Source organism: Pseudonaja textilis, chromosome 17 (genome assembly GCF_049901715.1).
Source record: "Pseudonaja textilis isolate UNSWEBS1 chromosome 17, rPseTex1.2, whole genome shotgun sequence".
Taxonomy (NCBI): Eukaryota; Metazoa; Chordata; class Lepidosauria; order Squamata; family Elapidae; genus Pseudonaja; species Pseudonaja textilis.
In genome coordinates, this window is record NC_142006.1 from 4,165,580 (window position 1) to 4,237,668 (window position 72,089).

Sequence of the window (72,089 nt, forward strand, 5' to 3'; positions counted from 1 at the left end):
CTTTTCCTTCCTCCCTCCCTTTCCTCCCTCCTTTCCTCTTTCCTTCCTTCATGCCCTCTCTTCTTTCCTCCCTCTCTCTCCTCCCCTCCCTTCCTTCTTTCCTCCCTCCCTCCCTCCTTCCTTCCTTCCACGTTTCACCAAATCTTCTCTTAATATTCTCCGCTGCACTCCATGTGTTTATTTGCATCTGTGCTTGACGAAGCTCTTTTCTCTTTCCACAGAACGAATGAATGAAATAATAAAATATTTAAAAGCTGGTTATGGGCAGGAGCTATTCTGCATCCAATGGAGCCTCTGTTCTAATCAGCGCTTCTAATTTTTACCTTGTTTCTCCCTCTAGACTGTATTTTGAGAATTTTTGCCAGATAGCTCCACTTCACAAGATACTGCTCATGCATGCACGGTTAAAAAAAAACCCGCTGCATTTGTTTCTGGAGATAATCTTTCTGCAAAGGAAGAGTTTGCTGTTTCTTCCTTCCCTCTTATGTGAATATAGCTTCATGTCTCCCACCGTGAAGTCTGCCTTTGCTTAGCATTAAACAATAGGAGGATTTATATATATATATATATATATAAAAGAAGCGAGGGGGAAGGAAAAGGCTATGTCTACCAACACACATTTTGGTTTAATCAAATCTGATCTCTCGTGAATCATTTAGAACTTGTCTCCCCACCAGAAGTATGGAAGCCTCTCCCCAAATAGTCATAAAAATATATATTGCAGACTCTTTGAATGCCATGTGGAAATTTTCCATCCATTCATAATTTAGAAAGTGGCAGCTGGTAGGTGCAAGAGAGGTGCATGGTTGGCACCAACCATTAAACCTCTTGGCATCTGCTTCTATCTAGGTCTGGACCGCCAAGGAAATGATCGGAAGGTTTTTAAGACTTGTTTTCAGTACAGGAAAAAAAAAAAATTGCCAGCAGGATCGTTGGGACTCTAAAGCGGCATTAAAGAGCAAATAGGAGGGTGGTTGCTTCTTCCAGATCTTCTAAAAGGGAGAAGATAAGCTGGAGGGAAGAAGACATCACAGCCATCAACTTGAAGTTTCCTACTGAACACTGCCCCGTATATCTCGGATATTTGTACACGCAGAGGGATCCATCAAGGCAATTGTTATTAAGGCAGGATGAAAATGCAAAGAAGGGCAACTAAGACGATTGAGGGTCTGGAACCAAAAAATATGTGAAGAACCAATGCAGGAATCGGGTATGGCCAGTCGAGAGAAAAAGAGAACTAGGGAGGACATAATAGATATATTTCAGGGCTAGCTCAGTACCTGTGCTTTGCTATGAAACTATGTGGTCGGGCTTAGGTTTTGGGGAGGAAAATAAGGGGGGGGGGAATTATTATTTTTTTAGGGTGGGACACTTAAAGATGATCAGTGCGGAAAGATGAATTGGACCTTATTCTGCCTCTATTCTGCCTCTGCCTACCAGCGTCCATCGGTATTCATCTGGCTAGCGTCCTGTCAGTGTTGTGAGAGAGTGGAGGGCTGTTTGGAAACTGAAGCAGTATTTGGTGTGTGAGCAAGGAGACAGCCAGGAGCCTGGGTGTGGCTTAGCTCAACTGTTCTGTACTAAAGCTGCTCGCTGCTGTGAAAGTAAAAGTGAAACTCCTCTCCTCTGCTTATGTTTTGCATTTAAAACAGATTTCTTTTCAGGTGAGGAGTATGAGTAGAACTCCTTAGCATCAGAGCGTGTTAATAATAATAATATAGGAAATAATAATGTTCTGATGGTCAATCCTTTCTTAGTGAGGGCCTAGAAGCCAAGTGGAACATATGTGCCAAATATCAAGTTGGCTTTATGGTTCTGGAGATTTTGTGGTGATGCGCAAGGGGTATTTAGTTTTTATATATATAGATTTGAGGGGTTGCTACAAAGAAGAGAGGGTCAACCTATTTTCCAAAGCACCAGAAGAGAGAACAAGAAGCCACGGATGGAAACAACTCAAGGACAGAAGCAACCTGGAATGAAGGAGAAACTTCCTAACTGGGAGGACAATCAACCAGTGGAACCGCTTGCCACCAGAAGTTGGGGGTGATCCATCGTTGGAGGTTTTTAAGAAGAGACTGGACAGTCACTTGTCTGAAATGGGATAGGGTCTCCTGCTAGAGCAGGGGGTTGGACTAGAAGACCTCCAAGGTCCCTTCCAGCTCCATTTTGATGGATTGAATGAACTTAGCCAACTGTGATTTTCCACTGTAGAAATCTGGAGAACCTGGACAGGAGAGCAAAGAGATAACAATTTGAATAGAGGATTGTACCCAGGATTTGGTGGACCTAAAATGAGGCTTGGTCAATGCCCCCCCCTTTTTTTTAATATCATGTAGTCATGGACCTGAAGGTAGATCTGGAAGAACTGGGATCTAAGCATTTGGAGCACCACTAGATGTCAGCAAAGCACTAGAGTTTTCTGGATCTCTTTGCTGCCATTTAGAGGTCATGGGGATTTTTTCAATCCAGCTTTGGTAGCTTGCGCTGGGTGAGAAATTGAATAATTCCTTGCTCAATGGCTTCAAAGTCTAGGCAGGCAATACAATGGACTTTTCTTAAATATCTCCAGTGTCAGCCTTGGAAGCTATCTTTTACTCAGAAGCTCCCAGACTTAGTGCCTGGGAATTTGGGAGGGGGGGATTTCACAGTGAGGTAGAAGATTAGACTCAACAACATCCTTTCTCGGAGAGTCAAGGACGTGTTGCCCTGCACCTGAAGGGGAGTGTTTACAGGAATGGCTCCAGCTGGGATGATGGTTGATTGGGGCATATGATGGACTGATGGGTGCAGGGGATGGATCTTGGATTTGTGTGTCTAATCACACTTGGCCAGTAAAGAATTCTATTCTATTCTATTCTATTCTATTCTATTCTATTCTATTCTATTCTATTCTATTCTATTCTGTTCCTTCCAACTGGAGTTGCTTCATTAAATCAGCAAGAAACTTTTGGGAGACCCAGTTTACATCTCCTTTATTTTTTTTCTTCCCAAGCCAAACATCCCCACTTCTTTCACCATTTCTCAGGAAACCCCTTCTCGGCCTGGATTGTCTTTTTCATAAAAATGTCCACTTTCTCAGGTGCCTCAACCACCATTATTTCCATGGATATTTCATGAGCTGTTTTGGAGCCAAAACTAATTCGCTAATGATCCCTTAACATTTAATAAACACAGCCCAGGAGTTTTATAACATGTTAACTGGGTGAATAGGGGTAATTAAGTACAAAAATGATAAATAATTAAGGACTAATTACAGGATATTGGTAATTTCATTTTTACAGCAGAGCACCCTTGGTGTGTTTGCTCTGCTGATCAGGTCGTGAAGAGACACACTTCCATGGTAACATTTTCATCACTGTTAGCTGAGTAGAAAATTTAGCTTCTTGATCCTTTATGGGGGAGAACTCAAACGGAAAATGTTTTTATTCTAATGTCTATTGTCCAGGTCCTCTTCAAGGAAGGACACCACTGAGGCTATTGTTGAATGGAGTGTGTATGTGTGTGTGTGGGGGGGGTTGTTCATTTCTTGATATGGGGGTTGGAGATTAAAACATACAAAGAACAATTGCCAAACCCAATTCCTTATTCTTTAAGATTTACAGATTAACAGAGTTGGAAGGGACCTTGTGGGTCATCTAGTCCAACCCCCCGGCCAAGCAGGAGACCCAACACCATTTCTGACAAATGGCAGTCCAGTCTCTTCTTGAAAGCTTCCAGTGATGAAGCTCCCACAACTTCTGAAGGCAACTTCTGTTCCATGGGTTGATTGCTCTCAGTGTCAGAAAATTCCTCCTTATTTCTAGATTGGATCTCTCCTGGATCAGTTTCCATCCATTATTCCATGTCTGGCCTTCAGGTGCTTTGGAAAATAGGTTGACCTCTTCCTCCTCCCTGTGGCAGCCCCTCAAATATTGGAAGATGTATCCTGTCTCCCCTGGTCCTTCTCTTCACTAGACTAGCCAGGCTGAGTTCCTGCAACTGTTCATTGTCTCTTTTAGCCTCCAGTCCCCTCATCATCCTGGTTGCTCTCCTCTGCACTTTTTCTAGAGTCTTAACATCTTTTTTTGTAGTGTGGTGACCAAAACTGGATGCAGTACTCTAGGTGTGGTCTTACTAAGGCTTTATAGACTGGTATTACTAAGGATTTATAGAGTGGTATTAGTACCTCAGTTGATCTTGATTGTATCCCTCTGTAAATGCAACTTAGAATAAGAATAAGTAATGTTCTTCAAGAAATGGGAGAAATCTAATGGAAAGGTTGTTTTTTTTTTTTTAGGGTGGGTAGAAAGATAATGAATTCGCAACCTTCTTGTAATAGCCTACTGTCTCCAAACTGTCTGGCTGGTTCATCTTAAGAGGAAATGCATGCCTCTTGGCCCTTGTGGTTAGCATTGTTTTCCCACCATCAGTTCTCCTCCACTCTTCACTTCCCTGCTGGGCAGCCTTCCCTACTTTACTCTGTGCAGTTCATACGGTGCTCAAGACTCCATCTCTGGTTTTCTGCCAAGATCTCTTGGCTGCCAGAGAAATCTCTTGGATTGTTGGAGAGAATTTCTGGGCCTACATATCAGTTGAGCCAGAGGCTTGTTGGATGGAGATGACGACAGTGGAGCTCACTAGAAGAATGATCGTTGGAGAACATTTCTGGGCTAACAGATCAGTTGAGCCAGCGGCTTCTCAGATGGAGATGATGATGCTGGAGCTCTCTCGAAGAATTGCTCTGGAAAACACTTCTGGAAGGAGGACAACCACCGTGAAATGCTTCTGTGCATTTAATTGTGCATGGAACGTTCAATTCCAGCATGGTTGAACCTATGAGCAGCTCCCTGTAATACATGTGTTTCTTCTTGTTCTATCCACTCCGTGTGTCCATCAATCTGTTCCACGAACATATTTCTCATCAACTTTCTGGTCCTTAGGTTGAATACATGCAATTTCCCCTATGTTTTCTCTGGTGGCTTCTTTGCCAAAACACTTGATTGGCTTCCAATCGTTCTCTGAAATGCTTCCTATGGTTGCCACATCCCTCCTGAACAAGTTTACCAGCTGGTCAAAATTTCACTGAAATGCTCGGAGTTCTGTTTGTGGCTGCCTGCCAGAATGTCAGCATATTTTTTTTAATCATGTGTGTGTGTGTGTGTGTGTGTGTGTGTGTGTGTGTGTGTGCTTTGATGCACTGTCATTCTTATTCTCTTATTTCACCCGAGGTCTGTTTTCAAAACAGAAATGAATGGCTTCAGAAAGCATGGTGTCCTTCTGCAAGAGCCTAGGACAGTGATGGCTAACCTTTTCAGCTTGGTGTGTCGAAAATCGGGAAAAAGTGTAGCCTTCCTCGGGTCGTGTGTCACTTCAAGAAATATCAATAATTTGGTTTATGATGGACTGGGCTGGGGGGATCACACAGGGCTGTGAAACTCGTCTCCCTGGTCTCAGGGCTGCAGGTGCAAGGATGTGGGGATCGGTGGGTGTGGCTTGGTGGGTGTGGCAGGGGAAGGATACAGTAGAATTCCCTCCCCACTCCTGGGGGAAGGTTACTGCCAAATTCCCATTCCCTCCCCACCCCACTAACCTGCTTTCCAGCTCTGTTCTCCTGTGCAGGGCAACCAAAAAAGACCAGCCAATCAGCTGGGACTTGGAAGGCGGAGAATAGTTGGAGGTGGACCCAGTCAGAGGTGGCATTCTCCAAACTACTCCAAACTTCCTCTACTGGTTCTCCAGAACTGGTCAGAACCTGCTGAATACAACCTCTGCTCCAGAAGTTGTAAGTACTCCATCCCTGGAGGTTTTGAAGAACTGATTGGACAATCACTTGTCTCTTGCCTGCTTCAGCAGGGGGCTGGACTAGAAGACCTCCAAGGTCCCTTCCAAGTCTATTATTCTGTTATTCTGTTAACCTTCACTGCTGTTTGAATGCCCATAAATATGACTAGGTCTCTTCTTAATTAATCAAACGAGTCCTTTGGCTCTCTTCGATGACAAGGCAATATGTTCACCCCCCCTTTTTCTTTCTGATCCTGTTGTCAAGTTACTACAAGAATAATTTTTTCTTTTTGCAACAACATACTAGACGTACAAAGTCATTACAAACAGTTGCCCAGCTATGAAATTAGATATTGATTAATATTGTACCTACCCAGCCATGTTGTTGATGACACTTTTTATATTTCACCAGGATGCACGGACCAAAAATTGTGCGCGTACACAGACCAGAATGTAGAACAGCTAGGATTTGAATTCTAAGGCTTGTGGGATGAATTTATTCCCTTGCGCTGTAGATTATGGCTACTGCAAAAACCATGATAGACATGGTTTTACAGAACAGGTCCATGATGAAGGGGCAGGCGGTGGCTATATTTAACCTGCTCTAACTATGATGCCCACTGTGATTCTTGCAGAATTATTGGAATTTGTTGACCAGTGACTCACAACTTGGTGGTGTCTCTCTATCACACGTGACATGGGACTTCTCTTGGAAAGTGTCCAGATGCTTCAGTTATTGCAAAGTCCAATCTGGGTTGCTTACTGGGACCAACCAGAGGTTTTGTCTTCTGAGCTTTTGGACTTGTGCTGGAGCCTGTTCTGACCAAGGCTTCCTGAGAACGTAATTAAGCACATGCTTAGTCAAAATAACTCTTGTTTCATTTCAACGCTGGGAATTATGTTCATTCCCAGCCTGTAAGGGGTCCCAAACAGTCCCTCAAGATAAGCACCCACCTTTCTCTCCTTTGAATGGCTGCCAACAACTAAAGTGCCAAATTAACTGTAAAAAGCCAAACGGAGCACAAAGTCCACACAGAACTGCAAGGTTTAATCCGAACAGAGTGAACGACTTTGCTTCCTGCAAAGGTTTCTCTATCTTTGTACTTCCTTTATCCCTTATGGGAGGGGCAATCACCTCCCAGCCTTACTCTCGAGTCACTCCTTTTGTCTCAGCTGCTCTCGCCTTCTAGCAGCTCTGTGCATACGTGCACTGGGAACAGGCTCCCCTTGTTCCTCTGCCTCGCTGCTGCCAGACTCCGGAGGCTCCAGGGTCAGCACACAACTCCCAGATGGTCCTGGCCCCGTCTCTGCATCAGATGCAGGACCCTCATCTGAGTCCTCCCCAGACTCCCAGACTGATCCCTGTTCTTCCCCACTGTCTGTGCTGTCTGCACAGGCTTCTGGCAAACCACAACAGAGCACATCTTCAGGGAACTTCTCTCTAGCAGAGCTTGATCTGTTCTCTCTGTGATATTTATACAGTGCCGGTTGTATGTGGCTTTTTAGATGTTGATTGGGGTGTGTTGATGGCTGGTTTTCAAGTCGTTGGCTGTCAATTGCTCCTGCTGGCCAGCCTTGCCTTCTAAGTACTTGCTAGGCTGGTGTTAAATCGGCCCTCCTGTTGACTGACGAGGGGACTGTTTTCCCAGGCTTCAATCTCTTCCCTGGATGTTTTTGTCCCTGCTCACCCAACAATCTTAGTAGCTGAGAAATTGAATGTGTGCCCTTGTTCACTGTGGTGCGAGGTTACATTTTCAGTCATTGCACACTGAAAGATTTGTACAGATTGCCTGTTGCTTTTCTACGAGAAAGAAATTTCTGAAGACACCTTTGGTTTTCAGAAGCTTGTCCTTCTGCTATGGAGGAGAAGATCTTTTTTCGGCATTGCTCTAGACCTGATGGAACACTCTGCCTTGGGCGTTGTGTGGATCCTCTCTTTCTCACCATTGGAACCGGGCATCTCCTTTGCCAGTCTTTTAATTACTAATTAAACTCACTTTAATTAGATGCTAATAATTAATAAACGCTAAAACGAATTGTAATAATTGTTTTCCAACTTGCTGGTTCTGTTTGGTTCTATACTTGTCAGCTGTGCTGAGATTTTGCTTGAGTCAACAAATAACCCACAAAGCAAAGATCTAAACGTTAGCTAAGCATGAGGAGAAAATTCCTAGCTATGAGAGACCTATCTGTATTAGATCACACACACAAATACTCATCACAATGTTCCTTTTTGGAGCCAGCAACAATATGCAGTATGGGAACATTATTATTCTGATATTACTTGCATTTCAATCCTATATTTTCCTCTTGAGAGGTAGCTCCAATGCAATTCTGCTAATTACAATCCTATTCTGTAGAGTTGATTGTACCAGTTGAAAGTGTCCACTTCATGGTCAAGTAGAGATCTGAATCTGATGTCTCCTGATATCTTCGTCAACCCTGGCCAGATATTCTTGGATGTAAAATATACGTGGCTTCAATATCACATGCAGCAAATAATGTCTTCTGCTTGATTTGAGAAGAAAATTATTTGCTGGCTAAAAGTTCATCTGACGATCTGGAAGGATTGTCTCATTAAGAGAAGCTTGATTTTTTTTTTTTAATGGTGAAAAACTTGGTTGAGAAGGAGGTGGGGGGTCATAGTTGGATAGCTATCAGAATACAATCGTGGCAAAAGCATTTGAAGGCAGAATAAAAATGCTCCTCCCCACCCCAAAAGAAAAGAATGGAAAGGGAAAAAGCAGATTAAAAAGAGAGAAAAAAAACCCTCACAAATCCAAGATTAGATGGTGGATGTTTTCTTTTATGTATTGCTTTAGAGATAGGTGAACACTCTGTCTCACTCTTGTATCTAGCATCAATTATTTCCCTCTTTCTCTAGAATTTTGGAGAGGGGGCGAGAATAAAATCTTTGTATTTATTACTTATTTTACTCTGAGAAATTGGGAAACAAACGTCAGTATTGGTGTCAGCTTCCAACTAACCAACTCTAAACTGATCTCTGAAAGATGGGAGCCCTGGGTCTGAACAGGCAGGGGAAACCCAACTCAACAACCGCTACTGGAATATTGTTTCCCTACTTGCCCAAATTGCTGCCAGAACCTGTGCATTTCCCGAGCACTTAATGGAGGGATTTCTGTAGTCTTGTCAGTCTACTAATTTATCCCAATTAATTCTAAGTAAAATTTAAATCCAGCTAAATGGGTTTAAAAAAAAAAAAGAATAAAAACGCTGAAAGCTTTTTGCCTCTGGGCCTTTGTTGTGTTTGTCATTTCTCGTTTTCTTTCTAAAAAAATAATAAAAATGAAACTAGCCAGCCCCATCAATTCTGGTTCAGCTCCGAATTGAAGCTGGTGGGCAGCGATGCATTTTGGAAACCATCTTTTCAGCAGATCATACCAGATCTGCATTACGTGGGATATTAACAGATTAACAGAGTCGGAAGGGACCTTGTAGGTCATCTAGTCCAACCCCCCCCCACCCAATCAGGAGACCATACACCATGGCTGACAGATGGCAGTCCAGTCTCCTCTTGAAAGCTTCCAGCGATGAAGCTCCCACATCATCTGAAAGCAAGCTCTTCCATGGGTTGTTTGTTCTCATGGTCAGAAAATTACTCCTTATTTCTAGGGTGAATCCATCAACCGGAATAGAGTTGGATAGAATCAAGACCACGTGAAGTGGTTATAAGGCCTTGGTAAGATCCCATTTGGAATATGGCATCCAGGTTTTGTTGCCGTGATATAAAAAGGTGTTGAGATTCTGGAAAGAGTGCAGAGAAGAGCAACAAAAGTGATTAGGGAACTGGAGGCTAAAACATATGAAGTTGCAGGAACTGGATATGTCAACTTTAATGAGGGACGTGGTGGCTCAGTGGCTAAGATGCTGAGCTTGTCAATCAGAAAGGTCGGCAGTTGGGCGGTTCGAATCCCTAGTGCTGCAGAACAGAGAGAGTTCCCATTCCTTGTCCCAGCTTCTACCAACCTAGCAGTTCAAAAGCAAGTAAAAAAATGCAAGTAGAAAAATAGGGAACACTTTGGTGGGAAGGGAACAGCGTTCCGTGCGCCTTCGGCATTTAGTCATGCCGGCCACATGATCATGGAGACGTCTTTGGACAGCGCTGGCTCTTCGGCTTTGTAACGGAGGTGAGCACTGACCTCTAGAGCCAGAAACGACTAGCGTGCATATGCAAAGGGAATCTTTACCTTTACCTTTGCTTACTTTAATGAAAAGAAGGACTAGGGTTGATATGATAGCAACCTTCCAATAACTAAGGGGCTGCCACAAAGAAGAAGGGGTCAACTTATTCTCCAAAGCACCTGAAGACAGAAGAAGAAGCCATGGGTGGAAACTAATCAAGGAGAAAACCAACCTGGAATTAAGGAGAAATCTCTTGAACCGTTAACCAGATGCCTTCAGAAGTTGTAGATGTTTCACCACAAGGGTATTTTAATACAGATTGGACATCCACTTGTCCAGAATGGTATATGGTCTCCTGCTTGAGTAGGGGGTTGGACTAGACCTCCGAGGTCCCTTCCAACACTATTATTCTGATGTACCATACATGGGTATGTCTAGGGTCTTCCAATATTTGAAGGGCTGCTACAAAGAAGAAGGAGTCAAGCTATTCTCCAGAGCCCCTGAAGGCAGGACAAGAAGCAACGGATGGAAACTGATCAAGGAGAGAAGCAACCTAGAACTAAGGAAGAATTTCCTGATGGTGAGAACAATTAACCAGTGGAACGACGTTGCGGGTGCTCCGACACTGGAGGTTTTTAAAAAGAGACTGGACAGCCATTTGTCCGAAACGGTGGAAGGTCTTCTGTCTGAGTAGGGGTTGGCCTATTTATTTATTTATTTTTGATTTGTCAGTCGCTTACAAGATAATAGGTATAAGTCTATACATGGTTATGAATACATGAAATGGGTACATATAAGAAAAATAAAAAGAAGCAATAGGACAGGGACGGTAGGCACGTTGGTGCGCTTATGCACGCCCCCTACGGACCTCTTAGGAAAGGGGTGAGGTCAATAGTAGACAGTCTAAGGTTAAAGTTTTTGGGGTTTGGGGAAGAAACCACAGAGTCGGGTAGAGTATTCCAGACATTGACCGCTCTGTTGCTGAAGTCGTATTTCCTGCAATCAAGTTTGGTGCGGTTAACCTTGAGTTTGTATCTATTGTTTGCTCTTGTGTTGTTATGGTTGAAGCTGAAGTATTCATTGACAGGTAGGACATTGCAATGTATGATTTTATATACCACACTTAGATCAGACCGAAGACAGCATTTATTCAAGGTTTTCTAGGTCTAGAATTTCAAGAAGACCTCAAAGGACCCTTCCAATTCTGCTTGCTCTTCTGTCTGTCCTTTCAGCTTATTTCTTCAAAACTAGAGGCTTCCAAACATCTAGTCAACCTGAAAGTTGGCAAATGGAAGGAACAGAGAACGGTCACAAGGCACAATAACCAATATCAACCATTACCAAGGAAAGAAATTGGAAGGAATTCTCAAGCCACCTGAAAACAGGCTAGCATAACAGAAGCCCTTTTTCACGGGGTCAAAAATACGTCTGCTCGATCTAAAAATACGTCTGCCACTGTGAACTGATGGGAATTATACTTAATTAACTTCTGAAAATCTCAGCAATTTGATGCTTCTGTTATCTACGGCTTGGGTTAAAGAAAACTGCAAATCGTGGTTTATCAATGCCACAATTAGAGTCTCAGTTTCAGTGGGGAGTTTTCTCTTGAACTTTAATTGCCAGTGAAGAAGGATGGGGGAGTGTTCAGTTCTTTTTAGCGCATTATATGTTTATATTTGTCATTTGACTTTTGTGCACGTTAAGAAAAAAAGTCAGGCCTCTGTTGCAAAACTCCAAAAAAAAAAAAAAGATGCTGTTATTTTTTTCTTCTTTAAGCTGCCTTTGTTTCTTTTCTTTTCTTTTTAACAGTTTTTTTTACCTCCCCTATTGAAAGTAAATTTAATATGTCACAATTCCACCTACACACCAACTCTGCCAGAAGCAAAGATCTATTTGGGTTTTTTTTAAAGCATAGAGTATATTTTGGTATGTATACACATTCCTTCAAAAATACCAGTAGAGAGATTGACCTCTGGTACAATATATATTCTAAAAGCTAACATTTCTACCAAATTGCATGCAAGCTGCAATCTCATTAACTGCATTAATTTTAACTTTCTCTCTCTCTCTCTCTCTCTCTTTCTCTCTCTCTCCATTTGGCTCAGCATGTTTGCAGAGCCTCAATCCGTTTGGAGAACGTACAATTTTGGGATACGGTAGAAACCTCAAATGTCGGTTGGTTTAGGAACTAGGTTTAGAAACATGGGTGTGGGAACGCAGCCGAGTTGCGTGGCATCGTATGGTTGTTTTTTTAAATCTGCATTAACAGTGATATTAAGCATGAAAGTGGGTGGGGGAATTACATTTTTCTGATTCGTCAGAGAACGCTGCAAACATTTTCAAGCGAAAAGGAAAAAAAAAACCCTGAATTTCCTGCTAATGTAACAACGAGAGGCTTTAAATACGATTGAGTTAATCTGAGAGGAAAAAATAGAAAATACTGCGACAATAAAAAGCCGTAAGATGGATACAAATGAGAGCTACGGCTCCCTTCTGCATTTTAAATTCTAAGGATAACTCCACGAAGTTTCATTACTGGTGTATAATTGTGTTATAGAACGCTAAATCAGCCTGCTATACTTAACCGGCAATAACGTTACGATAGCTCAGATATTCATTTTAATTAAAACATAGCCTCAAACTATTTCCGCGTTGCAAGAGGCCAAATTGAAAAAAAAAAAAATAGGCTTTTTAAATTCTTCTTTTTTCTTTAAAAAAAAAAAAAGAATAATCGGAGCTCAAATAAAACAAATCTTTGACGATCCAGCATTAATATCATTTTTTCCCCCCTCCTTCCCTTCGGGTGTGACTTTGGGCAGTCATGTATCCGGTGTTAAAAATGGAACAAATGAGAAGCGAATGGGTTCCCTGTTGGAAGAGGGATTCTGTCGAAGCGCCGTTGCGCTTAGTGTACCAAAACTAATCATGGGAAATAGACATAGAGAGAAACATCATGTTTTATTGTTTCGTAGGCTGGTGAACATTTGCTAAGGGTTCTGTGATGGGGATGGTGTCGACGGTTAGCACAGAGGCTGAACTTGAATGCTTAGGCTAGGCAGAGATATGAAAAGGAAGCCGGTCTATTCTCCATCTCCGGAGGCTTCGAAGGAGATGGTCCTCAAGAGAATGCTGGAATGGGCCTCCCTGCCAGCTAAAGATGGCGGACCATTGGGCGGGGAGGGGATTTGTGGTCTTGACATACTAGGCAATGTTGGGGTTCTGAGCAGGAAAAAGGAAAAACTAAAGGAGAACTATCGTCTGGGCTTGGTTTGGGAAGAGGTGGTATCATATTGCCATGGTCTTCTTTTATTTGTCCATCCATCCATCCATCCATCCATCCATCCATCCATCCATCCAGGCAGCCAGCCAGCCAGACACAGACAGACAGCCATGTGTCTACCCACCCACTCATCCACTTGTCCATCAATCTATTGGTTTACCTGTCCATCCATCCATCCATCCATCCATCCATCCATCCATCCAGCCAGCCAGCCAGCCAGCTAGCCAGCTAGACATATGTCCAACCATCCATCCATCCACTTGTCCATCAGTCTGTCGGTTTAACTATCCATCCATCCATCCATCCATCCATCCATCCATCCATCCATCCATCCATCCATCCATTTACCTGTCCATCCATCAATCTGTCCAACAATCCATTGATCCTTCCATCCACCCATCCACATGTCCATCTACCCACCCATCCACCTGACCATCAATCTATCAATTTACCTGTCCATCCATCCATCCATCCATCCATCCATCCATCCATCCATCCATCCATCATGTAGCTGTCCATCTGACTCTTCATCCATCTGCCTGTCCATCTCTCTGTCCATCCACCTGACCCTCAGCCTTTAAACTATGTTTCAATGAACTAGGGGGTCTCCCTTGGTCCTGTATGGAGATGTTTTGGGTCAAGTGGCAGCTTCAGAATTTGGGCGCTGCATCCATTTGTTCGTTGTTCTGAGCCAAATCCGAGAGGGATGCTCTTCCTATTCACACTTGCATGTTCAGCAAAGTAGAATGAGTCTCTCTGAAGCCCTCCTGGGTTCTGATGAGTCAAACTTGACATATCCGGGACCCTTCCTCTATATGCAATCATCACACATGCCCACTTTTGAAATGGCTGGGGGATTCAGAACTGCTAATTGAGCTTTGCAACCCAGCGGTGGTGAGGAAGATAAAAGTGAATGCAGCTGGTCAGTCTCCCCTGTCCCACCCTCAAAAGCCCCCTCTTTCTAACCTTTCCTTGCCATCTTCTGCTCCCACTTGACAGATCCATAACCTTTCTCAGCTGCAACAGAAAGTTCAATTAAGTTTTGTTGGCTTCAAATCCTGACAGTATCCCAGAGAAAAGATTAGGTTCTCAGGGAGCTGCCATTATCCATCTGTTGGCTCTTTTGCTAGCTGTCTGTGCGTGTGTGTGTGTGTGTGTGTGTGTCTGTGCGCCTTCGCACAAATGCACAGAGAATTTTGTAAAATGACTTAAGATCTAGATATATATAGACAGTGAGGTTGGGGTGGGTGGGTGGGAGGAATTGACTGTTGAACCTGCCTTCCACCTTCCCATTTTTGTAAACTTTGGATTCAGTTGATAAAAACGATCATTAAAATAAATCAGACAGCTTGGGGCCATTAATCCATGATGCCAAATTTTGTTTAATTAAAAAACAGACAAACCACGAGGATCTGGAATATGAAATAAGTCCAGAAAAGAACTCATAATGGAAGTTAATAAGAGTTCTAGCTAATAAGAAGCGGCTTTGGTTTCTTGAATGCTTCAACCGCAAGAAGTCAATTACCAAGGGATAGGACGTTTGACTATAGTTTTCAATTTAGAACAGAACTGGAAGGGACTTTGGAGGTCTTCTAAGCCAACCCAATGCTTAAGCAAGAAACCATTCTAGACAAGCGGCAGCCCAGACTCTTCTTAAAAGCCTCCAGTGATGAAGGACCTACAACTTCTGAAGGCAAGTTGTCCCACTGATTAATTGTTCTGTCAGAAAATCTCTCCTTCGTTCTAGGTTGCTTCTCTCCTTGACTAGTTTCCATCCATTGCTTCTTGCCCTGCCTTCAGGTGCTTTGGAGAATAATTGGATCCACTCTGTGGGTCACTAAGTATCCAATAAGTTGGGATCCACCGCTTGAAAGATGGTTTTCCACCCTGTGTAAGGTAGGCCATCCATGATTCTAAAGTCAGAATGTGGCCATCAAGATTATTTATCCCCTTCCTTCCATTTATCCTTCTCCCCTCCCTCCCTCCCTCCCTCCCTTCCATGAATCCACTTCCTTCCTTCCTTCCATTTCTGCCTCTTCCCTCCCTCCCTCTGTCCCTCCCTCAATCCCTTCCTTCCTTCCATCCATCCATCCATGCATCCATCTCCTTCTTTCCATTTCTGCCTCTCCCCTCCCTCCCTTCCTTCTTTCCATCCATCCATGCATCCATCCATCCATGCATCCTCCTTCCTTCCATTTCTGACTCTTCCCTCTCTCCCTCCATCCCTTCCTTCCTTCCTTCCTTCCTTCCTTCCTTCCTTCCTTCCTTCCTTCCTTCCTTCCTTCCTTCCTTCCTTCCTTCCTTCCATCCATCCATCTCCTTCCTTCCTCTCCTTCCTGTCTCTTCCCTTCCTTCCACCCTTTCATCCATCCATCTCCTTCTTCCCTCTTCTTCCTGTCTCCTTCCTTCCTTCCATCCATGCATCCATCCATGCATCCATCTCCTTCCTTCCATTTCTGCCTCTTCCCTCTCTCCCTCCATTCCTTCCTTCCTTCCTTCCTTCCTTCCTTCCTTCCTTCCTTCCTTCCTTCCTTCCTTCCTTCCTTCCTTCCTTCCTTCCTTCCTTCCTTCCATCCTTCCTTCCATCCATCTCCTTCCTTCCTTCCATTTCTGCCTCTTCCCTTCCTCCCTCCCTCCTTCCCTCCCTTCCTTTCACCTCCCCCCTCTCTCACACACACACACACTCATAGAGTCCTCTGGTATTAAGCTCCTTTCCCTCTCCAGCCTGTCCAAGCGCTCCCAGGGTAAGTTCCAATTTTCACAAATTTGAAACCTGCGGAGGGAGATAGCGCTAAACCGAGCTGCATTTCCCCCTCACCCCCCACCCCGCCCCAGTAAAGCACAAGATTGTCCATCAAACAAGATGACTGACGGCCTCTCCCCTTCTCCCCCTCCCCCCGCTTGTTTCAAGGAGAAACCTTGTTATTACTATATTTGCTTTGACAATCAGGCCTTTCAATCCTGCCTTCAGAGCCCCTTCTGGGGGAAATTATGGTCCCATTTTATTCTCACCCGCGTCGGCATGCTGAGACAGATAACATTGACAGCCCCATTGTCTAGTTGCGACGGTCCCTAGAAAGAGGCACTTCATCCATCTCTATTTACGCCATTCGCTTTCCCCTCCTTTAAAAAAAAAACCACTCAAACCTCTTTTTAAAGAATCTTTTAGAGGGTCCGTTTCGAAAGCTTGGGAGCTTGGCGCAAAAAAACACTGTCACCGTGAGTTTGTTTATTTTTTAAAAGCAATGTTTGGACTCTTTGGAACTGCAACCTTTTTTTCTTCCGCCCACCACCACCTAAAAAATGCTGCTTGAGTGCCAAAATTGGAAAGCTGGAGCAATAGTCCATTTGGTGTCGTTCTTTTACGTGAACTGCCTAAAAGCGGAATGGAACCGCGAAGAAAAACCCTGGGTTTTGAAGAAGACAGGCAACGTCATGTTGAAATGCGTCCCTTTGGAGCAAAAATACAGGTAGTCCTTGACTTACAACAGCTCGTTCAAAGTTACAACGGTACCAAAAGCAAAAGTGACTTAGGACTGATTTTTGCACTTGCAACCTTCAAAGCATTCCCACAGTCGCGCGATTTACATTCAGGTGGTTGACAACGTATTCATATTTATGACGGTCGCAGTGTCTCTGGGTCATGTGATTCCCCTTTTATGACCTTCTGACAAGCCAAATCCCCGGGGAAGCCAGATTCGCTTAAGAACCGAGTTACTTACTGAGCCTGGGTGGTGCAGTGGTTAGAGGGGCGGTATTGCAGGCTACTTCTGCTGACTGTTGGCTGCCTGCAATTTGGCAGTTCGAATCTCACCAAGCTCAAGGTTGACTCAGCTTTCCATCCTTCCAAAGTGGGTAAAATGAGGATCCAGATTGTTGGGGGCAAGAGGTTGACTCTGTAAACCACTTAGAGAGGGCTGGAAAGCACTGGAAAGCGGTGTATAAGTCTTAAGAGTTATTGCTCTTGATCTATGTCTATGTCAGTCTGTCTGTCAGTTTATATCTATCTATCTATCTATCTATCTATCTATCTATCTATCTATCTATCTATCTATCTAATCATCTATCTATCTATCTATCATCTATCTATCTATCTGCTGTGGTGGCACAGTGATTACAATGCAGTATGGCAGGCTAATTCTGCCCACTGCCACCAGTTCGATCCTAAGTAGCTCAGGGTTGACTCAGCCTTCCATCCTTCCAGTCTAATGAGGACCCAGATTGTTGGGGGCAAGAGGCTGACTCTGTAAACCGCTTCGAGGTGGCTGTAAAAGCACTATAAAGTGGTATATAAATCCGAGGCCTATTGCTATTAGCAACGATGCAGCGATTTACTTAACAACTTAGGCAAGAAAGGTTGTAAAATGGGACCAAACTCACAATGTCTCCTTTAGCAACACCAATTCTGGGCTCAATTGTGGTCATAGGTTGAGAACTACCTGTGTTTTCTTGTTCTTCCTTGTTTTCAGCCACTGTTTTCAGCCCTGCCTTCAGAAACCCCCCGGAAAAATCTATTTTCTAAAAAAAGAAGCCCGTTCAGGCTTCTTCCAAAGCCACTTTGATAGCTCTCCAGGGTAAACAAGGCCTGCTCTTTTGAGATGCGTGTTGCCTCAGGCATCAGTCCCAGGCTTTCTAATGCTTGGGCTAGCTTTCCAATTATGGGCTGGAAGTCTGTCAGTTCAAGCAAGATACACAATCTTGCATTGAAAGCTCTTCTCTGATGTCCTCGCCAGGCTAAAGTGTATGAAACATCTTCAACTGGAGGTTGTGTGTTTAGATATCCAAACTTCCCTCATGGTTCTGAAGGTCTCCATGTATTGCTAGATTCTCTCTCTGTGTGTCAGCATCCTAAACCTTGGAGGGGAAGGGAGGAGGAAGCAACTGGCAACAATAGACAAAAAATGACAATAAAGTTGTCTTGCCCTGCCCTGCCCTGCCCTCCGTAGTATTGTTTCTCCAGAATGGGACAACTCACCAAACTCAACTAGCCATGGCCAACTTGCCATGGGACAACGGCCAACTCGCCTCAGAACAACTCACTGTGGGACAATTTAACAGTTCAATGTAATTATTTAAAATGGCTTACAAATTATTTTCATTCGCATTTCATTTTGTCCTTCCTTTGGCACCCTTTCTTTCATGATTCTTTCTCACTGCTACTTTGATGTTGTCAACTCATAAAACATACTTATGTCTGTTTTAGTAGTTGCTATAAAAAAAGGGGGGGTGGGGAGAGGAAGGAAATCTGGAAGAGCGGTCAAAAGCGAAAGTACATTCCAACTCTTATCTTTAAAAGATTGAAACTAAAATACCAGAGTTTTTGCCCGTGAATATATTTTACTGGAGAACATGAATGAGGACACCCAGCCTGTGAACGTGCTCAATTGGAGAATCTGATTTATGACACACCCAGGGAGGAAACAGGGCCACACGGGACTGTAAATGACATATGCCAGAGTTGGCTTCATCCAGGGCAGGGCCAGTATGTCGCCTCTAATAAATCGTTTGAAGTTTTTTGAAGTTTGGCTCGAGAATCATGATTTAATTAGGGTGATTGCTAACAGCCACTCTTTGGGCCACCCGGCTGTGGCCAGTTGTCATAGACCCTTGTTTCTCAGTTTTAACCACTTCAAAAAGGAGTAGGGCACCAAAGACGTGCATACAACAGATACAAACTCAATGTTAACCGCTCCAAACTTGATTGCAGAAAGTACGACTTCAGCAACAGAGTGGTCAACGCCTGGAACTCACTCCCTGACTCTGTTGTTACATCCTCAAACCCCCAAAACTTTAACCTCAAACTGTCTTCCGTGGACCTAACTCAATTCCTAAGAGGTCTGTAAGGGGGCGTGCATAAACACCCCAGCGTGCCTACCATCCCTGTCCTACTGTTCCTATTTATTCGTAGTCATGTATTATGTATATACTTATACCAGTTTATACTTATATGTTTATAAGTTATGTTCATGCTTATACTTGTTTTCTCATCCATGCTTGACAAACTAAACTAAATAAAATAAAATAAAAAAATGAACACATGGAGATCTTCCAAGCTATATGTCCATCTCCCATACCTTCCACTCTATATTTCTTCTCAGATGTTTAAGAATCTAAATGTCTCAGCCATCATCATCATCACCACTATTACAATCTCATTTTCTTCATCTTTCTGCTCCCATCGGTCCATGTTTGGACTTCCACTCCCAGAATTCCCCACGGTCAGTAAGCTTTAACATGTCTGGACTTCAACTGGGACTTCAACTCCCAGAATTCCTCAGCCAGTTGAAATCCAGACCTCAACTAGCTGGGGAATTCTGGGAGTTGAAGTCCAGACATCCTTAAAGGGCCAAGGTTGAGAAACACTAATCTAGAGAACCCAGTAAACTCAACTGAACCAATTGCAGAGAAAAATCTGGAGGAAAACTGAGCTATTATTAACACGAGGCAGAGAAATAAGCTCTGTTGCTTTTTTTTTTATTATTATTATTAAGCAGAAAAACTCTGTCCTGGAATCATCTCTCTCTTGCGAGGCAGAATATCTTTCTGCTTTTACTTTTATTCCACTTTCTCTACTCACTGATAGGGGAGATTATGTATAATTGGCGTCCCATGGGGTCTATTCATGGTTTTTTAAAAGCCTTGCCTGAACAACGGCACTCAACTCTCCGTTTCTCTTTCTGTTGCCCCCTCAAATACTGTTTGATCAGATGTGCTAGTCTCAGCTTCCTTTTGTGAATGCCTTCTTATTATCTTTAATTAAATCATAACTCTGCAGGTATTTCCTTGTTCGCGCTCTGAAACCATAACCAGTATCTATAACCTCCTGGTGCTGAAAATCACGCATTGTAGACCTCAATATTTTTTTTTTTTTGCTTCTTCTGGCATTGGCAATGATTAATATGAATATTACTCATAAGCTGTTACACATAATCACTAGACAAATGTATTCATGCACAGCATAGATTAAGGTTAGGCAATCTGGGACACTTACCGTAGGTTGAATTGCATCGAAACTAGGAGTCCCAAACATCTGGATGATGTAGAGTCGCTTGGAGTTGAAAGTGTTTCCAAGAAATAATAGAACGAGTTGAAAACAAGGTCGATGGGAGAGACATATATTTGGCTTCCATTTTCATACAGCTTTTCAAAGAGGGTGCAATATTCAAAAACGTTGAAGTATTGTTCTCAGGCACAAAGAAGCAGGAACACTTGCTGAATTCAAAGCACTGAAGATAATAATATTATATACAAATAATATTCTGCCTATACCCTAGAATCAGGTCAACTAACAGTCAAATCTAAATAACAGTGAAGGGGATTGACAGGGAGCTGGACTTGAGTCTCTTGTGGCTGCACAATGATTCCAAACTGATAACCCATTTAATTCCACCCTCCAGCTCATCCTGCTTATCTCCTACAATTGTGATTTTATGATCTGCTTTGCCCTATCAGCCCATACAGAACAATCCTCCTTTTACCCTGAGACAAACTTTGAACTTAGATGATCTTCAGCACAAAATCGACAATGGCTCAGAAAACAGAAACTTTATTTTGGTCATCGACCAATAAAAGGACAATCAATAAAACGATCCATGCAAAACTATCCCCCTAACAAGAAGAATGAAGCTAAAAGGCGTAGACAAATCTTGCATGGCACGCACTCAAATATTGCTACTTTTAGAAAAATAAATTAATCTTGCATTTCAGGGCAAATAAAAGCTATCAGAGCACTCCAGAAATTTAAAGCAAAGAAAAGTAATTGACTGTTGGGGAATACAATCCTTGAAATAATACAATCCTTGGGTGTATAAACAGAGGTGTAGAATCAAAATCACATGAAACATTAGTACCGCTTTATAAAGCCTTAATAAGGCCACACCTGGAATACCACATCCAGTTTTGGTTACCACATTACAAAAAAGACATTGAAACTTTGGAAAAAGTGCAGAGAAGAGCAACTGAGGTAAGCCTCGGTGGTGGAGTGGTCAGAGTGTAGTACTGCAGGCTACCTGTGTTGCCTGCCAGCTGCCTGGAATTTGGCAGTTCAAATCCCACCAGACTCAAGGTTGACTCAGCCTTCCATCTTTCCAAAGTGGGTAAAATGAGGAGCCAAAAATTGTTGGGGGCAATGTGTTGACTCTGTAAACTGCTTAGAGAGGGCTGTAAAGCATTGCAAAGCGGTATATAAGTCTAAGTGCTTTTGCTAAGATGATTAAAGGCCTGGAGACTAAAACAGATGAAGAACAGTTGCTAGCATTGGGTATGGCTGGTCTAGAGAGAAGAAAGACTAGGGGTGACATGATAGCAGTCTTCTAATATCTCAGGGGCTGCCCCAAAGAAGAGGCAGTCAAGTTCTTCTCCAAAAGCACCTGAAGGCAGGACAAGAAGCCATGGGTGGAAACCAGTCAAGGAGAGAAGCGATCTGGAATGAAGAAGAAACTTCAACTTGCCACCAGAAGTTGTGGATGCTCCATCATTGGAGGTTTTTAAGAAGAAACTGGACAGCCCACTTGTCTGAAATGGCATAGACTCCCCTGCTTGACCAGGGGGCTGGAATAGAAGATCTCCAAGGTCCCTTCCAATTCAATCAGTATTCTGATTGAATGTCCCTGTAGAACTGGCACTACAGCGGGGCTGCCTTCCATTTATGTAGGCTGATAGCTGCGACAGCTTAAATATCACCCCGTGCTGGTTTTTTCCCTTTCATAGGCACGTCTACTCCATTTCCACAGTCACTTGGCTACGTGCTCTAAAGGCAGTTTTTCCTAGCCTTGCCAGGCTAAAAGGGCCGAGCTTTGTCGACTCAACTCTCCTGTAGTTGATTTATAAGAGCCAAGGCCTCCTCTTCAGCAGAAAGGTGAAAGATATCAATCATGGGGGGAAAAAACGAAGCTGTAAGTGAAAATTGAAACTGTCAGGCTGGGTTTGTGGCCCATTCCGTCTCTCTTTCTTCTTTCTCTTCTGGCCCCCACCTTGGCCATAGTTTTAATTAAAAGGAGGCCGAAGGAGGAATGTCGGCGGATGCAAACCTCGGATAAATCACAAAGCCCTCTGAAAAAGCTCTGTTCCTTTGCAACCACACTGGCTTTTTCACACGCTGGAGGAGTTGGCTGGTGAACATACTTCCTTTCAGCTGGATTGGGTTTAGCCGTAGTTTATCACAGTCACTTTTTCACACACCAGAAATCTGGCACCAGTTCAACAGTGGACTCTTCGAGATAGCAAAACAGTCAGTTAAGTTTGTCTCCGGGCAGTGTTTCATACTAGATTCTGGAAAGGAACAACAGTGCTGTTCAAAAATACAGATACAGATTAACAGAGTTGGAAGGGACCTTGTAGGTCATCTAGTCCAACCCCCTGACCAAGCAGGAGAGCCTACATCATTTCTGACAGGTGGCAGTCCAGTCTCTTCTTGAAAGCCTCCAGGGATGAAGCTCCCACAACTTCTGAAGGCAACTTCTGTTCCATCGGCTGATTGTTCTCACTGTCAGAAAATTTCTCCTTAATTCCAGGTTGAATCTCTCCTTGTTCAGTTTCCATCCATTATTTCTTGCCTGGCCTTCAGGTGCTTTGGAAAACAGGTTGTCTGAACAAATGGGGCTAGCCAGTGGCTTCCACTCTTAGCAATTGTGGTGACAGGTAGACAACAAAACATATGTATACCTGCTGTTTGCGCCCCGATCTGCATACCCTTGAGAACCTCAATTAATGATGCTAGTTTCTGGGCAAGATCTGTTTAATTTGTACATATTTTAATCTTGCATTTTAATATTATAAGTTTTACATCCTATAGTATGCCTCGTTTTAGAATAGAATAGAACAGAATACTTTATTAGCCAAGTGTGATTGGACACACAAGGTCCTTGGTGTAAATTAGAATAGAATAACAGAGTTGGAAGGGACCTTGGAGGTCTTCTAGTCCAACCCCCTGCCTAAGCAGGAAAACCGTACACCTCTTTAGACAAATGGTTATCCAACGTCTTCTTAAAAACTTCCAGTGTTGGAGCATTCACAACTTCTGGAGGCAAGTTGTTCCACTGGTTAATTGTTTTAACTGTCAGGAAATTTCTCCTTAGTTCTAAGTTGCTTCTTTCCTTGATTAGTTTCCATCCATTGCTTCCTCTCCTGCCTTCTGGTGCTTTGGAGAATAGCTTGACTCCCTCTTCTTTGTGGCAGCCCCTCCAATATTGGAAGACTGCTATCCTGTCTCCCCTGGTCCTTCTCTTCATTAGACTAGCCAAGCCCAGTTCCTGCAATTGTTCTTTCTATGTTTTGGCCTCCATTCTCCTAATCATCCTGGTTACTCTTCTCTGCCCTTTTTCTAGAGTCTCAACATCTTTTTTTACGTCATAATCATCACAATTTTAATTGCGACGTTTCTGACACGAATAAACAAAACATCTGACGCGTAGACCGATAGAAGAATACCAAAGTCTCATCTTAAAAAGTTCATTTTCATCTATAATCAGGAGTTTTTAATGCAGGTTTGGGGTTATTTTTTTTTTAAAAAAAGAAAGATATTTCTTCTAAAGTGACCCTACCACCCCTGCTCCCCCTTGGTATCTCAAAGTACATGGACTACAATTGTTCCATTGCTGGAGGTAATGTATCTCTAAATAGAGAGCTGAGGGAATCTTTTTTTCTATATTAAACTATCGATTTTTCATAAACAAAAAGTACAAAAGGCCATGGAAAACAATTGCATCTCAGTTCAGGAAGCTGAAGAATTAGATGCTGCTTTGTGCCCCAATGATTGCGTTTTGTGCATCAAGTTTTTCAAGTAATTCTCCCCCCCAACCAAAAAAAAGCTTGGGGGATATGAGCCATGAACCTCCAAATGTTCAGGAGGCAAAAGAAAAATGGCAAGGTTGATTTTGCCACAGTTGGAGAGAAGTCCTCTAAGTTAGCTGAGTATTATTATTTTTTAATTCCTGGAGAAGAAACAACAACCCACAAACGTTTTACCTCTGTCTTTTCCTGATTCTTCCTTTAGTGAAGAGATTTATTTTCAGTATAGTCAGAATAACAGAATAACAGAGTTGGAAGGGCCTCTGGAGGTCTTCTAGTCCAACCTCCCACTTAAGCAGGAGATACACACACAAAGTATGTATATGTTTGTGTATGTATATACACACATGCACACACACACGCACACACACACACATATATATACACACATACATACACAAACACATACACACACATGTACATATATAAATACATATATACATAGATATCTATATACATAGATACACACACACACACATACATGTGTAAATGTGTCTGTATATATATATTCTTAAGTTTTCATGGGTATTTATATGTATGGTATTCAGCTTTGTTAGGGTATTTTCCCACGCCATTATAATTGTGCTTTTAAAGTTGTAGCAACGTTTCGGCAGAATCTCATCTGCCATCGTCGGGGTTTTGTATAGTGTTTGTCAGACGAGTGACGAACACTAGAAAGAAAGAAAGAAAGAAAGAAAGAAAGAAAGAAAGAAAGAAAGAAAGAAAGAAAGAAAGAAACAAAGAAGTTGTGGGAGCTTCATTGCTGGAGGTTTTCAAGAAGAGACTGGACGGCCATCTGTCAGAAATGGTGTAGGGTCTCCTGTTTGGGCAGAGGGGTGTTGGACTAGATGACCTACAAGGCCCCCTTCCAACTGTTATTCTGAAATGGAAGGTCCAGGGTGAAGAAGAGGTTGAGAATGTTCTGGTCCAAATCATATCCTGGTTGTATCCAACAGGACTATCACATCTGGATTGCAAAAATCCAGGTGGCGAGTCGTCAAGAATTCCATGCATCTCTTTGCTGCCATCTAGAGGCCATCTAGATTTTGCAGTCCAGATATGGTGGATCTTATTCTAGTCCCTTTTCCGAGAGTTGGGTGGGAAATTCTGCCTTTCCAAGCCTTGAAGAAACTCTCATTAGAGGGTTAAACAAAAGACCCAGAAACAGTAGACTAACTTACTTTACCAGGCTGCACAAAATCCACAGTCTTCCATCAGTGGAACCCGCTGATGAAAATCACTCACTTCCAGCCGCCAGAATTTGCAGAAAGTATTCTGACAGCGGATCTCCGAGGGGTTAAATATCAGGAAGTGGTGCAATCAAGGGACTATGTCATCACATAAGCAGGCTAAACTTGCCCAGCATCAAAAATCCATTTTCTAAAAGCTTCTAAAAACCATGGCTCTTCGGAGCACGCTCTGTAAGTCCTAGCCGTTCACAGCTGCAGCTGTTCAGCACTGATTTTGGCTGTGGCTCTGATCTAAGAATGCAGAGAAGAGCAACCAGGATGATTAGGGGACTGGAGACTAAAACATATGATGAACGGTTGCAGGAAGTGGGCATGGCTAGTCTGGGGAAGAGAAGGACCAGGGGAGACATGAGATAGGTCTTCCAATATTTGAGGAATTGCCACAGAGAGGAAGAAGGGGTCAAGCTATTCTCCAAGGCACCTGAAGGCCAGGCAAGGAATAATGGATGGAAACTGAACAAGGAGAGATTCAACCTAGAAATAAGGAAAAAAATTTCTGACAGTGAGAACAATCAACCCATGGAACAGAAGTTGCCTTTGGAAGTTGTGGGAGCTTCATCCCTGGAGGCTTTCAAGAAGAAACTGGCTGACATATTGTGTCATATGTCTCATGCATCTGACATATCGGACACTGAACTTTGGATATACTATGTGAAGCTAGCAGCTGTGTTCTGTCCCTTTAAACATGGATGGATGGATGGATGGACAGGCAGAGACAGGCAGACAGACAGATAGGGAATATACATCCCCTAAGACGAGCATATGAGGTCATTTACATAATGAAAAGCCAACACAGTCATCTTGTAATCTATAATACAAATTTGCAAACTTGAGATGTTCTAGTCTCTCTCATACACACATACATACAAAATATAAATGTAAATGTAAATATAAATATAAATTAAATATAAATGGGTTTGGGTTTGAACCAAATGAACCAATCGAAATAGAGAAACATCCCCGTAACATGAATAAATGGGATGATACCTCCCGCCTACCAGATATCTGGTAACTAGCCCTTATCAACAAATGAGTGCCAGCCACGAAAACCAACACCGGACCCAAAACAACACAATACACCACCACCATTCTCCCTCACCAGACTCAAACCCAAACACATCCCATAGACGAAAGGCAACCACCATCCAGAAACCAGACCACGGCTGCATCACCAGCTGCCACACACCCCGACCCCCAAACCAAGCAAACTGATACATGCCATGGACACATAGCCAGACCTCAAACTCGGAGCCAAACCAAAGCCCGGAACATTGCATGACAGCCACCCACTCAGGATATCACATCACGGAACTCAGGAGGTTACACCACAAAACCTCAGGATGTTACAACCCAGCCAACGACCCAGGAGATTACAGCACAAGACCCTGGATGTCACAACAATAGAACGCAGAAGGTCATCACACAGCCCATTACCCAGGTCGTTACAACACAGGAGGCTGATAGACACACAGCCAATACCTCAGCCACAAATGTTCTTACAAAAAAAGCCAGCCAATCTTCAAACATCAACTCCATCAACCAATCCAGAAATAACAACACAGCCAACCAGCCCACTTACAACAGAGCCAGCACACCACACCTCCCCACCAGTATTTATAGAGACAACAACTCCGATCACGCTTTCCTCGCACAAGCACGAAGCCGAAAGCACCAGCCTGAAGATGGTGAGTGGGACCTCGCTGAAACATCGCCAAGATACTCTCAATCTTACATGGGAAAAGACCCACACACACACACATACACATGAGCACCTGGTGCTCATGTGTATGTGTGTGTGTGGGTCTTTTCCCATGTAACAGGTGCTCAGTCCCTGAAATATTGATCTTCCTGTGACCAGCTTTTGGTGCCAATCAAATGCCCCACGGGATGAAGCAGAGGCTGTGTTTCTGTCAGGCAAGCTATATTCATGGACTCCATCTACATACATATTTCATGGAGATGTTAGGACTCCTGAAACCCCTGTCAGAAATGATTGCTATTGAAGCAGACAGTTGACCTCTTCTAGTTACTTGCAGTCTTTCCTTTTCTTCCTTCTGCCCTTATTTCAGCAAAGCCAACTGCCGAATTTTACCTAAAAGTCGCAAAGCATCCTTGAAAATGGATTGACTTCAAAAAGCAAATTCAAACTGGGTTCCTGGGCATAATACGATGAATATTTTTTTCTTCTTTGCCTCATTCCATCTGTCCATCCATCATCCATCATCCATCCATCATCTGTCCATCCATCCATCATCCATCCATCCATCCATCATCCATCCATCCACCATCAATCCATCCATCTATCCATCATCCATCAATCTATCCATCATCTGTCCATCCATCCATCCACCATCCATCCATCCATCATCCATCCATCCATCCATCATCCATCCATCCATCCATCCATCTGTCCATCCATCCATTTATCATCCATCCATCATCCATCCATCTATCCATCATCCATCCATCCATCCATCCATCCATCCATCTGTCCATCCATCCATTTATCATCCATCCATCCATCCATCCACCCATCCCTCATCCATCTGTCCATCCATCCATTTATCATCCATCCATCCATCATCCAAAGTTACAATGGCATGGGAAAAAGTGACCGTTTCTCACACTTATGACCGCCGCTGCATCCCCACGGTCAGGTTATCAAAATTCAGCTGCTTGGCAACTGACTCATAGTTATGACAGTCACAACATACTGGGGTCATGTAATCCCCTTTTGGGACCTTCGGACAAGCAAAGTTAACATGGAAGTCAGAACCACTAAAGAACTGCAGTGATTCACTTAACAACGGTGGCAAGAAAGTTTGTAAAATGGGGCCCCTTAAGAACTGTCTCACTTAGCAACAGTAATGTTGGGCTCAATCGAGTTTGTATGTTCACACCTGTGTACGAATGCATTAAAGTCTTTTTTCTCTCCAATTTTTGGAAAGCTATTTTTCCCCCAACAATTTGTTGTTCTTTGTTCCATTCTTGGGTTACTTTAGACTTCCTAGAAATTTTCTTGCCATTAAGTTTCGGGGCTGATTGGCATCTCCTAAAACAGGACCTGGAGGACTTCTGAACTTTTGTGAGGTGCAAATCCTCCTTGCTGAAGTTGTCTTCTGTGTCTTTCCTCGTCATGCCCTTGTTGGAGTCTGATTCTGAGGGGGAGGCTGAGCAGCTGACAGGGAGTGGGAGTGTGACTCTGGTGGCTGTAGAAGACATGGGGGAAGGGCACAGTCTGGCCTGGCATTCAGAGGAAGACCCAGGGCCACCCCCTCTTCATCCTAGGGCAAGCAGGGAGGAACGGAGAAGGGAGCAACATGAGTTACGGGGGAGGAAAGGGCCCTGACCCCTCTCATTAGTTGCAGCTGGAAGAACAGGATATAAGAAGGGTGTTTGCACACAGCAGCTTGCTGGAAGCAAAGCGTGAATTATATTTGTCGAGGCTTACCTGGGTTTTGGCGTCCTCTCAATTGTGGGTGCTTCGTTATCTTTTGGAAGTCTGCAATTTAATATCCTGGCCTGTCATATTAATTACTTCAGTGTGGTTTGTGTTGGTTTTTTTTAAATTTCTAATTATCTTTACTTTGAGTTCAGCCTACATTTCTTCCCTGTTTTTGGAAGAGTTTGATCTTCAACCGAGGATAACTGGACATTGAGGGCCAAGTTGGAGGCATTAAAGGAAATTTATTCTACTTTTGTGACTTTGTTATTTTTGTGTCACTCTCCGGGTCTCGGGGGCGGTGCTCATCTCTGTTGCAAAGCCGAAGAAGCCAGCGCTGTCTGAAGATGCCTCCCTGGTCATGTGGCCAGCATGACTAAACACTGAAGGTCCATGGAGCGCTGTTCCCTTCCGACCAAAGGTGGTCCCTATTTTTCTACTTGCATTTTTTTACGTGCTTTCAAACTGCTAGGTTGGCAGAAGTTGGGACAAGGAACGGGAGCTCGCTCCGTGATGCAGCGCTAGGGATTCGAACCACCGAACTGCTGACCTTTCTGATCGACAAACTCAGCGCTTTAGCCACTGAGCCACCGCATCCCAGATAGATGGAAACTAATCATGCCGAGAAACAGCCTAGAACAGTGAGAACAAGGAGAACAGTGAGAACAATTGATCCATGGAAGACTTGTCTTCAAAAGTTATGGGTGCTCCAACACTGGAGGTTTTGAAGAAGAGATTGGACATCCATTTGTCTGAAATGGTATAGGCTTTTGTTCTTGAGCAAGGCATTGGACTAGAAGACCTCCAACTTCTCTGCTATTCAGATGCTTGTCATGAGACCACGCTATGTGACGAGTCCTCCTCATGTCTGCTCCTCTCGACTGAAGCCACCTATCGAGAGGAAGGAGGATGAGAGCATCTCAGGAACAAGATGCTCCGATTATAGGGTCCACCATTCTAACCCCAACCTGCTTTATTCCTTCCTTCTGGTGCTTAAATGGAGTATAAATGAAGAGTTTATCTGCAATTTTCTCAGCAGGACAACTCTATCGAAGTGCCAGGCGGAGGAAACTATTGTATAAATCAATGCTTTTTTTTTTTTTTTAATCTCAAGCTCACAGTTTCTGGTAATGAAACAAACAAAGGGGTCCTTGTCTCCTTCCTGGATGCAATCAGCAAATAGGTGAGCGTTGGAGCTGTTTGGAGAGCGATGGGTATGGGGACAAGGACAAAAGAGAGAGAGAGAAAGAGAGAGAGAGAGAGGGAGAGGGAGAGTTAATTTGACCCAGAGTGTATAATATGGAGCTGTTTGCTTTGCAGCAGGATGTTTCTATGGTTATCTCCCCAGGACCAGCATCTTCAGTGTCTCTGGACCTTATTTTCCTAACCAGGCAAGCAAGGGAAAGCCATTACCATATTTATAAAGCGACGGCGGATGTGAAAATCATGCATGAAAGGGTTCGAAAAAGGCTATCTGCCGTACCAGCTGTCGGTTCACCTTTTGTAAGCAGGGAGAGGAGGAGGCTGACCTGAATCAGAGAAAGCCGCAAAGGTCCAAGGAAACAAAATTCCTTTTCAAAGGGAAGCAAAGCACAATCGGTACCATACTCGGTCCAAGGTAAAACATCTGTAGCTCACTGGATGTCGTTGAACTACAACGCTCAGCAATTTTATTTTTATTTTTTTACTTTTCTTGGTTGGGAGTTGTTGGGCAAAGTCTTACACTCGGGCAAGAAAAACCAAAAGGACACATTTAGGGTGAAACCAGGCTTAAGAGCAGGAACTGTGAGAGGGATCTTGGAGTCTTAGTGGACAACCTGTTAAATATGAGCTAGCAGTGTGCTGTAGCAGCCAGAAAAGCCAATGCAATCCTAATTTGCATTAACAGAGGGATACAATCGAGATTGAGGGAGGTACTAATACTACTCTATAAAGCCTTAGTAAGATCACACCTAAAGTACTGCATCCAGTTTTGGTCACCACCCTATAAAAAAGACGTTGAGACTCTAGAAAGAGTGCAGAGAAGAGCAACCAGGATGGTTAGGGGACTGGAGACTAAAACATACGATGAACGGTTGCAGGGACTGGGACTGGCTAGTCAAGAGAAGGACCAAGGGAGACATGATAGCAGTCTTCCAATATTGGAGGAATGTTCTGACAATGAGAGCAAACAACCAGTGGAACAGAAGTTGCCTTCAGAACTTGTGGCTGCTTCATCACTGGAAGCTTCCAAGAAGAGACTGGACTGCCATTTGTCAGAAATGGTGTAGGATCTCCTGCCGGAGGACAGGATTGGACTAGATGACTTACAAGGTCCCTTCCAATTTTGTTATTTTGCAAGCTTCCTACATCTGCTGTGCAAGATACCTTCAGAGGTGGAGCTTTGACAGAATAACAGAGTTGGAAGGGACCTTGGAGGTCTTCCAGTCCAACCCTTATTCAAGCAGGAGACCCCATACCATGTTAGACAAATGGTTGTCCAACCTCTTCTTGGAAGCCTCCAGCTTCTGGAGTCAAGCCGTCCCACTGACTAATGGTTCTGACTGCCAGGAAATTTCTCCTTAGTTCTAGGTTGCTTCTCTCCTTGGTTAGTTTCCATCCCTTAACCCTTGTCCTGCCTTCAAGTGCTTTGGAGAATAGCTTGACTCCTTCTTCTTTGGAGCAGCCCCTTGCAATAGCAATAGCACTTAGACTTATATACCTCTTTACAGTTTTTTTTACAGCCGTTTCTCGAAGCCCAAATTGCTTCCCCAATAATCTGAGCCCTCATTATACCCATCTCATAAAGATGGAAGGCTGCTTTGTGAACAAGAGAAAGGAAATGAAATAAATGAGAGAATTGAATTAGGAAGGAATGGGAACATTTTAATGACACAATGTTTTAAAATATAAGTGAAGTGGGGGGGAAATAATTATGGAGGTTATAAGCGTTCCATAGAAGTATGATACTTATTTGAAAAGTAATGTGTAAAATGTTTAAGATTTAAATGAATATTAATATTAATGATAGATTTGAATTGGTATGGATTGTTGTTTTAATTATATTATATATTTATAGTTTTTTCTCTTTTTAAAATATAGTGTGCAACTTTAGAATGTACTAAGCAGAATCCAAATGGAAGTTACGTATTATACTAAGTGTTATAAATTAAGGGGAAAGAGATAAAGGCGTCATACTCCAATCAGTGATTACAGGAGAAATTTTGTTTAATGAGAAAAGATAATAGACAGCTGGAAACAGGACAGACAAAGAATATAAGCATAATGATCTGAACTGAGATGAGATAAATAAAATAAAACTAAGAAAGTTAAAAGAGGGGAGAAGCTATATAGAAAATGTAGAACGGCAATAAGATATGCATATAAAAGGTATATAAAATGAGCATGAATTTGAATTCGTGTCTGTACGAAGAGATGTAACCCGGGATCAAGCTGCTTTCAAAAAAGACGTTTTATGTTCTTATGTTTTATGTTTTGTTTGTTTGTGTTTGGTTTTGAAAATCAATAAAATTTGTTAAATAAAAAAAAAAGAAGATGGAAGGCTGAGTCAACCTTGAGCCTGGTGAGATTTGAACTGCCAAATTGCTGGCAGTCAGCAGAAGCAGCCTGCAGTACTGCAATTTAACCACTGCGCCACTATGGTTCTCCTTCATCTCTTTTCATCCGTTACTTCTTGTCCTGCTTTCCTGCATCATCCACCGAAACCAGAAATTTTAAAAGCCACGGCGAAGAGACGATTTCAGCAGCAGGTTTAGCCTGTTAATTCCCAAGCTGTCCCTTCTCCATAACTCTGAGAAATGTGAGTATCTTCTCATTTGAACTAATTACGTCTCGGGCGCCAGCCATCCTGGCATAAAGATGTCTCACTCCTTGTTCCAGAGGAACAGCAAGGGGGAAATACATCCACTGCCAATACAACCTCTCATTTGGAGTGACAACGGATGTTATCTTGAATTGCAGCAATCATCCTGCCTATGGATAGCACTTCTGGGTCAAAGGGCATCTCTGCCAGCTGAGCCTGAACCTCATCCTTATCCTTTTACAAATTAGGTGTGACAAGCAGTACTTCCCATATGTCACTAGAGAATAAATAGTGACCCAGAGTCTCGGATTGTATGATCTACAAGACTGCACTTCTCCTAATGGCAATTTATGGTCTTTGATGTGCTATAAATCAGGGATGTGAAAGCTTTTCTGTTCACTTATCAGATGGATACTCTGACTGTGTAAGTCTGTCTGGGACCCAAAAGGATGCGTTAAAAACCAACTCGTGTAAACCACCCACCCAAGAAGGAGATGTTGGGAAGAACAAAAAGTCTACCACAACCATCAGGGTTCACAAAGTCTAGAATGAAGGAGAGTTGGGATACTGGAGAAGCTCCACGCGCTAACTTAGCAAAACGGCACACTGTGTTTCTGCGTGGCTTGGATCTCAGCCAGTCCTTCAGATTTTGGACTTGATAACAGGTGACCAGAGGATAGCAGTGTTCCAGTATTTGAGGGGCTCCTACAAAGATGAAGTGTGTGTGTGTGTGTCAAACTATTTTCCAAAGCACCAAAAGGCAAGATGAGAAACAATGGATGGAAACAAAGGAAGGGCAGAAGCAACCTAGAACTATGGAGAACTTTCGTAATGGTGAGAGGATAGTTTGGCTTCAGTAGTTGTAGGTGCACCATCCTTGGAGATTTTAAAGAAGAGACTGGACAGCCATTTGTTCAGAATGGGATAGAATCTCCTGCTCAAGAAGGGGGTTAAATTAGAAGATCTCCAAGGTTTCTCCCAGCTCTATTATTCTATGTTCTTGTTGATGTTGGCTTACAAGAAAATCCAATTTTGGGGACAGCTATGACATGGATAACTCATAGACATTTCCATAAGTCTGCTTTTAGATGTTGGAGGTCTCCAGAATGGCCACCAAACCACCTTTCCAACTCTTATATTCCATAAACCCACATTTCGCAATCAGAGGAACGTATCCAACCTCTTCCATCTCACAGGTAATCCCTAGAACAGTGGCAACTTAGGATGAATGATCTCCAGGCTCCCGCTGTCATGTTCTTCGAATAGATGTGACATTAAAGATGGTTATTATTAGCCATCGATCATTATTTGTACCTGGTCTCCCCTCTCGGGGATCTGGCTTTTACAAATGATGGATGTGGCATTTTTTAAGAGTATGAAAATGTTAACATTTGAACATGCATAATGCGAGCTGGTGAGACATCTCCATTCAGAGGTGGGGAAAACAAACAGTGATTTAAGCCTTCAGGGGAAAGCCATGGCAGGATGCCTCGTCAGGTTTGGAATTATTTCTAGGGGGTGATTTTTAAACATGCTCTTTTGACTCGTTTAACGCTCATTTATTGCTATTCCTTGGACATCTCTTTCTGGAAGATCTAGGATCTTCATAAATTTTGAGAAGTTATTGCAGGCCTGGGCAAGAGGTGACTTTCTAGATAGTCTTCCTCTCATGGCAACCTTCACCAATCTTCTTTTTACCAGGAACTGTAGGGCAACAGCCACAAAAGAGCTGTAGTATATCATGGAGTAGTATTCCTTTAGAACTAAGGACTACAGAACTAAGGAGAAATTTCCTGACAGTTAGAACAATTAGTCAGTGGAACAACTTGCCTCCAAAAGTTGTAAATACACTGGATGCTTTTAAGAAAAAAAAATGGATAACCATTTGTATGAAATGGTGTAGGGTTTCCTGCCTAAGAAGGGGGTTGGACTAGAAGACCTCCAAGGTCCCTTCCAACTCTACTATCCTACCCTACCCTACCCTACCCTACCCTACCCTACCCTACTCCACCCCATCCCATTCCATTCCATTCTATTCCATTCCATTCCATTCCATTCCATTCCATTCCATTCCATTCCATTCTATTCTATTCTATTCTATTCTATTCTATTCTATTCTATTCTATTCTATTCTATTCTGTGGTGTACCAGAATTATTCAGTGGCTATTGAAGGATCTATGACTCTCTGTGTCTTGTTGAATTACAACTTTGAACAGCCCATCTACCATGACCTATGTCAGGAGTCTTCAAACTTGGCGAGTTTAAGACTTGTCAGACTTGTCAACTCCCAGAATTCCTCCTTCAGTCACGTTAGCTCAGGAATTCTGGGAGTTGAAGTCCACAAGTCTTAAACTCACCAAGTTTGAAGACCCTTGACCTATACCAAATGGTGTTGGAATTGACACTACTGTTTCTGTGGGCATGGCTTGGTGGGCATGGTGTGGCATGGTGGGTGTGGGTGGGTGGGTGTGGCAGAAGAAAGATACTGTAAAATCCCTCTTCCCTCCCCACCCCACTAACCTGCTTTCCAGCTCCGTTCTCCTGGGCAGGGCAACCAAAGAAGACCCAGCCGATCAGCTGGGACTCAGTGGGAGGCAGAGAATAGAGGGCTTGGCGGGGCCAGTCAGAGGTGGCATTGGCCGGTTCTCCAAACTACTCAAAATTTCCACTACCGGTTCTCCAGAACTGGTCAAAACCCACCTCTGGTGCCCTCTGAGGCAACATTTTCACTTATAATATAGCTTATTCTTATTCTGGAAAATCTTCTGCCATATCTAATTGTTTCTGTTTCAATTCTGGTCACCACAGTATTAAAAAAAAAAGTCATTGAGGCTCCGGAAAGAGTACAGAGAAGGTGAGCAAAGATGATTAGGGGCCTGGAGGCTAAAACATATGAAGAACAGGAGCAGAAATTGGGTAGGTGTAGTCTAGCGAAGAGAAGGACTAGAGGGGACATGAGAGCTGTCTTCCAATATTTGAGTGACTGCCACAAAGAAGAAGAGATCAACTTATCCTCCAAAGCACCAGAAGGCAAGACAAGGAATAACAGATGGAAACTAATCAAGGAGAGAAGCAACCTAGAATTAAGAAGAAATTGCCTGACAGTGAGAACAATAAACCGGAGGAACCATTCGCCTTCAGAGGCTGTGGGTGCTCTATCACTGGACGGTTTTTTTTATAAAAGAAGAAGAGTAGACCGCCATTTCTCTGAATTGGTACAGATTCCTCTGCTCTGGCAGGGAGTTGGACTAGATGACCTCCAAGATCCCTTCCAATTCTGTCAATTCTGTATTTTCACATGGTTAAGCATTGGTGTGATGGCTCTCAACACGGAGGGCCTTTAATGGAGGAAGCTGATAAATTCATGGAGGAAAAAAAAAAACAATATTAAGGGCTACTAATCTTGCTACCTTCCGGCTTAGGAGCAGAACGACGAATGATACGATGTCAATAGTGCAAATATATTGCATATATTTTATAAATATTTGCTATTACTCTCATGAACCTGCGAGTTACTATTGCAGGCAGGTGCTGTTTCTGGACTTCCTAAAAATATCTGATTGGCCAAGTTGGAAAACAGAAAGACAGATAGTGCAACGTTACAATAGTGTCTATGATGATGGCTGAGACATTCAGGGAAGAAATATAGAGTAGAAGATATTCAAAAGGGTCTTTTCTAGCCATAGATGGGAGATGGACTCATAGCTTGGTGAAGGTTCCTCAGTATTGTGTATGTATTGGGTGTCACTTGTCCCATCACATCGTCTCTAGCATGAACTATTTGGCATTTTGGGAAGCAGCATGAATTGTTGGTCTCTCTCTCTCTCTCCCTCCCTCCCTCCCTCCCTCTCTCTCTCCCTCTCCCTCCCTCTCTGTCTCTGTCTCTGTCTCTCTCTCTGTCTCTCTTTCTCGCTCTGTCTCTCTGTCTACCTCTGTCTCTCTCTCTCCCTCCCTCCCTCCCTCCCTCCCTCTCTGTCTCTGTCTCTGTCTCTGTCTCTCTCTCTCTCTCTCTCTCTCTCTGTCTCTCTTTCTTGCTCTGTCTCCCTGTCTACCTCTGTCTCTCTCTCTCTCTCTCTCTCTCTCTCTCTCCCTCTTCCCTTGTCTTCTCCAAACCCTATAAATATTTAATGAATTTCCATCGACTTACTTTAATGGGGGATTGTAAAAGCATTTAACCATATTACACCCTATCTCTTGGAGACTGCATTATTCCAGCAGAACTGTGTTTTTATTAGAAGCAACTGGCTGCCTTGTTGTTGCAGATTTCTGTTTAAATATATATCCTGATGTCTCTGAGTGGATGAAATCAAATTGCAACCAAGGAGAAACTAATTCACCAAAGCTATGGACTGGTGTAAGGGAAAGATTTCAATTGGGGTGAGTTTCCCTTGAATACCCATGCCGATGCTGTTACTGAAAATGCTATCCTCCTCCTTTTTCTTCTTCTCTTTATCCTTCTCCTTCCACTTCTCCTCCTTCCTCCTCCTGCTCCTCCTCCTTTTTCTTCTTCTCTTTCTCCTTCTCCTTCCACTTCTCCTCCTTCCTCCTCCTGCTCCTCCTCCTTTTTCTTCTTCTCTTTCTCCTCCTCTTTCCATTTGTCCTCCTTCTCCTCCTCCTCTCCTCCTCCCCGTCTCCTTCTTTTTCTTCTTCTCCTCCTCCTTCCACTTCTCCTCCTTCCTCCTTCTCCTCCTCTCCTCCTCCCCTTCGCCTCCTTTTTCTTCTCCTCCTCCTCCTCCTTCCACTTCTCCTCCTTCCTCCTCCTGCTCCTCCTCCTTTTTCTTCTTCTCTTTCTCCTTCTCCTTCCACTTCTCCTCCTCCTCTCCTCCTCCTCTGCCCTCCCCTTCTTCTCCTTCTTTTTCTCCTTCTCCTTCTTCTTCTCCTTCCACTTCTCCTCCTTCCTCCTCCTCCTTCCTCTTCCTCCAGTTGCTCTTCTCCTTTTCCCTCCTTGTCCTCCTCCTCCTCCTCTTTTTCTTCCTCCTCCTCTTCTTCTTTCTCCTTCCTTCTCATTCCCCTCCTCCTTCCTCTTCCTCCTCTTCCTTCCCCCCTTTCCTCCTGTTATGGTTTTTTTTTTGACCAAACTCAAGATTTCCTCCCCCGCCCCTCAAAAAAAAAAAACCCTCTCGCACTTTTCTTCCCAATTCAAATATTTCATTTCCTAAAGAGGTAGACTTTTTGAATTTGGGGAACATGTAACTAGGCACATTAAAGAAAACCTGGCTGTCGTTCGGGGTGGGATGACTCACAAAGCAGACTTTTTCCAGAAGGCAAATTGTGGGGTAGCTCATCATATCTCCTGGTGCCTCCTAACATCCCATTATATCATTTCCTTCCCTCCTCCTGTCTCCCTTAGGCATTTTTTTCCAGACAAAGCCTAGGATTAGAGTGATTTTTTTTACTTTCTAACAATGCGCTCTCTTCAAAATCTGAAGGAAGCAGAGGAGCATCCTGAGAGCAAAGTAGGAAAGAAAGAAAAAAAAAGAACACCAGAAAAAACAAAACTTATAGATGGTATACAAGAACTGATATTTGCTTATTTATTTCCTTGATGTATGAGCTGCCTTGATTGCTGAAGCAAATCTAGATGATATAGGAAATGCATTTATTGGTTCTGCAAAGCTGGACTTGGAACTGGGGTAGCTTCATTGATTAAAATGGATTTTGTCTTCCCCAATTCACACAAATAAGGGGAAATAATTAAAAAGAGTCAAAAAAAAGGGGGGGGAAGCTAAGCCTGGCAAATCTTTTACATTCCACTGAAGTTCCCTTTGAAGACCTCTGAAATGGAGAGAAGATTTCACAGTCTGAAAGGGTATAGTTCTAATTCTTTTCTCCTACGTGTGAGAAACGACAGTGGTTAACTCTTCTGGATCAGAAGATACTATGACTGGTAGAGGGGAAGATGGAATTTCCCATTTGATGGAATTTCTCTTCCCCAACAAGAAAATATGATGCAATGTGACGAGAGGAGATATGACAGCAGTCTTCCAATAATTGAAGGACTGCCACAAAGATGAGGGGGGCAAACTATTCACCAAAGCACTAGAAGGCAAGACAGGAAGCAATGGATGGAAACTAATCAAGGACAGAAACGACCTAGAACCAAGGAGAGATAGAGATAGATAGATAGTAAGTAGGTAGGTAGGTAGGTAGGTAGGTAAGTAGAAACATAGATGATATAGAAGATAGAAATAGATGATAGATAGTGATAGGTAGGTAAGTAGATACATAGATGAAAGAGATAGATGATAGAGATAGATAGACAGGTAGATAGATAGATAGATAGATAGATAGATAGATAGATAGATAGATATAGTGATAGGTAGGTAAGTAGGTACATTGATGATAGAGATAGATAGGTAGGTAAGTAAATACATAGGTGATAGAGATGTATGTATGGATGTATGGATGTATAGATAGATAGATAGATATAGTGATAGGTAGGTAAGTAGGTACATAGATGATAGGTAGGTAGGTAAGTAAATACATAGGTGATAGAGATGGATGTATGGATGTATGGATGTATAGATAGATAGATAGATAGATAGATAGATAGATAGATAGATAGATAGATAGATAGATAGATAGAGTAGATAAATATCAGTCCTTCAAGGTAGACCAGGAAACCAAATCAAAACCAGGCAAGCTAATGATACTTTTATTATAAGGTTACAGGAAGATAATTGTGCCATTCTAAAGGCTTCCAAGATTCTGTTATTCTAGCCTACCACAATTAAGAGCATTTCTGGAATCACCGCAGTGGTTGTTTCTTTGTTTGTGAAACACCTTGCCTTCAGAAGTTGTGGGTGCCCCATCACTGGAGGCATAGCCACTTGTCTGAAGTGGTGTAGGTTCTCCTGCTCGTGTAGGGAATTGAACTAGATGATCTCCAAAATCCCTTCAAACATTGTTAGTCTATGTCAAGACATGTCAAGACAACTCTCTGGGTCCAACATTTTACAGAGTTCTACCATCATAAGGTCACAACTGGCTTCTTAACATCCAACCCATAATGTACTAGATTTTGTGAAAAGGGAAGCACTTCAACTAAACTGAGCAAATTTTGCAGCTTGGGAATAAACTCCAATGTGTGTTGACGCCATGCCAGGAGAGCAACTTGAGCAGAAGACAGCAAAACAATTTAATAATCTGGATTTAAAAATACTCACTGCACTATACATAGGACACCAACCCCTTCTTCCTATTTATAGCCTATGATGCTAAAAAAAACACCTTATTTTAGCATACAAGCAGTAGGCTGCCTGTTAGCAATCGTGAGAATCCCACATTTGTCACTGTGCGTTGTGTTTCCTGCTTGACATCATTTTCATGGAGTGTAAAGTGCGAATGGAAGGATACTTTCCATGTTAGTAATGGGAGACAGCCTAACGCTTCTTCGATTGGTGGTTCTACACTTCTACAGGTCAACTCATAAGGTAAAGGTTCTCCTCGCACATATGTGCTATTCGTTTCCGGCTGTAGGGGGCAGTGCTCATCTCCATTACAAAGCCGAAGAGCCAGCGCTGTCCGAAGACGTCTCCGTGGTCATGTGGCCAGCATGACTGAATGCCAAAGGCGCATGGAACGCTGTTCCCTTCCCACCAAAGGGGTCCCTATTTTTCTACTTGCATTTTTTACATACTTTCGAACTGCTAGGTTGGCAGAAGCTGGGACAAGTAATGGGAGCTCACTCCATTACACGGCACTAGGGATTTGAACCACCGAACTGCCAACCTTTCTGATCAACAAACTCAACATCTTATACATGCTCTTGTTTTTTATTTTTCTTATAAGCATCTATCTCATGTATTCAAAACTATATTTATTCTTATACCCGTATCTTGTAAGCGATTGACAAATCAAATAAATACTAAAAATACTAAAACTAAGTGGAAAACTTGTCCCATCACGAAGTCTGATTTGTGGGGGAAAATGTCACCTCCCTTGCTTCACGATAATATTTATAATATTGAATCCCTTCCTCTTCTCTCCATTTATCTTTCTGCAAAGGTTTGATTGGCTGTCCATATTTTCTAACCAGAAAAGAAATCCTGTTCCATTGTTTTCCCTACCACTGAATGTTTTGAAGGTTTTAAGAAACCGGGTGGCTGATGTCCATCAGAGAAATTGCAATGCATTTGAAAGATAGAACAGTTACACCAATCTTCGCCTACTTCATCACTAAAAAACATTCAGGGAGTCTATTACTTCGAATTTCTCCCAATTTTCCATTTCAGCCCCCTCCCCTTTCCTTCGGGTGGGTGGGTGAGAGATAAAAGGGACGATGTGCTCCTCAATTCAATTATATTTCTTTTTTTTAAATGCAGATTTTTTTTCCCTGTAGCATCCCAGTGGCGGAGCATCTCGCTGCAAATCCTTTAATTCTAGAACAAGCCCTGCCTTTGATCTCCTTACCCAGGTTGTTAAGTATCATTACGAGGATTAATAAGGTGCTAGTCGATATCGCCTGGTGAGACCACCAGGCTGGCCGTCAAAAATCTCGCCCGTCCCTGTTTACTGCTGTCTTTAGCAAAACGGGCGAGATTGTTTGTGACCGAGCAAAGAATTTACCTGCCAATCCCAATCAGCTTCCTGCCTTAGTTGCCTTTTCTCAGCGAGGACTTTTTACTGGTCGGTAATTTCTCATCCAGTACAGCAAGCATTTCAACCCCTGACAGCTTCCTGTCAATCCAGCAGCTTCGTGTCTTGTTTTCAGAATGCTAACCTAGCGAGAAAGTCAGAAAATGTTGCTTCTTACCTGCAGCTCTGGGCTGAATTGACATGACAGGCAAGACCGAAGGAAGAGAGGTTGGAAAGAATCCATTCTAGACCCAGGTGAAGACGCCGGAGCTATTATTCAGCATTTCCAAAGGAGAAACCTCTTGGCTGCATTAACAGAGGGACAAGAATCAAGATCATGTGAAGTTTTAATACCGCTTTATAATGCCTTGGTAAAGCCACACTTGGAATGCTGCATCCAGTTATGGTCGCCACGATGTAAAAAAAAAGATGTTGAGACTCTAGAAAAGAGTGCAGAGAAGAACAACAAAGATTATTAGGGGACTGGAGATTAAAGCATACGAACAATGGCTGCAGGAATTGGTTTTAATGAAAAGAAGGACTAGGGGTGACCTGATAGCACTGTTACAATATCTTAGGGGGTACCACAAAGAAGACAGAGCCAAGCTCTTCTCCAAAGTAGTTACTAATTCTGCAATGGGAGCAAAGATGGTTAAAGTTTCAATGGGTGCAAATTGTCAAAGCAGAAATTAGCACCAAAATGTTTTTCAAAAGAAGGACTGGCGGGGGGACATGATAGCGCTGTTCCAATATTTGAAGGGCTCCTACAAAGACGGTTTTCCAGAACATCAAAAGGCAAGGCAAGCAATAATAGATGGAATCTAACCAAGGAGAAAAGTAAGCTAGAATTAAGGAGAAATCTTCAGATAATGAGAACAATTAATCGGTAGAATGGCTTCCTTGCCTTCAGGAGTCACTGGAGGCTTTTAAGAAGAGATTGGACAACCATTTGTCTGAAATGATATAGGGTTTGCTGCTTGGGCAGGGGGGGTTGGACTAAATGACCTCCAAGCTCCCTTCCAACTCTATTATTCTACGTTCTAAAGTTGATATTTTGAAATCGGTTGAACTGGCGGAAGCCTTTTCGTCTAGCCTTCCTTGTGCAGAAGACAATTTTTGATCCAAACACTTGGGGTAAATTGCTTTATTTATACTCCCAAGTCACCTCTGAGAGAGAAGTGGCGATAAGCCATGGGGGGCCCATCACTTCATTTTGGAAGCGCGCGGTCCAGCACCAATTACACAGGCTCAGGATGTGAATTGGTTTTCAGAATTGCATCTAATCAGAGAAGAGGAGAAGTGTAAGGAAAGGGGTGGCGGGGGTGGCGGCATGGAGAAGCAATTTCTTTCCCCGGACATGCATAAGGGACATGGAGTGAATAGGCTGTACCAAATGTGAGAATGGAATATGCCACCGAAATTTGCATCCTAGAGGTGATGTTGGCCTCTGGGTCTGTCTGGATGGAGAGAGGGAGAGGGAGAGAGAAAGAGAGAGAGAGAAGACAAAAAAGAGACGAAAAGAAAAAAAGAGAGATAAAAAGGAAGAAAGAGAGGGGAGGGGAGAGGAGAGGAAAGGAAAGGAAGGGAGAAGAAAGGGAAGGAGAGGAAGAGCGGAGGGGAGAGATGAGAGGAGGAGAAAGGGAAGGGAACGAAGAAAGGAGTGGAGATTGGTGGAAAGTTTGCTTAAATTTCACCACTAGGCTTTCGTAAGGTTGTCATCATTTCGTCCGTCTTTGCTAAGCTGTGCAACAAATTTCTATAAAAACTTTCCCCCCAACGCTTAAGCTATTCAACTCTGCACTTGTTAGCATCTCTAACTAGAATTCTGGATACATGTTAGTGCTTGCACACATATTTCTTTATTTACATACCTCCTGGGCATTCCTCATCACCAACCAAATTGGATCCCATGGGATCTGGGACCCAGTAAGCTCCTGTGTTGGTTCCTAACATCTACGGCTGTTGACATCATTGGCTTACAAATCCATTTGATCCAGATTCTCTTTTCCACTCTCCCCAAGTTATTTTTGCTTTTTAAAGTATTGTGATGGAAGGCGCCACTTTTCTGTTATTGGTAACTTCCAGGTGTTGAAATTAACAAGCGCTGACGATTGGCACTTATCTGGGGGAAATTGAAAATAAAAATTTGAACCAATCCACCCTAAGAAAACGTTGCATTTGTCTGACTGCGTATTACCAGCTGGTATGGAGATTTATTAATATCTCACAGTATTAAGGTCATAAATCAAATTCAAGACCTCACTGCTTACCCTAGAAGAAATTGCTTTCTTGCAACATATGGTGCAACTTTCAAAACTTCTAAATTAATAAAATCCTGGCCAATCTACCCCAAAAATTCAAAAAAAAAAAAAAAGAGAGAGAGAAAGAATCAAGGAAGAAAGAAAAAGGAAGCAACCACACCAACACAATTCCAGGTTTCCATAATTTGTTATCTTAATTTTTTGACTGCTGCCACACACTGCTGGCTTATATTCAAGGGATTGTCTTCTAGGATTCCAAGATCCCACTCACAGTTCCTGTTACTGAGCCAGGTTTCACCTAATCTGTACCTGTTCCAGGTAGAGATTAAAGGAAATCTTTACCAAATGACTTCCCTTTAATCTGTACAGGTACCGATTAAACAGAAATCATGTTCAGTGTCGAAATATAAACTGCACAATTATGTCCAGGAGAAGAGCCATATCTCATATATCATCCAACTTTCTCTCAATGCAGGCAAGTGAAAAGTATCTGCAGCTTTCAAGAGCTATTTTTATTTTCTTCCCCCGGCCTCCGTGAAGACGCAAAGTGTTTCTTTGCTTCCGGCAAAGCTGTGTGCTCTTTGCCAAATTTGGTGTGTGATACTTGTCATTCTCAGATATTTTGTTTCCCCATCAATTCTGGGCAAACATATGTAATTTGTCAGCCGAGACTCCACATCTCTGGACAATTTGCCCTGCATTAAAAGAGGCCTCATAAGGAATGCGGTGGCTCAATGCCTAAGAGGCTGAGCTTGTGGATCAGAAAGGTCGGCAGTTCGGCGGTTCGAATCCCTAGCGCCGTGTCATGGAGTGAGCTCCCGTTCCTTGTCCCAGCTTCTGCCAACCTAGCAGTTCAAAAGCATGTAAAAAATGCAAGTAGAAAAATAGGGACAACTTCGGCGGGAAGGGAGCAATGTTCCACGTGCCTTCGGTGTTTAGTCACACCGGCCACTTTACCACGAAGACGTCTTTGGACAGCATGTGCTCTTAACGGCTTCGTAACGGAGATGAGCACTACCCCCCTAGAGCCGGAAATGACTAGTACGTATGTACGAGGGGAACCTTTACCTTTAAAAGAGGCCTCTGCATCTTCTTCTTTGGATTGTCAAAGTTAAAACCAGGAAGCAAAGACCAGGGGAAAAAAATAATAATCAAACATTCTTATCTCCACAGTATGCCTGTCACAAATGCGGTTTTATAAGTGTCTCCGATTTGGATAGAAGGCCCCACTCTCAATAGCTTTATGGTATCTCCATCAACGTTTACAAAGCTCTTTATTGAACGCCAGGGTACTTTGCCGTGAGAAACGGCCAGTATCAGGAAGATGGATCGGAGAGATAGACTTAAGTTATGCTTAAAGGAGGCCCGTTGAAACCGGTGAAATGAGTTTGTGCGGTAGTTGTCTAAATTCTCTTTCATTGCATTGGGTGGATTCGCTCTTTTCAGGAGGGAAGGATGAGTTTTATTGGGTTTTGATTTACCGTCTTGTGTGAAGGCAGCTGAAGACACAGGACTGATGATGATGTAGAACTCCCCGATCCTAGGTAGGAAGAACTAATCATCGATTCATACGGTTATCAACTTAAATGCAAACATTTTAAAGAATAATAGAGTTGGAAGGGACATTTGGAGGGCATCTAGTCCAACCCCCCGCTGAGGCAGGAAACCCTATACCATTTGAGACAGGTGGTTGGTCCAAACTCTTCTTGAAAACTTTCAGTGTTGGAGCATCTACAGCTTCCCAAGGCAAGCCATTCTCCTGGTGAATTGATCTCACCGTTAGGAAATTTCTCCTTAATTCCAGATTGATTTGGATTAGTTTCCACCCATTGCTTCTTGTCCTGTCTTCTGCTGCTTTGGAAAATAGCCCCCTGCTCTTTTGGGGGCCCCCTCCTCAAATTTATTAGGGGTTGGACTAGAAGACCTGCAAAGTCCCTTCTGACTCTATCATTCTATTATTCTGTTCTGTTGCTCAACTCAGTTATTCTGTTCCGTATTTCCATTCTCCCCCAAAGGGGAAGAGTTGCCCCCACCCCTCCAGAGAAGCTGAACCAAATTCTTGTTCATCTTCCCCTCTTGCCATGGATAGCTGCAAGATCAGCTTCCCACACCCCTTAAAAAAGAAAAAGAAAGTGTGGAGAATTTGGGACGACAGTTACATTCGCACCTAGCATAATGATGGCCAGTGTGATACCACAGGGCAAAAAGAATAGCTAAAATGTAAATGCAGCAATTAAAGGAGAGAAATTCAAAGATCAGCTAATCCTATGAATAACAGTTCGCTCTGACAAATTAGCTCCCGGTACAAAGGTAGGTTTTCTTAATAGGGGAAAAACACTCCACCCACCGTCTCTTTTATCCTTTTGATAGTGTCCTCTTTTCCTGCTTGTTAGAGAAGGGGAAGAACTAGGTGCAAACGGATGAACCAGATCTGCAAAAGACCAAACAGGTGAATTCCTATAATGTGTTAAGCTTGATTAGTTTTAACCTTGCTTAATTTCTTAGCAACGTTACAGGCCGGGTGAACCTGTAATGTTTGGAAAATGTAAGGCGGAAGGTAATGTGTTACTCTAGAGCCAGTTAATCAGGGCACAGGTGAAATACTGTTTTATCTTAAGAGTACAGTTGGTTTTCGAATATTTTGTAACCAGCTAGGCGACATCTTCAGCAACATTTAAGGGATGTCAATGTCCTTGTTCTTCTGTTTATAAGGGCTTAAAAATGATAGATAGATGATAAGTCAATAGATTGATAGATTGGTAGATTGGTAGGTAGGTAGGTAGGCAGGTAGGTAGATAAGATAGATGCATGGATTCACGGATGGATGCATGGATGGGTGCATGGATTGGTGGGTGGGTGGATGGATGGAGGGAGGGATGATAAAGGCAGATAGAGATAGACAGAAATCGCTACCTGATAGAAGATAGATAGATGATAGATGATAGATGATAGATAGAAGATATAGAAGATGGATAGATGATAGATAGATGATAGAAAGATAGATAGATGGATAGGTGATAGAAAGAAAGAAAGATATATAGATGGTAGATGATAGATAGATGATAGATAAATGGATAGATGATAGACAGATAGAAAGATAGTTAGATAGGTGGTAGATAGATAGATGGAAAAAAGATAGATGGTAGATGATAGATGATAGATAGAAGATATAGATAGATGGATAGATGATAGATGATAGAAAGATAGATAGATAGGTGATAGAAAGAAAGAAAGATAGATGGTAGATGATAGACAGATAGATGATAGATAAATGGATAGATGATAGATAGAAAGATAGCTAGATAGGCGGTAGATAGATGGAAGAAAGATAGATAGATGGTAGAAGATAGATAGATAGATAGATAGATAGATAGATAGATAGATAGATAGATAGATAAGAGTGAAGGTTCATTCTCCGAGTTTGGGGGTTGATTTCCAAATTTTTTCTTACTAGGAACAAAAGGCTAGGTAATATCTTAAGACTTAAGTGGAGTTTAGGGGACTCCTAGATGTTAATGAAATGTTTGGAAACCAACCCACAAATGGAACAAACCTTCAGCTTTATGTCCAGTTGCTCAACAGCCGTTCGAAGTTCTCCTGGACTTATCTCTGAGGTACTTACCACCTGGATTCAAAGTTCTAATGGTTGCCATACATACATACATACATCCCTGTGATTCCGTGACTACACTTCGGGTGCTCTGAAACCAGATCACGTGGTCATGTGACCCTGCTTCATGATCACACTTCCTTCTGGTCTTTCGACAAAACTGGGGGCATCCCAAATCCTTGGTTCAATTAACGACCGGGCTGATTTGCTTAACGACCAAGGCCAAAAAAACAAAAAAGTCTGCAACATTACAACCATCCTGAGTTTTCAACCATGATGAGCAGGCTCCATTATGGTTATCACTTGAGGATCTTGTCCATCTTGTCTTCCGAGGTAAAGGAAAATGCACACATTTTGCTTGGTCCCACAGGAATTATAGGGAGACCTTGAAGGAGGATCGGAGGTGGGTATTCAGCTGGTTCTAGCTAACTGGTTCTGGAGAACCGGTAGCGGAAATTTTGAGTAGTTCAGAGAATTGGCCAAGGCCAACTCTGATTGGCCCCGCCAACCCCATCTCTTCTCCGCCTCCCATTGAGTCCCAGCTGATGGGCTGGATCCTCTTTGGTTGCCCTGCACAGGAGAACGGAGCTGGAAAACAGGTTAGTGGGGTGGGGAGCAGAGGTGTTATTCAGCAGGTTCTGACCCATTCTGGAGAACTGGTAGTGGAAATTTTGAGTAGTTCAGAGAACGGCAAATCCCGCCTCTGACTGTCCCTGCCAACCCCATCTCTTTTCTGCCTCCCATTGAGTCCCAGCTGGGTCTTCTTTGGTTACCCTACCCGAGAGAACAGAGCTGAAAAGCAGGTTAGTGGGGTGGGAAGGGAATGGAGATTTTTCAGTATTCTTCCCCTGCCACGCCCACCAATCTATGCCACGCCCACCAAGCCACACCCCCAGAACCGGTAGTAAAAAAAAATAAATGAATCCCACCACTGAGGAAGATGTCAAAGTATGGGCCAAAGTATATTCATTCTGGACAGGTGAGACGGTCAGGTCTGCCTTTATGAACAACTGTGCCTCATGCCCACTTCCTGTATTTCTAGCAAACAGATGTTAACAGCTCTTAAAATAATGGCGTTTGGGAGCTGTTCATCACTCCAGTTTCTGGGAAATTTGCTGTCTTCCTTTCAAAATTCATTCGGGAAGGGCTTTAGATAATGTATATAATGTGAGGGGGTGGGGCGTACCTGATTAGAATGCAGATTTGCCTCCCTGCAAATCCTTGACATCTGGAGTGAAAGGGATCTGAGGTAAAGAAAGAAGAGAAAGCGTGCCCAAGGACTTATAAAAAAAAAACCCAGTGGCTGCTATAAAAAGACCAGGCGGTGCAGAATCGAGCAGGGCTTAAAACTTCACATGATGCATAAATTTCCTTCTTGGAATTCTCCAGCCTGGTTTAAACAGGAGAGATTCAAATGCACCCCTGCAGAACAAGACTGTTCCAGGGGAAGGGAAATGCTAAGCTCAGGCAAACCAGCTTCAGCTCCCCTCCTCCTCCTCCTCCTCCTCCTCCTCCTCCTCCTCCTCCTCCTCCTCCTCCTCCTCCTCCTCCTCCTCCTCCTCCTCCTCCTCTTCTTCTTCTTCTTCTTCTTCTTCTTCTTCTTCTTCTTCTTCTTCTTCTTCTTCTTCTTCTTCTTCTTCTTCTTCTCCTCTTCCCCCCCCTCCTCCTCCTCCTCTTCTTTTCTCCTCCTCCTCCTCCTCCTCCTCCTCCTCCTCCTCCTCCTCCTCCTCCTCCTCCTCCTCCTTCTTCTTCTTCTTCTTCTCCTCTTCCTCCTCCTCCTCCTCCTCCTCCTCCTCCCTCCTCCTCCTCCTCCTCCTCCTCCTCCTCCTCCTCCTCCTCCTCCTCCTCCTCCTCCTCCTCTTCTTCTTCTTCTTCTTCTTCTTCTTCTTCTTCTTCTTCTTCTTCTTCTTCTTCTTCTTCTTCTTCTTCTTCTTCTTCTTCTTCTTCTTCTTCTTCTTCTTCTTCTTCTTCTTCCTCTTCCCCTTCCCCTTCCCCTCCTTCCTCCTTCCTCCTACTGTAATGGTTCAAGGGGGGAACAGTGGCTCTGGAACTGAATTCGGGAACAAAGGGCTTCGGCCAGTGGTGGGATTCAATTTTTTTTTTTACCACCGGTTCTTTGGGCACAGCTTGGTTGGCATGGCAGGGGAAGGATCCTGTAAAATCTCCATTTCCACCCCACTGCTGGGGAAAGTTACTACAAAATTCCCCTTCCCTCCCCATCCCACTCACCTGCTTTCCAGCTCTGTTCTCCTGTGCAGGGCAACCAAAGGATACCCAGCCAATCAGCTGGGACTCGATGGGAGGCGGAGACTAGATGGGGGTGGGGCCAGTCAGAGGTGACATTTGCCGGTTCTCCAAACTACTCAAAGTTTCTGCTACCGGTTCTCCAGAACCAGTTAGAACCGGCTGAATACCCACCTCTGGCTTCGGCGAGCTTCACTTGTAAGGTTGAGAAATTTCACCCAAGCCCTTAGCGCGTCTCCTAAAAATGAAATTAAAACCCATTCCCTGTAATAACCTAGTTGATGCTTCATCTTTCTGTCTGCATTGCCCTTTATTAGTTATTTTTTTTGTGTGTGGAAGAACCAATTAAGGTTTGATTTGCCATTTTCAGGGACAGGTGTAGATGTCAGATGGCGCTCGAGGGCTTTGCTGTTGTCAGGATGCAGCAGAATTTCAAATCCCAGTTTCCTTGCACCAGGTAGCCTCTGTTTCTCTGTCCAAGTTCGTTGCCATCCCCTTCTCCTCCTCTCCTCTCCCCCGCCCTCGCTCCCACCAAAATTGCCATGCTGGTGAGTCAGTGCCTGCTGCCTCCCCCAGAAATTACCAACCCAGCCTTCTCTCATCAAAGCTCTTAAGGTGGGCTCATGCTGGGATAAATAAGCTGCTTAGCAGCTTGGAAAGAAACGGTGTTTAAACTTTTAATATCTTTTTTTAACTCCTTCTTTTTTTTCCCCCCTCTGTGTGTATCATTTCTCTTTGTGCTCGCCTGTGATCTCCTGAAGGACATCATAGTGCCAGCTGCTGTCTCTTTCTTGTCTCCATGGGAGAAGAAAGTGGGTGGGTATCGAATGCACAAATGGTCCATCCTTGGGGCTTCTCTCAATTATCTCTGAATAGAATAGAATGAGAATAGAATCAGAATAGAATCAGAATCAGAATCAGAGTAGAATAGAATAGAATAGAATAGAATAGAATAGAATAGAATAGAATAGAAAGAGAATAGAGTAGAGTAGAGAAGAGTAGAGTAGAATAGAATAGAATCGAATCGAATCGAATCGAATCGAATAGAATAGAATAGAATAGAATAGAATAGAATAGAATAGAATAGAATAGAATATGGAAGGGAATAGGAATAGAATAGGGGTAGGGGAAGAGTAAAGTAGACTAGAGTAGATTAGGATAGAATAGTAATAGGAATAGGAATAGGAATAGAATAGAATAGAATAGAATAGAATAGAATAGAATAGAATAGAACAGAATATGGAACGCAATGGAATAGAAATCAGAATAGAATAGAATTAGAATAGAACAGAATCAGAATAAGGAAGGAAAAGGAAGAAGAATAGAATAGAATAAGGAAGACGAATAGACTAGACTCCCCACTTTCAAGATCGGACCTTTAACCACTACACCAAACTGGTGGCTTGCCAGTTCCTTCTTGCTAGGGCAGAGATGGACAGGGATTGGCCCAAGATGGCCCACTGGATTAATGCAAAGGCAGGACTAGAACTCACAGTCTCCTGGTGTCGAGCCTGATACCTGGCCCACTACGCCAAGCTAGTTTTCTTTTCTCATCTTAGCTTCTGCGGGGAGACTCTAAATCTTCTCTAAACACTGGTTAATTGGCAAAAGTCTGGTCTCTCTGAGTCTGAAATCGACTGGGCTCTGCTTCTGCCTCCACCTCTCTGCTCTGCTGCCTCTTCAGCGGAAACTGCCAAACCATCTGGTTATATCTTTTATTATTTTATTTTCCCTGCCACTTTTGTAAAACAACTTAAATGTCATCCTCTAACAATTGCCCACCAAAGAAAGAAATGAATAGGAACATTCCCATAGGGGGTCCCTGTCTTAAATGAAGCTTTTGTCACACTAAATTGTTACTCAAAGTGGTACAAGCCTTTGAAAAGGTGGCCTTGTTGCCGGAAACCTGCTGCAAAGGGCTTGGGGATTCAGAGCACCTTGCTGAAACTTCCCAGCCCAATCTCTCTCTCTCTCTTTTTTTAGTATTTAGCATTTATTTTATTCGTCAATCACTTACAAGATACAGGTGTAAGAATAAACATAGTTTTGAATACATGCGATAGATACTTATAAGAAAAATAAAAAGAAACAATAGGACAGGGATGGTAGGCACGATTGGTGCGCTTATGCACGCCCCCTACAGGCCTCCTAGGAAGGGGGTGAGGTCAATAGTAGACAGTCTAAGGTTAAAGTTTTGGGGGTTTGGGGTTTGGGGAAGAAACCACAGAGTCAGAGTATTCCAAATATTGACCACTCTGTTGCTGAAGTCGTATTTTCTATAGTCAAGTTTGGTGCAGTTTACCTTGAGTTTGTATCTATTGTGTGCTCTTGTGTTGTTATGGTTTAAGCTGAAGTATTCGTTGACAGGTAGGACATTGCAATGTATGATTTTTTTATACTATATTTAGATCGGACTGGAGGCGGTGTAGTTCTAGATTGTCTAGGTCTAGAGCAGGGATGTCCAACCTTGGCAACCCAAATTCCGGATGGCGATAGAGAAGAACCAAGTGGATGGGCCAACGGTCAGATCTTTCCATCCATTGGCTCCCTTCTTGTCCTTTCAAGTGGCTGATGAATTCCTGTCTCAGTTGCCACCCAGCGGGGGGAGGCTTCCATCTCCACCGCCTTCCTTCAAAGGAAGCCCGCTGAGTGTCAAAACCAATCGATTTCCATGTTAGCCACCCGCCCCGAGTGCCCTGCTCATTAGAAACAATTTACATGCCTCACATCAGTATGACAGCTACAGTGAGGGATTTGTTTAGCTAATTTAGAGTAATGGAGAAGCCCAATTAATCATACTAACACCGATGATCCCTAGCATGGTGAGGTGAAGGCTTTGCGTTAAGGCTACACCTGTCATGCATGACTCTGGGGTCTTCCCCGCCCAGATCCCTGCATCTCTTGCTGCCATTGAACAAAGAGTTCACTGTTATAGTCGCAGGCATAGGATATCAAAATAGGATCCTTGGTAAGAAGGGGAGGAGAGGAAGACAGATGCTTTGCCCTCACATAATTTGGGAGCTCTCCATAGTGCTGAAACATCTGAACCACGGAGGCATCACTTTCATCCAAACCTCTATGGTTGAACACTGGGCAACCGACGTACTTCTTATCTTCTATCTATATAAAAACGAAATACCAACCAGGCATCATCACAAAATCTCCAGAACCGTGAAGCCTACAAACGTGAAATTGGGCACTTATGTTCCTCTTGGCTCCTAGGGGCTCACTAAGAAACCCCAGAGTCAGGTAGAGTATTCCAGACATTGACCGCTCTGTTGCTGAAGTCGTATTTCCTGCAATCAAGTTTGGTGCGGTTTACCTTGAGTTTGTATCTATTGTTTGCTCTTGTGTTGTTATGGTTGAAGCTGAAGTATTCATGGACAGGTAGGACATTGCAATGTACGATTTTATATACTATACTTAGATCGGAATGAAGGCGGCGTAGGTAGTTCTAGACTAGGAAGGACATGATAGGAGTATTCTAGTATTTGAGGGTCTGCCACAAAAAAGAAGGGGTCAAATTATTTTCCAAAGCACTAGAAGGCAAGACAAGAAAAAAAATGGGTGGAAACTAATCAAGGAGAGAAGCAACCTGAAATTAAGGCGAAACTTCCTAACAGTGAGGACAATTAACCAGTGGAACAGCGTTGTCTTTAGACGTTGTGGGTGCTTCATCACTGGAGGTTTTTAAGAAGAAACTGGATAGCTACTTGTTTGGAATGGTCTAGGGCCATGATGGTGAACCTATTGCACGTGTGCCAGAGGTTGCATGCAAAGCCCTCCCTGTGGGCAGGTGAGCCATTGCCCCAACTCAGCTTTGCCATGCCTGCACATCATGCCTCCTGCCGGCCAGCTGGTCTTCAGGTCTCTGCCATGCATGCGCTGGGGGTGGGTCACATGCAGAAGGTATGCACGCCTATTGTATTTTGGGGATGCACACGCGTTTTGGGCACTCAATGCCGGAAAGCTTAGCCATCACTGGTTCTAGGGTCTCCTGGCTGAACAGGCTGAAGACTTCCAAGATCTCTTCCAACTCTGTTCTGATTGATTGATCCGCCTGTTTGTTAAAGGGTGAATTTTTTTTTTAAAAGATACCTTGATTCAAATTCGAAATTGCCACTCTGGGCCAACCAGCCTTGCTGAGGGAATTCTGCCTCGGCCCCCTGAGCTCTTCAATGCCTTTCCTGATTAAATGAAACAATTGTACAAATCAAAAACACAGTTGCTTTTGTCAGACCTAAGAACAAGACAAATGTTCCAAGCGTGTTCCATTAGCATATTGTGATCATTCCTCATTCATTTTTACAGACATCCCAATGAAATATTCTCCAAAAGGCATTAAACACTGCATGCAAATGAGGATAAGAGGCCTCTTCCCCTCCCCCTTAACAATTCATTATCTCTTGATAATATTTGGAAGTAGCTCCTTCTTAGAGAAACAGTGCACATAAAGGGAGGAGAAGGAGGAGGTGGTGGAGGAGGAGAAGGAGAAGACAGATATGAGGAGGAGGAAGAAGAAGGGAGGAGGAAGGAGGAGGAAGAGGAGGAGGAGGAGAAGTCAGTCATGAAGGAGAAGGAAGAAGGGAGAAGAAGGGAGAAGGAAGAAGGAGAAGAAGAGGAGGAGGAGGAGAGAGGTATGAAGGAGAAGGAAGAAGGAAGGAAGGAGGAAGGAGGAGGAAGAAAGGAGGAAGGAAGGAGGAGAAGAGGAGAAGACAAGGAAGAGAAGACAGATATGAAGGGGAAGGAAGAAGGGAAAAAAGGAGAAGGGGAAGGGAAGAGGAGGAGGAGGAGGAGGAGGAGGAGGAGGAGGAGGAGGAGGAGGAGAAGAAGAAGAAGAAGAAGAAGAAGAAGAAGAAGAAGAAGAAGAAGAAGAAGAAGAAGAAGAAGAAGAAGAAGAAGAAGAAGAAGAAGAAGAAGAAGAAGAAGAAGAAGAAGAAGAAGAACAACCCAACAATCCCAACAAAACAAAAACAAAAAATGATCCAATTTTTTTCCCCATAGGAATTAATTCAAGGAGGAAATTTCCCTCTGGAGAATAAACCAAGGAGAACTATCAAAGTCAAAATGCACTGCTTTAGCCTACATTTAATTTCTCCCACCCTCCCTTGCTCAAAGACGTGGATTTAATTCAAACAAAGGCCTGCTGATGGAAGAGAAATCAGAAGCTGGAGAAAGGGTAGGAGTTAAGTGGGACAAAATCTACAGTTTAATCGGTATTTGTTGCAGCAACGTGGCATAAGAAAGTGGAAAAAAAAATGCAATGCTCACACTTTGCGTGTTTTAATTCTGCCTCTGTAGAGATGGCAGAGAATGGTCTTGTATCTTCAGAACGGAGCCGCGCAGAAGAATGGGTTGGGTGCGATTCAATAGGTACGTAGTCCTAAGTAATACTGTGCTTTGCTCACCTTGGGTCTAAGGTCATGCTTGATACCACCAACCCAGCTTGATTTATAAGTCAAGCCTTGGGGCTTAGCAGTAAGTGTAAACCAAGCCATGATGGCTTATTTAACGCCTTATGTTTTAAAAATTCAGAACTATCTGCAAGGCAAGGAGGGACCAAGGTTCTCCTCCATCCAGATGCCAGAAGACCTAACCCATTCAGGTTAGGAGCAGTTTTCTCATTATACCTTGTCTTCCAACACATATCGTTAAGAAAGCAGGAAGTTCTTCCTTTTGGGAGAGAGAGAGTTTAAGGGCATCTCTAAAACTATTTTTATGGTGTCATAAGATTTGTAGATCATTTGTAGTTCAGAACTTTTGCAATCTTCTCTTCCTAAGATGGATGGAGGAGAAGAAAAGGAAGGAAGGAAGGAAGGAAGGAAGGAAGGAAGGAAGGAAGGAAGGAAGGAAGGAAGGAAGGAAGGAAGGAAGGAAGGAAGGAAGGAAGGAAGGAAAGGAGATGGGAATGAGATGGGAATGAGAAGAGTGAAGGAAAGAAGGAAGGGAGGGAGGGAGGAGATGGGAATGAGAAGAAGGAAGGAAAGAAGGTAGGAAGGAGATGGGAAGAAGGAAGGAAAGAAGGAAGGGAGGGAGGGAGGAGATGGGAATGAGAAGAAGGAAGGAAAGAAGGGTAGGAAGAGATGGGAATGAGGAAGGAAGGAGGAGATGGGAATGAGAAGAAGGAAGGAAAGAAGGTAGGAAGGAGATGGGAAGGAGGAAGGAAAGAAGGAAGGAGGAAGGGGAGGAGATCGGAATGAGAAGAAGGAAGGAAAGAAGATAGGAAGGAGATGGGAAGGAGGAAGGAAGGAAGATCTTAATCAGCTTTTCCCATTCAGGTGAGCTGAGAATTTGGAAATCTGCAGGATGGAGCCGAGTTTAGAAAAGGCTGTCCTAGATTTTAAGTTAGCAAGGACTCTAGTTTAAAAATGGAGCAATTATCCATGGAAATCCCAGAATTAAGTGCAATGGGGCAAATGTACAACCATGATTGAAGACTACAAGCAAACAAAAGAAACAAGAAAATTATTTATAACAGGCTCCATTCTGGGGCCTGGTCCAACTCCAGTTAAAATTAACACTTAAGCTAAAACACAAACGGAAAGGACTCCAACTCCATAAAACCAATGTACATGATGATATATTTACGATCACCATAAAAAATAATGCTATTACACATATATAATCTTGCTCCTATAACCCCACACCCTACCATCTGACTTTGCTAATAAAGTTTTCAACAGAATGGCCCCACCGTCTTATTTTATGAGCTGCCTTTTTTTTTTTTTTTGCACGTCTCCTCAGAACCACATCCAGCAATCTGCCTGGAGTTCAGTCGCAACCACAAAGGCCAAAGCAGCAGATGTGATGGAGAATTAAAGATCAAAGTTGAGACCTGAGAACAGATCAAGGCCAACAGACGCAACAGAAGCCACAAGTGAAGAGATAAGAGAGAAGAGACCAGGGGACAACAGGCTGATAGACTGCAGTTGCTATCCGTGATCGGGAAGACTTCGAGTAGGTCTGATGGGATCAGTAAGTTGCTTGAGGACACTTCCTTTCCGGGCCAGGGAGAAAGATAATGGACAAAAACTATCAGGAAGAAAGAGGAAGGAAGGAAGGAAGGAAGGAAGGAAGGAAGGAAGGAAGGAAGGAAGGAAGGAAGGAAGGAAGGAAGGAAGGAGAGGGAGGAAGGAAGGAAAAGCAGAAAGGGGAAAGAGGAAGGGAAAGAGGGAGGGAGGGAGGAAGGAAGGAGGGTGAAAGAGGAAGGGAAGGAGGGAGGGAGGAAGGAAGCAACAAGCAAGCAGACAGGTAGGGAGGAAGGAAGGAAGGAACAAAGGAAGGAAAAGCAGAAAGGAGGAAAAGGGAAGGAAGGAAGGAAAGGCAGAAAGAAGAACGAGGAAGGGAAGGGAAAGAAAAAATGGTACATAGCAAACAATCACATCACAAGACTTTCCAAAACGTTTCCTTCAAGAAATTATATTGTCTACTACATGCATTTCGATAATTCTTACAGAACCTGCATGTCTTTGTGAAACTTTCAAACTAAAATGGCTCTGTATCTTTCAACAGTTTTTTTTTAAATCCATAAATCAAAGGGGAACCAGCAACCCCCACAAGAATCCTGCCCTACTAACACAGATAGTTGAAAGAAATGCTTGCTGATTCTCACTATCTCTACGGATGGTTTCTTTGGACTTATTGACAATAACAAAAGGCATATGTGCCGAGTCATTGATTGAGGAAAAGGAGAGGTAAGACTTTTGCAGAAGGAAATGGATCCTCCCTCACTGGAGGTTTTTAAGGCAGAAATATTACAGAATCTCCTGTTTGATCAGCGGGTTGGACTAGAAGACCTCCAAGGTCCCTTACGGTTTCTGTCATTCTGAAATCACGTCAGCAAGCGGACCATCCATCTTACAAGGATGGAGAGAAGAAAACAACGGACGAGGCCAAACGATATTGATGCAACCCCAAAAGAAAAGAAAGAAAACAAAAGAAGATTAAAGAGCCAAAAGAAGAGAGGAAAGGAAGAGGAAGAAAGAAAGAAAGAGAAAGTAAGTCCATGGAACTCATCACACAGGGAGCCGGGGAAGAAAGAGCACAGAAGCAAACAAGAGTTTCTTTTCAGATGCTCCCCAGCATTTTTGACGTCTGCAATATCGCCTCTGGCTGTGGAATATTCTGCTGCATATCCTGCAGCAAGCTGCCAGCAGAACTTCCTTCATCTTGCTCTCTTCCGCTAACCCAGTTGGTCCCAGGCCTGCTTGAAAACCTTAGCAAGGCGAGTCGAGCCCCCAAAGAAGATCCGGATTTAATGAACCGGCACGAATCCTTTGGGATACCTTTCCGCCACGCCAAAAATCTTACGGATAAATAAACCTGTCGCATTGTCTTGCCAGAAGGAAGGAGTGAAGAGAATTAGAAGAAAAAAAAATGGCTTTCTTTCCCCGAAGGTGCTTTTTAAAAAGACAACTGGAATTTGGTTTTCCTTGAGGAATATCGTTTCGTTTCTCATCCGAGAAGTTTCTTTACTTGAGTCAGAACTGAAGAAGCTTCTTGGATGAGAAGTGAAATGTCTTCAAGGAGAACAAAGTCCAGTTGCCTTCTGAAGAACTGAAGAAGCTTCTTGGATGAGAAGCGAAATGTCTTCAAGGAAAAAGCAAAGGGTGGGAAAGCAGTCTGGGACAACCATGACCTGGATGTCTGAGAATCTCCATAGATATTTGGGTTTTTTAACTTCCAAGATCAATGGCAATACTGGGCTTTGTTTTCTAGCAAAGGAATCCTCTAAACTTCCTGGCCAGTAGAAGGCATTAAGAAGTCACTAGAAATAAGCATAGTCATATCCAAGGTTGTTTTGGAGGTAGGGAAGAAGTCAATAAATAACATAAGGAACTTTGAATGATACTTAAGAAGTTTGATGCAACGAAGAAGCTTTAAATCTATGGAACTGCATCTGCTTTGCATGCAGAAGATCCTTTATTCAATCTTCAGCACCTCCAGCCATAGCAAATTGGATCAGTTTGATGTCACCATTTGAACGGATTGAATTCAGCTTCCCCCAATTTGATTTGAAGAATTAGTCCTGCTTGGGCATAGCAGATCTTCCTAATTATCCAGACCGAATCATTGGCTCCCAATTGGATTGGAGGAATTGATCAGATTGATTAAATCATCAAGACCTGGCGGGATTGATGGGATCTGAAGAAGCTTTGCACAACTCCAGTTGATAGGTTAGAAGGAGAAGTCAATGCTCCATCCGGTGTTTTGAGGAACATGGTCACAAGAGGTCAACATCGTTGGAGAATTTGGAAGCTAGAGCAAAAACAGACCTGGGGGACGCTCCGTGGCTCTGCTCACACAACACACATAGTCCAATCTGCCACTAATTCAAAGCAATGTTCTTACTATTGTACAAGGAATACGAAGTCATACACACTGGCACAAATTTGTTAACTTTGAAATGAGTCGCTGCCAAGGGTTATCAGATATTAGAGGTGGCTTTAATTCCAGGCTCCAACAATTCACCAGTGGCTTCCCTACAGATGTTGTAGGTGTTCCATCTCTGCTGGTCTTCAAGAAGAGACTGGACAACCATTTGTCTGAAATGATATACAGTCTCCTGCTTGAGAAGGGGATAGGATTAGAAGACCCCCAAGGCCCCTTCCAACTCTATTATCCTGTTACTCTAACTTCAGAAGGCAAGAAGAGCAACAATGGATGGAAACTAATCCAGGAGAGAAGCAACCTGGAATTAAAGCCACCCTCTGATATCTAATGACCCTTGGCGGAGCAGATCCATTATTCCGAATTCAGTAGGAATTGTTTTCAAACTTTCCAACTGATCTGGTTGTCTCTGTTGCTTCAACTGAGCAAGGCCATTCCAACTTCCTGCAGATCCCTTTGATTCATATTGAGCACGTAGCTCTAGGGGATCAAGGATGGCATCTTCTAAAGTAAAATCTAAGGATCCAGTCTTCTGCTGCCGCCAAAGAAAATAGTTCTCACTCACTTAGTTACTTCTTTGTAGACATCTGGGCCCCTTTCTCTCCTGGAGCCTGCCTGTTCTCCACCCCAGCTTCCCTGAAGTTTCTCGTTTCTCCCAAAGCATTACAGAAGAACATAATTGGAATATAATTAATGAATTGGAAGAATGAGTTGTTTTAAGTGTTTTCGATACCCCCTACAATTATCTGCAGGAAACATGTTCATTAACAATCTCTGCGCATATACGCTTGCAGTATGTGTATTGACAATACCAGATACTTTTCTGAGAGAATTGAGATAACAGGGGAGCTCTCTTTGAGGTTGCACAGCTCTGTTTACTTCCTGGATTTAGGGAATCACTGAAGTAAAACAAATATTCCAATCCCCTGTCTCTTGAATAAATGTGTATTTTTGAGAATGGAAGACAAAGCGAATGGGGAGGCGAGAGACAGGAAGAAGTGGAAGGTCTCTACAAGGTCCCTTCTAAGTCTGTTATTATTCTAATTCTTCAATATTATTCTAATTCTTCAATATTATTCTAATTCTTCAATATTATTCTAATTCTTCAATATTTCAAGGGATCCTATAAAGATAAGGGGGTCAAACTATTTTCCAAAGCATCAGAAGGCAAAACAAGAAACAATGGTTGGAAGCTAATCAAGGAGAGAAGCAACCTGGAATTAAGGAGAAATTTCCTAACTGTGAGGACAATTAATCAGTGGAACAGTTTGCCACCAGAAGTTGTGGATGCTCCATCAGGAGAGGTTTTTAAGAAGAGACTGGACAGTCACCTGTCTGAAATGATATACGGTTTCCTGCTTGAGCAGTGAGTTGGACTAGAAGACCTCTTAGATCCCTTCCAACATTATTATTCTATGATTCTACAAAGTGCTGTCATCACAATTTTTGTGTGTGTAGAAGGAATGGTGCCCTTGACCAGTTTTGGTTGGCTTTCATTTTCCTCATAGTTCGCTTGTCTTCTTCGGACTGCAGTGCTCTTGCTATGAATGACTTCTGGTTTTATTTCTAGCCGATTCATCCTATAGATAAATTGCATCGAACATGTGAAATACTGATAACTCATATTTATTCTGCTGGATTCCTGATTGGCTAGGATCTCTCTACGCAGGAGGAAGAGGCACCTGAAAAAAAGGAGGGGAGATGGATATGAATGGATGCTAGAAATTGGAAGCGTTTTGCATAATTTTTTCTCGGAGAAACCATTCGTGTGGTCCTTAATCTTCATGATGGAAAGTTAGAAAAGACATGAAATAAGTAGATAAATTTGCCCCCAGTTCTCTCCTCTTGGTCATCTTTTTTCTTTCAGACTTAATCTTAATCTTGCATTTGCAGTATTGGAATAATAGATAACATTTTACTTTTTCTATTGGTTGTAGAGCAGGCTGGACCATTTTGAATGTTCAGAAAGAATTATTTCTTCTTCTTCTTCTTCTTCTTCTTCTTCTTCTTCTTCTTCTTCTTCTTCTTCTTCTTCTTCTTCTTCTTCTTCTTCTTCTTCTTCTTCTTCTTCTTCTTCTTCTTCTTCTTCTTCTTCTTCTTCTTCTTCTTCTTCTTCTTCTTCCTTCTCCTCCTCCTTCCTTCCTCCTCCCCCCCTCCTCCTTCTCCCTCACCTTACTTAGCATTAGTGACACAAGGCCAGCAAGCAATATGACTCAAAAACAACCTTTCAAATAAAATTTCCTTCATGCTCCTGAACTTCTTCCACTGCCTGGAGCTGACTTTAATTCAGGTGGCTGGGTCACTTACTTTTATTGATGGAAAATGGCAATCAAAGGGTATGCAACTGCAGGTATTTTAGGTGGTATTGAGAAGTCACTGAGGTGGAGAAATTACCCAGTTAGAAGAACATCAATTGGGACAGGTAGGGCATTGAACAGCAAAAACTTCCTCCAAGAATCTCAGATCTTTCTCAAAAGTCATGGTTGAAAGATCAGCTATCTCCCTAAAACCAAAACTTCTTCCTATATGTATGTGTACTGCATAAAACTATTAATGGATGTACGCACCCAATTAACTATACCATTTTTTAAATGCTGATGGATTGGCATAGCTTACTTTTCATCTGGGCGTCATTTATCTTGCTAACAATATTTATAGTTGTGGCTTGTTTAGCCACATAACGAAAAGGAAAACAACATTTGAGGACAACAATGAGACAATTATTGCAATCAGTGAGTCGTGAGCATTATTGCTCGCTTTCCTAGGGCCGAAGACAGAGAAACGGCAGTTTATCTTTTTAGAAAGATGCAACAAATTGCAGACAATTAATAGATTTCCCATGCAGTCTATTTAAGAGTATTTTTGCCCTGCTCATCGGCTGAAAGGGCTACTGGAAAAAGCTTAAAGGATTGGGGGAGGGGTTGTTTGTTTGTTTGCAAAAGCAGAAATTATCTTGACCTCGGACTTAGACGTGGAGAGTCATAGCACAAAAGGAAACAGCGATGAGCAGGGAAGGAAGTCCAGAAATTGCTAAGCAATGATTGAAGGAAAAAGAATAATAACCATTTTAAAATATGTGTCACAAAAGGCTCCCTGTTTCCACTTTCTTCCCTCACCCCACAATTCTGTTGTCTTGAAGTGACTTGTTGCCAGACGAGGCCAAGGTTGCTCACCAGCAATTCTGGATTTCTTAGTTGTCACAAAAGTTTCTCACTCTCCCCCCCTACATCAAAAATGGGCTGCCTCTTAAAACAATGGCAAGGATCTTTTGCAAAAGATTAAAGGACTAAAATTTTTAGTGACAGGCCCCTTTTCAGTAGCTCTCCACGATCACTCGCTGGGAATGGATTGCCTGAGCGAAATATTGGCAAGGCCAATTAACATTAACAGAGGGATAGAATCAAGATCACGTGAAGTGTTAGTACCATTTTATAATGCCTTGGTAAGGCCACACTTGGAATACGGCATCCAGTTGTGGTTGCCATGTGATAATAAAGTTGTTGAGGCTCTGGAAAGAGTGCAGAGAAGAGCAACCAAGATGATTAGGGGACTGGAGGCTAAAACATATGAAGAAGGGTTGCAGGAACTGGGTATGTCTAGTCTAATGAAAAGAAGGATTAGGGGACACATGATAGCAGTGTTCCAATATCTCAGGGGCTGCACCAAAGAAGAGGGAGTCAAGCTATTCTCCAAAGCACCTGAGGGTAGGACAAGAAGCAATGTTTGGAAACTCATCAAGGAGAGAAGCAACCTAGAACCAATTGTGGTGCACCAACACTAGAGGTTTTTATGAAGAGATTGGACAGCCATTTGTCTGGAATGGTGTAGGTGTCCTGCTTGAGCCAAGGGTTAGACTAGAAGGCCTCCAACGTCCCTTGCAACTCTGTTATTCTGTAATTCCGTAAGTACGTGCCCCCTTTCTATTTTCACGCAGGGGAAATGGATGAAATCTGTTGCACATAGTACAGTTTTCCATCGGCGTCAATGTCCTGGTAATGGAGGGATTTGACATTTGACATTTTACCCAGTTTATAAAATGAAGGAGTGGTTTAACTAACCACAACTCTGGGGTGTGTTTTCTCTCTTTCTCTCTCTCTCCCTCTCTCTCTCTCTCCCCCCCACAAATGCTATATTGTTATAAACTGCTTCAAAGCATCTGCTTCTCCTTTGACCATCTCATGTTGGTGTTGACATGTGGGAAATCACCCGTATCGCTGACAACGATGCCTGCCCAACATGGATGCTTAGCTCAGAAGCCCACCAGAATAATGAAGCATCTCCCAAGTAATTGAATCATGCCTCAGTGCTGCGGTTTCTCGCCTTCCCTCCCTCCGTTCATTGGGTGAGCGAGGTTCAATCTTCCTTCATTAGCTTCCGTGCCCTTGAAACAAGGTGGCGGTGGAAGCTGGGTGTTGAGCAAAAGCTCTTAGCCAGCTGATTAAATCTTCTCATTGCAAATAGCCTGATCAGGCAGTAATTTGAGTGTCCACGAACGTGATGTTTTTCGAATTCGCTCCCTTATGCCAATGTATGCGTTGGACCGGTCCGCCTCCTGATCCAGGTGGTTTTGAACGAGGGTTTTTAAGAAAGAAAAAAAAAAACGAGGGAAGGAAATGAAGAGCTGAAGGCATGGCACTCCACGATGAGATATGAAGCACTGTGGAAAGGAGACTCTTGAAATTCTCCATCCTGTCACTGGATGGTGGGGGAGAGATTTAATATATTTCTTCTAATATTTCCAGCAGGTTCTGAAAGTGCTCTCGCTTTATCCTTCCTTCCTTCCTTCCTTCCTTCCTTCCTTCCTTCCTTCCTTCCTTCCTTCCTTCCTTCCTTCCTTCCTTCCTTCCCTCCCATCCTCCCTTCTTCCCTCCTCTGGAAAGAAGTCACCATGGAACTGGACTAGGAAGGCGAAATTCCTACATGTCCAATTCCTGGACCTTTCCTTCCCTTCCCTTCCCCTCCCTCTACAAATGTTAGCATAAAACTGGGCTGGGATGGAGATATTCCTACACGTCCAACTTCTGGACCTTCCCTTCCCTTCCCTTCCATCCCATCCCATCCAATTCCATTCCCTCTACAATGGTCAGCATAAAACTGGACTAGGAAGAAGATGTCGCTACATATCTGAGTCCTACTCAACACTGAACTCATCAAGATCAGAGACAGAGAACTGCAACTTTCCAGGTCGGTTGTGCCTCCCAACATGGCAACTATATTCTCTTTTCCCCTTTGGGAATCAGAAAATACTAACACTACTAATAATAAATCCCCTTCCAAGCCACGGCCTGGAATCACAGCATTCCAGGAAATGTTCAGCCAAGTCCCTTCCTTTCTCCAAAACATTGGCATGTAGGTTTTGATCTGATGAGCCAAATATCTTCCCTCTCTCCATCTCAGCCTGCTACAGGTCTCAGGAAATAATGAGCGAAGCAACTGAAGCAGTACATGGGGGCGAAGCTGAGGTTTCTACGTGTACCCAGGAGGGACTAATCAGGCGTTGTTTCAGTCTGCCTGTCTGCCTCCTCCTGGTGATTATGAAGATTTGATGGCAGCTGTTAAAGAGCCTCATCACATCATCCAAAAATAAGTCTGCCCTCCAGAGCATCTCGTTCTTCCTTACAGCCAGGAGCCTTTCAGCCGAGTGCCTTTCGCTCCTGTGACAGTGACAGCCGCATTGCTCCAAACTACTCTTGGTGGCTTCTCCTTTCAACCAAATGTTGGGTGAGGCTGTTCTTCAAAACTTGTAACAGACATGAAGAATAACAGAGCTGGAAGGAACCTTAGGGGTCTTCTAGTCAAACCCCTTGCTTGAGCAGGAGACCCCATACCATTTCAGACAAATGGTTGCCCAACCTCTTCTTAAAAGCCTGCAGTGTTGGAGCATCCACAACTTCTGGAGACAAATTGTTCCACTGATTAATTGTTCTCACTGTCAGGAAATTCCTCCTTGGTTCATGAGTTTACACCCACTATTTCTTGTCTTGCTTTCTGGTGCTTCAGAGAATAGATCCACCCAACCTCTCCCTGGTAAACCCAGGAGAATAACAGAGTTGGAAGAGACCTTGGAGGTCTTCTAGTCCAACTCCCTGCCCAAGCAGGAGACCCTATACCATTCTGGACAAATGTTGTCCAATCAGTTCTTAAAAGCCTCCAAGGTTGGTGCACCCAAGCTTGGTCTTCAGACTCCCCAGAGAGATTTATAAGTAATTCCCAACTTATGACCACAATCAACCCTTTTCAATGCCCAAATAAACTGTATAAAGCAATGGTTGAGTTCACACCATATGCAGAGATGGCATCTGGGTTCTCCTACTCTGTCAAGGACCTAGGAGTACTTATTTCAAACAGTGTAAGCCCCAGGGTTCACTGTAACAGCATTGCCAAAAAGCCTTTAAGAATTGTTCACCTTATTTTGTGAAGCTTCTTCTCCAGCAACTTTGAACTGTTAAGTAGGGCATACAAAACCTTTGCCAGGCCAATTCTTGAATACAGCTCGTCTGCCTGGAACCCGTACTCTATATCGGACATTAACACAATTGAGCGGGTTCAGAGGTATTTCTCGAGAAGAGTTCTCCACTCCTCCATTCCCATTAGAATCCCTTATGCTTCCAGGCTCAAAATTTTGGGCCTGGACAATCTACAACTGCGCCTTCTGCAGTCCAATTTAAGCATAGTTCACAAAATTGTCTGCTGTAACATCTTACCTGTCAATGACTTCTTCCGCTTCAACCACAGTAATATACAGGCGAACAACCAATACAAACTCAAGGTAAATCGCTCCAAGCTCGATTGCAGAAAATACAACTTCAGCAACAGAGAGGTCAATCCTTGGAATGCCCTATCCGACTCCGTTGTTACAGCCTCAATTCCTCACAGCTTCAACCTCAAACTGTCTATGGTGGATCTCACCCCATTCTGAAGAAGTCCTTAAAGGGGGCGTGCGTAAGCGCACCAGTCTGCCTACCATCCCTGTGCTACTGTCCCCATTTATCTGCATTTACTCCCTTGTTCTTGTTCATGTTCATACTTATACTTATCTTGTACATGTTTGACAAACAAATAAATAAAATAAATACATGCTGTCCTACAGAGGAGCCAACTCCTTTTATCCTGGCATGTCACCCAAATGCAAACCTGAAAATATCAATCAGTATTTTGGCAAGAGTTGGGTCTAAGAAATGACTTGGTCCCATCTCAAGCGTGAAAGACCAGATCAACACATGAAGGTTCAATTCAGCTGATTCATTGCTGAAAGCCCATGAACAGGAATCTTCTCACCTTACAGTGTTTAAAGTTAGATAAGGGTCAACGACACTCAAGAAAGGTTGGGCTTGTGACTACGTAGGGATTCTAAGCTGGTTCCCCTTTTCACTCCACCTCCACATTCTGCCATTACTTCTCCTACAGTCCCACATTATTTAAACCTCCTTAATTTAAGAGTTTAAACATTTCACAGAGATAGTCTCTTTCCAATTGTCGCTGGTTGAATTTTTCCTTTTTTTTTTCTTTTTCTTTTCTCCTGAAGGTCGATCTCCATCTACAAGGGAGGAAAGCGGTGAACATGATCTTCATGATTTGTGCACACTCCTGACCTGAATGCTGATTCCCATGCCAATGTAAAAAATGGCAACGCACGGTTAATATTGCAGGACCTTCAGTGCTGCTACTGCAAATAGAAAACCTGCTCCGATTTTTTTCCTTAGGGACTGAGGCATCGCCCTTATCTGAATAATAAGAAGCTCCTGTCCCTACTCCATCCTCGGCTAATGGGAAAAAAGGGAGGATGGAAAAACAAAATTCAACTGGCTACTGGAGAGGAAGGAAGGAAAAAACAATCTATGGACCTCAAAGGAAGCTGGAAACGTCCTGTTGGATGATCATCTGCATTTTGCACATATTGTAGCTGTCAACTCATAAAATGTTCCTTTCGTCTTTTTAGAGTTGCCAAAAGAAAGGGAAGGGTGGAAAGGAGTTTGAAAGAGCAATGCGGCAGCTTGGAAATTAAAAGCGCATTCCATAAATAGTTTTTCAAAGATAGTAACTAGGTGACTGAAGTTTCTGCCATGCAAAATTCTAAGTGGAGAGCATGATTGATGACTCTTGGCTATGGATATGTCTCATTGGAGAATATGATTTATGACACACCCAGGGGGTGGGGGAAAACCAGGGTCAAGGGTGACAATGAATGATGTGTCTCAGAGTTGGCTACACCCAGGCAGTGACGGACAGTTTAACTCCCAATGAATCCTTTTTAAGTTTTGGAAGTTTGGCTCAAGACTTATGATTTAATTGGGGTAACTGCCGGAATCCTGACAGCTAGCCAACTCTCAGAATTCATCATCACACCTGACGCCTGGCCTCTTCCATCACTTCATCTAGGATGCGTGCAGAGAAAAATCAGGTAGCCATGACAGTAGCCTTACTCTGGCCTTTGCACAGTGCCTTTACAAGTCATGAAATTTGACTGCAGAAGTTTTTCCCTGCTGGGCCCACCCCAGTGACAATTGTTCAGAGGGATGCACTGGAGCAGTTTCAAAGCCAGCTACTTTTGGGGTAAGCTTGGGGAATTTCTGCCACGGGTAGTTTTTGATGGGGCACGTTCTGGAACTCATGTATGGAACATAAACCATGAGTTATCAGGATAACCGAGTTGGAAGGGACCTTGGAGGTCCTCTAGTTTAACCCCCTACTGAAAAACCTGTACCATTTCAGACAAATGTTGTCCAATCTCTTCTTTAAAACCTCCAGTGATGAAGCACCCACAATTTCTGAAGGCAAGCCGTTCCACTGATCAATTGTTCTCACTGTCAGGAAATTTATCCTTAGTTCTGAGTTGCTTCTCTCCTTGATTAGTTTCCACCCATGGCTTCTTCTCTTGCCTTCAGGGGCTTTGGAGAATAAGTTGACTCCCTCTTCTTTGGGGCAGCCCCTCAAATATTAAAACATTGCTAGTCCTTCTTTTTATTTGATCTTTTCATTATCATACCACTGGGATGTAAGCATAAGGGAGCCATGAAGAGGACAAAGTCTTCCATATTTTAAGTATGATGAAATGTCCCCAAAGACCTTGATGGATGCCATTCTCTGGCCCTATGAATCTTCCACATCCTTAACCTTTGAACGCAAGGTTGGACCTAATCTCCCCTGACCTGAAATGAGTTTTTTTCTTAATAAAATACTTTTTTAATACCACAAGAAAGCTAATTAAAAAAGCAAATGAACCTAGCAACAGAATAATTGAAAAAAAGGAAGCACTATAAAAAGCCAAATGGGGTAGTAGCAGAAGAAAAAGTGTTTTAAAAGATATGTTTACTTCCCTTCTGCTAAAGAAAAGTCTGTTCATTATTTAGTGAACATTTTTGGATTCCCTTGGAAGAAAATGTCTCCTCCTCCTCCTCCTCCTCCTCCTCCTCCTCCTCCTCCTCCTCCTCCTCCTCCTCCTCCTCCTCCTCCTCTCTGTAAATCTAACTCCCTTCTAGAAATGATGATACCTTGTTGGGTCATGAAACATATGCAGGAAAACAAGTTCAGAGAACACTAAGGATCCCCTCCCAATCCTCCTCCTCCTCCTCCTCCTCCTCCTCCTCCTCCTCCTCCTCCTCCTCCTCCTCCCCCCCACTTTCGGCAAACCCCACTCCCTTCTAGCACTGATAATGTTCCCTAGTTGGATAATGAAACACCTACAAACAAACAACCAGGCTTGGAGAGCACCAAGGAATCTCCAGTTCACCATTGAGCTACAGAGATTCTCTTCCATTACAATGATCCCTAATATCTATGTTTTTTATGAATTAAGTAGGTATGTGTGACTTCTTTGTGCACACACAAGTGTAGTCCTGATATATGTTGATAATCCAGAAAAGCCAAGCTGCCAAATCCTCCCTTTTTCCTCATTGCTATCTATGTCATTTCAGGGCAGGGAGAGTTCAAAATTTCCTCTAATAACTCAACCTCCAAGTTGCGCTCACTTGTCATATCTCCAAATCATACCCAGTAGCCGCAGCCTTTTGAAAAATGAAGAACAATAAAACTGTCAGCTCCAAAGACATCTGCCTGCACAGAAGAGTGGCTGAGAAATGGGACCTTAGGCGAAAAGGATTTCTCCTAAAATCCTTGGGAATGAAAATGGCATTCTTCGGTTGCTTTGTCTAAGCTGTTCAGGTTGGTTTGAGCCAAAAAACAAAACAAACCCTACATAAACTCCCAAAAGTAACATCATCGGTGTGTGTTGTGTGTATGTGTGTCCATCTTGTTCTCCTGAGAAGCTGAAGATCAAGATGGCTGCTGCGGGTGTTCATAGGGGTTTGAGAGATTCCCTAGCAAAGATTCCACTCAAGTTTGGCGAACCTGCAATTCCCATTCCAGGTGAGGAAGGGAGTACAAATATGGAATTATTCAGCAGCTATAAGCTGATTATTAACTCCAAGTTGTTTGCTGAGATTTAATGACTGTTGTGACATATGCATACATATGTGAGAGAGAGAGACATTTGGAAAGTCCTGTAAATATGTCTTAATGCTCAAGTCTTATGAAAAATACATTTCTAAATCTCACATTGCATGGAAAATCTCTTACACAAATGTATAGTTTCTTTCCTTCCTTCCTCCCTCCCTCCCTCTTTCCTTTCGTCTCTCCCTCTGTCCTTCCCTTCTTCCCTCATTCCCTTCCTTTCTCCCTCCCTCCCTTCTTTCTTTCCTCCTTCTCTTCCTCACTCCCTCCCTCCTTTCCTCCCTTCCTCCTTTTCTCCCTTCCTCCCTCCCTCCCTTCCCTCCTTCCTCCCTCCCTTTCTTCTTCCTTCCTCCTGTTTACATCTGTGCTGCCTCTATATTCATTGCCTGAAAGCCATAAATACATTCTGTCATGTTTACGATTATTGGTGATTTTGATTTGACGAACATCGATAGAAAGCAACTGCGTGGATGGTATTAAATACATTAAACAACTTCAGATCCACACCTTTCCCTTGTTCCTCTTTAGATTTCATCTGATATGAATCAATATCGGCTTAATAATTAATGCGTTTAAACATTTTTATGTATATTTTATGGTAGATGGATCCATGCTTATTTTATGACGATGAAATATTTACTTTTAGGGGAACTGGAGAATGCTGTCGTCCTGGCTTTCGATCAGCCTTTCCCGTGGGATCCAAGAGGTGACTCTTCTAGAGGAAAAGAGATACTTTGGTGTTGTCTGTGACCTTCAACAAAGACCTTCTAAGATGGACTTAAAGCGTTCAGAAAGAGAATTACAAGATTTAACAGATTAACAGAGTTGGAAGGGACTCCAACCCCCTGACCAAGCAGGAGACCCTACACCATTTCTGACAGATGGCAGTCCAGTCTCTTCTTGATAGTTTCCAGGGATGAAGCTCCCACAACTTCTGAAGGCAACCTCTGTTTCATGGGTTTATTGCTCTCACTGTCAGAAAATTTCTCCCTTATTTCTAAGTTGAATCTCTCCTTGTTCAGTTTCCATCCATCATTCCTTGTCCTGCTTTCAGGTGCTTTGGAAAATAGTTTGACCCCCTCCCCTTTGTGGCAGCCCCTCAAATATTGGAAGACTGCTCTCCTGTCTCCCCTGGTCCTTCTCTTCACTAGACAAGCCAAGCCCAGTTCCTGTAATGGAGACGTTGGACTTCTCATGGTATGGCACCAAAGAAACTTTTTTTCCATGGAAAGTCAATGATTTTACACTGTTCTTGATGGGAAAAGATTAAATGAAATCATAGAAGTAGCAAAGTAGAGAATTGGTGGAACAATCCTTAGAATTACTGCTCAGAAGTTATTCAGAAATCCCTTGACATTTACTCTGCTCTATTTATTTGATTTCATCCCATCCTTCTGTTTGTACAATGCTCAAGCCAGGGACATTTAAAAAAATAAATATAGAGGTACAAGAGACAGAGTAAAAACCAAGTAAATTACTCCTCTAACGACAAACTAAAATCACATAGTGTCAAGAGCAGTAGACAGATGGAACTCTTAAAGTTTTCACCCACCCACCCTCAGATTTATAAAAGAAGATATGTTTTTCTTGGTCATGATTGACATTGTTTTGTGTTTGGTTTCTTCATTTGGTTGATTCAATGGAAAGAAGCAGTCTATCAGATCAGGAGGAGAAAGAGAAGGGCGGGGAGAAAGAGGAGGAGGAGGAGAAGATAGATAAGGAGGAGGAGATGGAGGAGAAGAAGGAGGAGGAAGAGAAGGAGAAGGAAGAGAAGATAGATAAGCAGAAGATAGATGAGGGGGAGAAGGAGGAAGAGAAGGAGAAGGAAGAGAAGATAGATAAGCAGAAGATAGATGAGGAGGAGAAGGAGGAAGAGAAGGAGGAGAAGTTAGAGAAGAAGATAAATAAGAAGAAAGAGGAGGAGGAAGAAAAGAAGGAGGAGGAAAAGATAGATAAGGAAAAGATAGATGAGGAGGAAGAGGAGGAGTAGAAGGTGAGGAAGATAGATAAGAAGCAGAAGATAGATGAGGAGGAAAAGGAGGAGGAAGAGAAGGAGGAGAAGATAGATAAGGAGAAAGATGAGAAGAAGGAGGAGATAGATAAGGAAATGATAGATGAAGAGAAGAGGAGGAGGAAGAGGAGGAAAAGAAGGAGGAGGAGATAGATAAGTAGAAGATAGAGGAGGAGGAGGAGGAGAAGGAGGGGAAGATAGATAAAAAGGATAAGATAGATGATGAGAAGGAGGAAGGGGGGTGAAGGAGAAGATGGATGATGAGCAGGAAAGGAAAAGGCAGAAAAGAGAAAGGGAAGGATTTATAGTTCCACCTGTCAAACAAGACTGTATCAAACCTTGGAGGAAAATAAGATGCAAAACACTTCATCAAATCTTTTGAGGCAAGTTTGATGACTTCATGAACACACTCATATCGTTTCCTCAGCAGCCGTGCAGAAGCAGTTCGACATTGCCTTTTTTTTTTTTCTGGGATGTCTTTCAACTTCCCGGTCTCTCCACGGTTTTGGATCTCCCTGGTGATCTCATCTCCAAGAACTAACCAGTACTCAACTGGGCTTGCTTTCCAAGCCCAGACAAGGTGGTGCCAGGTGATGAAATATCTAGGCGGCATTGACTATACCTCACTGGCTAATAAGGAGCCAATTTTTTTTGGGGGGGGGGGGAGTGCCAACACTCTTGTAGCCAAAACAACCATGCCTTCCCCCCACTGAAGCTGTCATTCAGTTGCCAATCAAGCACAGCAAGATGATTGCCAAGGGTAATAAAAGTCTCATTTAGCATTTCAGCAATTTTCCTCCAGCAAAATAATGAAATCAAATAAAATCTGCTGGGGGAGAGGACAGACCACGGTGAGAAAATTTGAGTGTTTATTCACACAGGGAAAGTCATTCTTTTGTTGACTCATCCTTCCTTAAAGAGCTCCCATGTTCACTGCCGTTGGCCCAGAAGCAAGACATATCACCGGTGGGTAGGTACCATCTGGCAAAGGGAGAACTGGAGAATGAAGGGACAAATTAGGCCTTCTGTGGTGGTTGACAGAATTTGATCTCCTGAAAGTGTGAACAATGAGAAGAAACCT